At 47.4% G+C, this 72089-nt stretch overlaps 1 pseudogene; it reads right to left on the bottom strand.

The window, feature by feature from the left end:
- Positions 1-48128: 48128 nt before the first annotated feature.
- Positions 48129-48237, bottom strand: LOC138247480 (5S ribosomal RNA; annotated as a pseudogene).
- Between the last annotated feature and the right edge of the window lie 23852 nt (positions 48238-72089).

Raw genomic sequence — 72089 nt, 5'->3', positions numbered from 1 at the left:
GCATACCCTACACGTAGAAATGACAGTCTCACAGTTGCAAAACTACTCTTGAGAGAACTAATACCATGTTTCAGATTCCCGATCTCTTTAGAATCAGATAGAGGAAGTCACTTCAATAACAAAGTAATAAAATGACTGTGTGCAGCACTGAACATTGAACAAAAGTTGCATTGTAGCTACTGCCCTAAAGCATCAGGACTGGTGGAGCAAATGAATGGCACTTTGAAATCGAGGATGGCGAAAATATGCGCATCCACAAACCTGAAATGGCCTGACGCGTTGCCTTTGGTGTTAATGTCAATAAGAAACACACCCGATAGAAAAACTGGACTATCACTGCATGAAATCCTCATTGGCAGGGCCATGAGACTTCCAGCGGTTCCTGCAAAAGCTCTTGTAAATATTACAGATGATATGGTGTTGGACTACTGCAAAGGTCTGGCTGATGTGGTCCGCTCTTTTTCTCACCAGGTGGAGGCAACCACCTTGCCACCGATCCAAGGTCCAGGACACGCCCTGAAAGCAGGTGACTGGGTTGTGATAAAGAAACACGTGAGGAAGTCGTGTCTGGAACCCCATTGGAAAGGACCTTTCCAACTGATTCTGACAACTACAACCGCTGTGAAGTGTGCCAGAGTTCCCAACTGGATTCACGCCAGTCACACGAAAAGGGTGACATGCCCCACAGAAGAGGAAGTCGAAGGGCTGAAATTACCAGCAACTGACAGGGAAGTACCGAGTACCAAGATAAGACAAAGAGAACCTGGGGACGAACAAGCAGAAATAGAGGAAGGAAAAATATTTTCTGAGGAAGAAGCAGTTGATCCATTTGAGGATAACCGAGGAGGAGCCTCGGGAAGTGACGAAGAACCTGAAGGTGACAAAGAGCCTACGGCAGGTGAGGAAGCAGGAGAGCCTGATCAGAGGAGGGCTTTCCCAAAAGCAGGCAATACAGGAAAAGAAAAAGAAAACCTGATTGACCTCCTAGGGGAAGAAAAGGAGGCGCGACAGAGTGAAATCGTTCAACCTCTTCCAGAACTGGTTGCAGGTCCGTCAGGTGAAAACAGTGCGAAAAGGAGACAAAGCATATTGCCAGTGGGATCACAGACTTTAGCTTGTCAGGTGGCACATTCTTTGACAGAGTTATGTTTTATCCATCTGAGCTAGAAACAGCATTTTTGGTGAAATCTGCAAAATTTCAAATTGTGTCAAACATTATGTGACAAATATTACAAATACACAGTTGTGCGGTCTATGCTGTTGCCACAGAAGCACCTAAATCTGACCCAAATCCCCAACAAGGCCCATTGTTTTATCAACAATTTATTCTATAAAGGTAAACCAATTCTAAACATTCAAACTCCAATTAGTGGCTGTTAGAAATGGGGTCTTCTATTGGCAGTCAGGTTACCTCCTGTCCAAGCAAGGACCCTCACTCTAGACAAAGTGAAGGAGGCTCACACTCAGTAAACCCCAGCTCACCCCCTTGGTAGCATGGCACGAGCAGGCAGGCACAACATAGGTTTAGAAAAATATTAAATATTTTATCTAAATAACCAAGACCAAATACAAATAAAATCCACACTATACAGTTAAAAATACAAATTTAGAACTTTAAAGCAAGAAAACAGTGATCTTAGTTGAAAACACTGCAAGTTGGTAAAACATGGCTTTGCAATGAAGTCGTTCACGGAGTCGGTCAACCCCCAGGTACAGTACCTTTTAAACAAGCAGAAAACAGGCCGGTGCACGGACTCGGGAGAGTGGCTTCGCTGAATCCGATGCGGCCTCGGTTCCAATGCCACTGGGCAAGAAGACTGCTGCGTCGCACAGCGGCATTGGGTCATCTCTACAGGGTGGTGGAAGTGAGGCAGCGTAAGATGCAAAGTCTGTCCCTTGTTTCCAGCAGATGCAAAGTCCGGCGGAGTTACGATGCTTTGGAGCAACCTCACAAGGTTGCGATGATGTCACAGGGTCACAGGCACTGCGAGGCATCGGGACATCACCAACGTTGGACTTATGACACTCCGATGTCAGCGAAGTGGGGAAAGGATCAGTGATTGCAACGAGGCGAAGGCCTACTGGGTCATCAAGACTCTACAATGTCCATGGCTTCAGGGTAGGCAGCATCTTGGATCTGGGGTAGCGGTGTCAGCTCACAGGGTCATCAGATCCACACTTCAGCGAGGTCCACGGCCTCGGGCAAGCGGCGCCACAGTTCCAGGTAGCGGCGTCCTTAACAAAGTTGCATGGCGTCCTCCAGCATCGGTAGACTGTTTTTTCACCAGGAATTCACTTTCAGGGGTCCAGAAACTGGAATGGCACCCTCTGACAAGCTAGAGTCAACAGCAAGTAGACTCAGGTCTGGTTGGTGAAGCCTTTGGTGTCCCTGAGGTTTCAAAACAGGAGGCAAGCTCTACTCCAAGCCCTTAGAGTCACTTCTCAAGCAGGAATGTAACAAAGTCCAGTCTCTGTCCCCTTGCACAGGCAGAAGCAGCAATTTAAGGATAGCTCCACAAAGCACGGGGTTCCTCTTGAATCCTTGAAGTAATCTAATTTTCAAGGGTTTTCAGTCCTCTTCTAATATTTCTTTCTGCCTTTGAAGTAGACAAACTTAAAAGGAAAGTCTCTCTTGTTTGTAAGATCCTGCCTTGCCCAGGCTAGGCCCCAGACACACACCAGGGGGTCGATGACTGCATTGTGTGAGGGCAGGCATAGCCCTTTCAGGTGTAAGTGACCACTCCTCCCCCCCCTCCTAGCACATATGGCTCATCAGGATATGTAGGCTACACCCCAGCTCCCTTTGTGTCACTGTCTAGAGAGAGGAGCAAACAGACCAACTGTCAAACTGACCCAGATAGGGAATCCACAAAGAGGCAGAGTCACAGAATGGTTTAAGCAAAAAAACGCCTACTTTCTAAAAGTGGCATTTTCAAACACACAATCTAAAAACAACTTTACGAAAAGATGTATTTTCAAATTTTGAGTTCAGAGACCCTAAACTCCAGATTTCTATCTGCTCCCTATGGGAAGCTGCACTTTAATATTATTTAAAGGCAGCCCCCATGTTAACCTATGAGAGAGAGAGGGCTTGCAACAGTGAAAGCCGAATTTGGCAGTATTTCATCAGTACATGTCCCACCTTTAACATACACTGCACCCTGCCCATGGGGCTACCTAGGGCCTACCTTAGGGGTGCCTTACATGTATAAAAAGGGAAGATTTAGGCCAGGCAAGTGGGTACACTTGCCAAGTTGAATTGGCAGTTTAAAACTAGTGCTGCAGGCCCAGTAGTCACTTTTGATTTACAGGCCCTGCGTACCGCTAGTGCACGATACTAAGGACTTACCAGTAAGTCAAATATGGCAATCATGGAAATACACATTTTAAATAGGAGCACTTGCACTTTAGCACTGGATAGCTGTAGTAAAGTGCCCAGAGTAACAAAAACAGCAAAAACAAGAGTCCAGCACACATCAACAACCTGGGAAACAGAGGCAAAAAGTTAGTGGAGACAACACCAAGGATGCCAAGTCTAACAGTGCCCAATGATAGCTGCATTTTAGCTATTTGCTCCAACATAAACATGTATTGTGAAAAAATACGTAAATGGTACCATGTGTATTACTGTCCAATATTGCCATCTTGGAGTTCTACTGACATTCACAAACCAATCCAGTTTAAAAATGCCACTATGATGTCAACAGAACTCCTTGACGGCACACTCTCCAAATTATCAAGTTACTGTTCTCAACAGATACAAATTACAATGAAGGACATTTTCTCACAAATCAAGTGAAAAGTGATACGTAAGGCTATATTCTTCATATAGTCAAGGATAGTGAGGAATAAAAGCAACCAGGGAGCAGCAGCTGCAGGAACAACTGGCATATTCCAGAGATGTAACTCAGGCTTCATCCTTGGACTCAGCAGGTTGAATTCACCTTGGGTCATGCATAACTCTATTTTCCTTATCATCATGACAGAACTCAGCTTATCACAAGTAGAGTGAGGAGACAAAGAGAATGTATCTACAAATACCTTTCTTGGATTCATTATTGTGTACACTTGTATTCATAATTTGTTAACTATTGCTGTTAGAAATTGGGTTTTTGGTTGGCAGAGGTATGCACCCTGTCTAAGTAGGAACCACAATCCTAGTCAGAGTAACTCAGATACACACCCTAAATTAACCTGTGCTCACTCTTTGGTAGCTTGACGTAAATCAGCCAGGCTTAACTTAAGAGGCAATGTGTAAAGTGTTTGTGCAACACTTCAAACAGTAAAATAGTGAAAACACCACACAAAAGATCCCACACCAGGTTAGAGCAACAGTTCATGATTTAATTAAGAAAACAAGACAAAAAATCAAAACTCCAATTAGTAGAAACTGAGATATGAATTTTTAAAGAATACACATAGTTGAAGTGCTTAAAAGCATACAGCACCAACCGAGGCAATCTGGTCGCACTAAACTAGGTCATATTTGAAAAGTCAGGCAAGCCGCAATGGAGCGTGGGTTGGATACAGGCACCAGCCTTGCCCACTGAAACATTACCTTGGTTCAGAGATGCGTCGACATTGTGAGCAAGATGCGAGGAGCAAAGGAGGCGATGTGATGACATTGATCGCTAGGATGTAGACGATACGTTGGCTCTGAGCAACACAAAGTCAGAGATGAGTCGGGAATGGAGGCACAGTAGGAAATGCGGTATTCCCAATCATCAAGCAGCTGTGATGTGCCTGCATCAGTGGTGATGCGGTGTCCTCGTTCCGTGCAGCAGCAGCGATGCATTGGCATTGATAGAGGCATGCCAATTCCGAGCAGCGCAACAGCGTCAATGCATAGATTTTGGACTGGAGCAGCACTTTATGCCCACTTCCAAGGGCCCAGAACTAGATTGGCACCACTTGGTATGGCATGACTTGCAGCAAGGAAAGTCACATGCTGTAGGTGAAAAAGTGGAAGTCTTTTGGGTCCCTGAGACATCAAAAGGAAAGGAGTCAAACCAGCAAGCCCTTAGGGTCGCTCTGGCTCTGGGTTTAAGTGTTGTGGATCCGGTCCTTCTCATCTAGACAAGGAAGCCAACAGGTCAGCACAACAAGAAAGTCTTTCTTCAGGAGCAGCAGTCCAGCAATATGACGTTCTTGCATCAGCACAGCAGTCCTTTTTCCGTGCAGAGTCCAGAAGTATACTGAGTTGGTATGGTTAGAGGCCCAGTGCTTATACCCAGTGGTGCCTCCTTTGAAGTGGTGGAGACTTCAAAGAAGGTTGCAGGCTAATAGAAGGAAAATGCCAACTTTCTAAAAGCAGCATTTTCAAAATTGTAATAATAAATCCAACTTTACCATTAAAGGGGATTAGTCATTACATAGGGACGAAACATAACAGCTACTAAACATGACAGGTCTGCTCATTATCAACCAGGAATTCCAACTTATTAAATGTAATGAGGAATCCCCAAAGTTAAACTATGAGAGGGATAGGCCTCACAGTAGTAAATAACAAATTTGAGATTTTTGCACTACAAGGGCATGTACAGCTTAAAAGTATCTATCTTGTCCTTTAGTTACTTAGCACCCTGTCCTGTGGGTAAACCTAGGGACTACTGTAGGGGTAACTTACAAGTAATAAAAGGGGAGTTTGAGGTTTGACAAGAGGTTTTAAATGCCAAGAAGACATGTCAATGTAATACTGCATTCAGGCTGAAATAGCAGGCCTGAGACATGCTTTAAAGTTCTAATTCATTGGGTGGAACAAGCAGTGCTGCAGGACCACCAGTAGCATTTGAAGACTTTACTTGGGTCTTATAAGGAAACCAAATATGCCATTTAGGTATATGCCAATTAAACCATGTTTTAGGGCGAGAGCACACGGACAGGAGTGGTAAAGGGCTCAGTGTCCTAAGGCCAACAAATCGGAATAAGCAAAAATGTCAAGCAGGCACAATGTTTGGTGAAGACCAACGTAAGGCTGTCAGGTTTCACAACTACCAAATTAGGTGTGATAGTTTTACTACTTATATTCTGTAATTGCTAATTCCATAATAAAGATGTAAATTCTAGATCATGTGGAGATGCATACAATGTACTCAAATATAACACCCTAACCTGAGGTGTGTGACACTTGCCAATACAAAACTTGTTGTGGACCTAAAGTTGGTGGCTGGTTGGAGGAGCTTGAAGCCGAAATTGAAAGTGACTTCATACCAAACTATATGGGATTTCTACTTTTTCATTTTCTTTGAAAAAGAGGCAGACGTTTAGTTAGACTCCCATGCACTTGGAGGTGAATGAGAAATTGTGGTAAGAATTGCAGCTTTTTGATGTTGAGCCAGCTGTCAGCCTTGGTACTAAGATGGCTGCAAAAATGTTCAATAAATAGACAAAGCCTGAGGCCATGTGTGTCAGTGACCTATGAGTGTTACGGTTGTATGATGTCAAGGGTGGATACTAGTTTGGCTAGTAGCCCCCCAGGAGTGCCATATAGAGATTGAAGATTACTCCTTTTGGCTGAGTCGTTCTAGATGTATTTTTGCCTTTTGACAAAATTAGGTGAACTGAGGACAGCTTAGGTGATTCAAGTGTGAGAAGAAAGGTTATTGAGAATAATTGGTGATCAACATGTAAAATACTGCTGAGGTCCATGTGGCAGATGTTTTCCATGTGGTATATGACTACTATTCATCCTTGGGCCATCACATATGAATGGGATAGTTGCAGTGTCTGTGCGTAGCAGCCTGGAGTAAAACTATAGCAGTAAAATGGCCACATATATTTCTTTCCAGGACTTTGCCCAGGAAGGTAAGGTGGGAGGTGAGTTGGTAACCTGGTCAAGATCAATTATGCAAAATATAGGTTTTAGTGGAGGGCCAGAATATTTGGCACAATAGGAGATGATGATGTCTAGCCATGACTAAAAAACAAGCAGGAGAAGGCAATCGAAGAGTGGGAAAGGAGATGTTTCATTGTCATATGGAGTCAATTTTAGAGAGTTAATGTTGACAGATTTTCATTTGAGAGGTGCTTCGAGGTATGTCAAGTGGTAGAGGGAGTTAAACTAAAAAACTAAAAGGGATGTTGTCACTGTTGTAATTGTGAAGATTGTTTCAGACTGTTTACATTTTACATACAGAGAAGCTTTTGATACATTGTTCTATTCAGTGATGGTTCATATTTTTAACTATGGAGTGAGTGCTGGCAGCATGTGGCAAGAATTTACACAGTTCTTAACTACGTTGTGAGAGACCTCATGTTAATTTACATGTAGGAATGGCTGTTAAAGAGCTGCAACAAAGTCCACAGGAAGTAGGAAAAACTGTCTTCGAATCCATAAGCAGGTTTCTCTCAGGAAAAGCTAGCTCATTCTTGATAGCTTGACAGCAATATTTACCTCTGTAAATGCACATGATCAATAAGCAACAACGAAAAAACAACACCGTTTAGAAATAAATTACTTCCATACATTCAACTTGGTTTAGTTATAAAGAGGGACATTTGAGAAGCAAAATAGTACTTGAGTAGCAAGATTTATTGCAAAAACAGTCCACAAGAAATAACGGGAAAGTTAAATTCTATCTTTTTTTGATGTAGTAGAATGGAGCTTTGAAACACTTTTAGGCCAAGCAGCGATAGAGTATGACTGGGCAAAAGCTAGGAACAAAGTGGGAAAGACCGCCGACCGCCATGGCAGCGGTGAACAGAATCCTGCAGTTGGCGGTGAATGGAAACCCACCATATAATGAATGAAAATCCCAACCCCGCCAAAAATCACCAGACCACCACTCCTCGCCAGGACCCTGTGGGCGGGAATCACGGACCTCCCCATCCCGCCACTGCCAAGCACACCCACATCCCGCCCTCCAAATAATGATGCACAAATCACCTTGGCGGACAGTGGAGGGCGAATGACCATTGGCGGCTCCGACCGCCACGGGCGGCAAGTGGACTAAACAGCAAGAAGTGCACACATTAAATAAGTGTGTAACCCACACACCTGACACACATCCATAAGCCCATAAAACACCCCAGACATACCCCACAATCCTTTGCAACAAAACCAGGTCAAGAAGACGGAGAGCACCAAAGGCAGACATCGAATGCCAGCATACAGGAGACGCACACTGACCCACAGAAGAGCACCCTCACTGCGTTCCCAGCCCGACACCATTCACCACACTCACCATGTCACCCCCCCAAACATCCACGCTTCACCAAAAGGGAGTTAAGGACCATGGTGGACGAGATCCTGAAGGTGGAGCCACAAATATTTGGGGCCGAGGTGCAGCACACACCCATCGCAAGGATGATGAAGCTGTGGCAGACCATTGTGAACAGGGTCAGTGGGACACCATCCACGCACCAGGGACGACATCTGCAAGAGATGGAACAACCCGCGGGGAAGGTCATGGGCATGGCATCAAGGCACTACATCGCAGTGCAGAAGACTGGGGGAGGACCGTCACCAACACTACCAGAATACACAGACTGGGAGGAAAAGATACTGACCATCCTGCACTCTGAGAGACTCACTGGACTGACAGGAGGAATGGACTCGGGTAAGTCATCAACATATACCCCATATACACCATACCTGTAATGCATGCACCACCCCACCCCACCCACACCCACCAGGACCAACACCCCACCCAGGTATCAGCCACTAAATCCACCCCACCCAAGCATGACCACAAACCCACTAACAGGCCCACATCCCTCCCCCTATGCACAGTCACCTACCCCTGCAAGTACCCACAATGGAACGACAGCCCCCACCACAATGCAACCCCACAGATGACGCTACATGCAGTGTCAACCTCACAAAGGCACCCTGTAAGGCCTCTGAAAGTAACCCATGCACAAAATATCCCAGTCCTGTTCACCTCAAACGTTCATGCAGCTGTAACAGACATGTCTATGTCCCCCAACAGGCACCACCACCCATGCAACCCTAATGGACGGGACAAGGAGTGCCACTGCCCCCCAGGGAGACAGAGGCACCTCACAGGACACTGGTGAAAGATCCCTGGACACTGATGAGCAGGCAGGCCCCTCACACAGTCCTGGACTCTCACCTTGTAGCACCCCGACCCCGGAAACCACTGTCATCTCTACCACCCAGTCAAGACCAGAAGCCCAGGGCAAGTGTCCCCACACAAGTGTATCCAGGCAACAGACTGGTGGAACACAGGTACAGAGGCCACAGTCTCCCACTCCCAACATGCAGGAAGGCAAGTGGTACTGCCAGACCTGTGCAGGGGACACAGGCACACAAGGCTAGGGCAAGGGTGGCAGTGGGCCAGTGGGGAGGCCACAGGATGGATGCAGTAGCCCAGGACATGATATCAGAGGTACTTGGGGACTACCAGCATACCCATGACAGGTTAGCACAGATTGTGTCCACCCTGGAGCACAGTCAGAGGATGCAGCAGGAACACCACCAACAGGCCATGGAGCAGTGGAAACAGCACAACACCGCAATGGCCACCATAGCAGGAGCACTGCTGCAGCTGGTCCAAAACCAGTCTGACACCCACACAGGACAAGAGGCCCCCACTACAGCCCCAGACACCCACCATGAGAATCCACCATCAGCAGAAACATCCCAGGAACTACCCTCACAGGAAACCCAAGGGCCTACCATGTCATCCCCTGAAGATCAACAGCAGGCACCCAAACCGACCCTCAGGCCAAGATATGGCACTGGAACCCCAGCAAAAAACAAGCCCCCCTTCAAGAAGTAAGTCAGCAACAATCTGCACAGCAACCATCCTACTCAATCCGCCACCACACATTGCTAAGAGTCAATATGAACTAATGTATGAAAAGATGGACCCATCATTAGTACCAACAAGGCTGCCACCATGTGGTTCTTGAGGACACCGACCCCTTACGACTTGCCATCAATGTAAATAGCACTATTCACTCACTTCAACCAATAAAACACATATCACACCTGTAACACTGTCCCCTGTGTTAAATTGTGAACAAAGTGAAGTATGGATGCAACTGGCTAGTAATTACTTTATTGTCAAATCTGTACATGAAGGGAGTCCTGTGTGTCTAAATGTTGGCAATAAATAAATGCAGTTAATTTCAATCTGTACCATGCAGAAGTGTACCATGTTTCACCTATCATTATCAACCCCCCTATATCACTGAGCACACTGCCAGTATGTGTCACAAACCCCAATGTCAGGCCCAAGTCCCACACAGTTACTGGAAGTAGAGTTGTATCAGTTGGGTCCTGGAATTGACATCTACCCCTTCCTCATCATCACCATCACTCTCCTCACCTCTCTGAGGTAGCTGGTCGGGACATACATCACTCTCCACCTCTAAGAGGGGAATAGAATGTCTCACTGCCACATTGTGCAGCATGCAGCAGGCCATCACTATTCTACACACCTTTTCAGGCCCATAGGCCAGGGAACCCCCAGAGATATGTAGGCAATAAAATCTAGCCTTCAGGAGACTTATAGTTCGCTCTATCACCCTCCAAGTACGTCCATGGGCCTCATTGTAAATCCTCTATGCATCCTTCATGGGATTCCTCACTGGTGTCAGGAGCCAACGCAAGTTTGGATAGCCAGATTCACCTAGAAAAAGGTGCAATACAGAGTTGTCATTGTTATGCCCCTTAGTCAGACAGCCTGGTTGTCTGCTACGTGTTGGTTACTGACAGGCACACTTACCTATGATCCACCCTCTGTCCTCTTGGAGTTGTTCCATCCTGTGTGGCACACTACTGTTCCTCAGCACAAAGGAATCATGGACTGAACCTGGGAACATGGCATTCACATGTGAGATGTACTGGTGTGCAGTACATACTAATTGGATGTTCATGGAATGAAAGTTATTTCTGTTTCTGTACACCTGTTCACTCACTCTTCGGGGGATGATTGGTATGTGGGTGCCATCAATGGCACCTATAACATGGGGTATGTTGGCAAAGGCATAGAATTCCGACTTGATGGCAGGGAGGTCAGTACTCTGGGGAACCTCACATAGGACTGCAGGTGTCATACAAATGCATTCAGAAATCTTTTCAGTACCATGCTGAACATTGGCTGTGAAAATCCAGCACCCATGCCCACTGTCACTTGAAATGAGCCCGTGGCCAGGAAATGGAGTGCAGAGAGCACCTGCACTTCAGTAGGGATGGCATGCTGATTACGATTTCCCGGAGTTAGAGCAGGATCCAGTAAAGCACAAAGTTCCTGAATTGTTGCACGTGTGAGTCTGTAATTGATTATGATCTGACGCTCCACCATGGTCCTCATATCCACAAGTGGTCTGTACACCGATGGTGCCCTTCCTCACCACAAGGGTCGGTACCTACGAGGGGTTTCAAAAAGGTGTGATGAAGACACATACATAGTGTCATAATCATTTGTGTACTGCATAGTTCATTGGAGTGACTCAACATTAACTGCTTCCTGACAGATCTACATCTACAACACAATGAGGGAACAGAGTATGTCATGTGTGGTATACTACGGAATGGACACATGCTTAGGTGCTTCATGTGTCTAGTAGGGCCTGCGTTGTGCAAAGTTTTATTTATAGATGCATAATTACTGCCACACTGTCTGCCCACTGTAATCCAGCCCTTTCGTTGTGGAAGTGACCTCATACCGCTAGCGGTTGACGTCACAGCATAAGGTGGTGTTTACAGCCGTTCGCACCGTCATTGGTTAACATGGATGGGAATCCTGGCGTATCATGATCGCTGCCGGCAGTGACGGTGCACACCACAGCGGAACGTACGCGATTTAGTCGTTGATTATTCACTTGACTCCCTGATTTTGTGGGGACAGGTACTCCACTGTGTGTACTGCTGGGGCCTGCCTCTGGCAATGTATGTGGCTCGTGTTGCAGGGGAAAGGGCCCCGGCCTTCACTCAGGAGGAACTGGAGAGGCTAGTGGACGGGGTCCTGCCCCTGTACACAAAACTGTGCAGACCGTCCAGAGGTACAGGTGAGTCAGGGTTTGGAGGGCACTGTTTGGGTCTAATGGATGGTGTTGAATGGACATATGTGTGCACCTCTGAGGCTGCATGGGCCGTGGTGCATGGCATGCTGTGTGTGTATGGCCTGTAAGTCTGAGAGTACTGTCCGTCCCATGGTGGACAATTAGCCAGCTGTACCTATCTTGCAAGTGCCTGACCTCTGTGTTCCATATCTGTGTCACCCTTTTAGGTCAGCGCCCACCAGAAGAGGACACTTTGGCATGCCATCACCAAGGAGGTGCGGACCCTGGGGGTCTACAACATGCAGAGCACCCTCTGCAGAAAGAGGTGGGATCACCTGCGGTGCTGGGCGCGTAAGATCTGTGAAGCCCAGCTGGGGAAGTCCTCCCAACATGGAAGGCACTGACCCCCCTCATGTGACATATCCTGGCAGTGGCATACCCAGACCTGGATGGGCGCTTGAAGGCTGCACAGCAGTCACAAGGGGTTGAGTACTCATTTCACAAACTTCAGTCTGGAAGAATGTCTGTGTGTACATTAGGGTTCATGCTGCTTAGAGGCTGGGACTGCGACTGGTGTCCATCTACTTTATGCTCCACAAATGGTGTAGGGGTGTCTTTGTCAGGTCTCCCACATGTCGCCTCCTTAGGTAGTCCAGGGGATGGGTGTAGAGCAGTACTCTGGTCAGTAGTCAGGGGCATAGAGAACGGTGCTGCCTGTTGGGGGTGTCTTCTGGGTGGGTGTATGTCTCACCATTATGTACCTCCATTCAGCTATTAACAAGTGTCTCTCCTGTTTTGTCTCCCCATCCCTGTTCTCTTGTGTTGGTTTGGCACAGCAGCAACATCTGGCAAGGGAGCTGAGGCACCGGCAAGTGGGGAAGCAGCAGCCCATGGATCCTCAGAGGCAGAGACATCTGACGCCCGGGGGACCAGTGGGTGGGAGGGCGAGGGGAGTTCCACGGGGGAGGCAACTACCACAGGAGGTAGTGACTCCGAGACCTCCTCTGATGGGGCCTCCCTGGCGGTGGAGGACTCTAGTGGCCACACCACTACAGTGACATCTTCCACCACCCCCCTTTCTATCACCGCCATCTGTTCTGCTCCCCACCGAGTTGCCTGTGCCCGCTCACCCAGAAAGGTGGGTGTCCCCTTCACCCTAGGAACCTCCTCCCCTGCCCCAGTCAGCCCTGCTGCCCTAACAGAGGAGGCTATTGACCTCCTGAGAACCATCTCTGTAGGGCAGACAACCATTGACAATTCCATCCAGGGGCTAGCATTAGAGGTGCAGCAGACAAATTCCTATCTGGATAGCATTCACTGTGCCATGTCTGTCCTATAGATATCTTTTCAGGCTCTGGCCTCCTCTTGAATGGCAGCCAGTTTCCCTGGCCATTCCGTCCCCCCTCCAACCTCCTCTACCCCTTCCAGTACCCCACTCCCTTCACCCATCCAAGGCACACATTCAGTCACGCAGTCAAGTACATCAGCACACAAGAAGCACACTTCTAAAGACAAGCACCACACCTCCCACCACAAGCATTCACACAGCCAAAATACACATGCACACACAGCAACTTCCACTTTTCCAAGTGTGCCCACCTCTTCCACCTCCCTGTCTGTCCCCTCTACATCCACACCCTCATGCACTGCACCTTCAGTCACTGTTGCTGCTCCTCTTACTGCACTCACCATAATAGCAGACATCCATACATGCACCCCATGCACCACACCTGCACTCACCACAACTACTGTAGTTGACAAATGCAGCACACTCACCAGACTTGCAGACACCCACACAACATACATCCACACTAGCTGCCTGTCTTCTCCCACTGTGTCCACCCCCCCTCCAAAAACACACAAACGCACCGACACCCACCCATCACACATCCACCAGACCACAGCATACTGTCCAGTCACCTGCACCCCTACACCACATACATCCACTGCCTCTACTCCCACACCCTCATCCAGGACCAACCCAATTGCTCTGAAGAAAGTTTTCCTCTCCCATGCTGACCTCTTCCAACCCATTAGCCCACCCTGTCTTGTCCCCAAGTGTGCTCACCTCCTTGCCTTTTCCACTCCTTCCACTTCGCAGTCCACCCCTGTCCGCCCTTCACATTCCCGTGCCCCTTACCCAGAGGAAAGAAAGGCCCAGGCTGAGCCTAGTCCATCTGGCTCCACCCGCTCAAAACACCCCTCCTTCAATGGAAAAGCCTATCCCCCCTCCACCTTCCAAATGAAAGTCCAAGGCCCACCCCGTCACAAATCCCCACCCCATGCCCCCGTTGCGTGAGGTGCCTGGATGCCCCTTTGTTGCCCCATTAGGTGGAGTACAGTGCACTTATGGGAGTCAGGTTGGGTCCATTGTGGCCCATGGCAATTGTAGCCGTACGGACTGGCCATTGGCCCTGTTCAGACAATTTGGCTCTGTGACCTTTCATTAAAGATTTCTGTGTGGCCTGTGTTTTGGCGGCACACTGTTGAACCCTGGTCTTTCGTTTCATTGTTGATGGGAGTGGGGCATTTGTATGTACTATTGTCAGGTTGGATTTGCCTTGTGTCGGGTAAGTACCTCTTGCTGTGGGGTGTATGACTTGTGCTGCTGTGAAGGGTTGGGTGGGTGTTGCAGGGTGGGTAGAGTGGGTATGTAACTGTGCCCTTTCTTCCATTGTTCAGTAGGTTGCAGTACTTACAGTCATTGTCTTCGTCGCCGGTCTCGGTCATGGAGGTATATGGCAAGGAGCAGGGCTGGCATGATCTGCAGCTCTTTATCCATGTCTGCTTTGGCGCGTTGTGTGGGCCTCCAGTGAGTGTTGCCTTATATTTGGATCATTTCCGCCTGGCTTTGCGTGGCAGTGTTTTCCGTCCCGGAACTGGCGGTGGACTGGTGGTTCATTATTTGATGGGCCGGTTGGGCCTTTCCGTTGGCTTGTGGGCGGACTCTGCCGTCATCTTCGGCACTCTTCTGCTGGCGGTGGGTGGTTTTCGGGATGCCTGTCTTTCGTTTGGTTCATTATTTGGCAGTTCGGCCCGTTCCTCTGTTGGTGTTTTTTGCAGCCACCACTGGTGGCGCGGAACGGACTGCCGTGTTCATAATGAGGGCCTAAATTGTGGAGTTATGGAGTCTTCATTAGGCCAAGGCTTAAGTGCATAGTGGAGCAAGTCCAGGTACAGTTAAAAGTGGGACCACCTTCCAAATTTTGCAATTGAAGGTCATACAAGTTTTAAGGACGCTTAGGGCCTGATTTAAGGAAAGTGCAGCTCCACTTTCCTTGCTCCCCTTAGTGCCCCTCTAACTCCACCATGTGTGCGCCGTATCTAAGATATGGTGCACCATAGCAGTAGTTAGGGAACTAGCGTCAAAATTGTTGACGCTAGTACAGAGCCTTGCAGGATTGGCATTAAAAATGTTGACGCTAATCCTGCATAGCCCATTGAGGCCCATTGTAATCAATGGTGTGCTCTGAGCAGGTGTTAAAAGTGCCAGAAAAAATGATGCAAAGAAATCTCTTAGATTTGTTTGCGCCATTTTTTCGCCCCCCCTTGAAGGGGGAATACCCTCTTTGCATACATAGCAGGTATTGTGTAGCACAAAGGGTGACAACGTGGTGCAATGCATGCATTGCGCCACTCTAAATTTGGTGCAGCAATTTTGGCCTCATTGGGCTACATTAGTGTAAACAAATGACGTTAATGTGGCACAAGAAGGCGATAGGGGCTCCTAAATCTGCCCCATAACATCTTGTCCTGGTGCTCCTGAGATAGACATTTTTCTATGTATCAACTTTCATAAAAGTCTTTACAACTTTGTTTCCATAACTCAGAAACTCTTCAAACATTCAAGGAACGTACCTTAAAAGTCATTGGCTGAAGTTGCAAACATGTTCGCAAAACTGTAAAGCACAAAACGTGCTAGAGATTTAAAGCATAACCTTGATTATACCCCACCTGGCAGACAGGTGTTCAGGCCCCAAACATGCTGGTTAGGTTCGTATGTCACTTACATCCTAATATGGTGTTAGAAAATGGGCCAGGTACCACCCTTTCTGCACTTGTCTCTCGGGAAAGCTTCTCGGGGTGGTAGTCTGGTGCAAGAGTTCAGACCTCAACAGTCAAAAACATGCTTTGTAATGTATAGTCCAGCTCAGAGCTTATCTTTTATGTAAAAAGAAAGCACTTTAATCTCATACCAGAACAAAATAATACACAATTTGATGAGCATATCATACCGGGTTGTGGTGTAAATTGTGCTTATAAGTAAAGTACTACTTCCTATCTCCTCTTTGTATCCTATCTTCCTTCTGCTATCGTTGGGATTCTGTATCTACAGTCCCCAAGACACTACAAATTCAGGTGTTGATTAGGAATATGTGCATCAAATACTGCCAATGGTCAGCTGTGCAGCTCAAAGTCTTTTTGCCTCTTTAACAAAATTCCTATGCATGCATGGCAGACTTATCTGCACATGTTATTCTCTTGTCCCCGTTGTGTGCTAAGTCTACACTTACCTGATAGTTATTAGTGCAGTTTAGGCTGTGTGTCATATGTGGCCACTGCCCTTGTTGTGGTGGCTGTTTTCTGGCAGGGGTGCAGTGACAGCTCACTGCGGACAGTTATGCAGGCATGGAATAAATAGTCAGATCTGAGGGACATCACTTGTCTGCGACAGCCTTCCTGGTTGGTTGAGGATGATTAATCAGATTCAGCAGTTGAGGTTCCCAGGTTGAATATACTGATGTGGTGTTTGGCAGTTACAGTCTCCAGGCCAATCAGTGCTTCCTGATGAGAGAGCTTCCAGAGCTACACATATTTAATTCTCAATGTCAGTAGTGGCAGCACCTGTCTCTCTCAACTCTATGGCAGACTACCAGACAGCAAGGGTGAATACTTGATCTGGTACAGCCTTACTGCAGCTCACATGGGAACTGCGCAGAGAGTTCAAAGAGAACCCTTCACAGCATTGATCTCCCCTGGCTTTGCTCAATATGATATGTAGCTTTCTCTTTAAGTTTCTCAAGCGTCAACATTCCCAGCTTCTTCTCGTGGGCAGTGTTTTCTTCTGCAGGGTCAGGCACAGTCCTTCCCTTTCACAGCAGGCAGTCAGATCCTCAGCTCATCCAGCAGAAAAGTGCAACATTCAGGTGATGTTCCTACACCCCCAGAAGACAGCAGACACCAGACATGGTTGCATAGCAGCTCTTGGAGTACTTTTATAGAGCTCCTCCTTCCTCCTCGAAGAAGGGATTAAGACTGAAACATATTGTGAGTTTCATATTCACTGCTCATACACATAGTATGTCAGAACAAGTGGCTGGGTTTCACATAACTGTGGAACTTTGCACAAGAACTGCATGTAGGCTGCCTCCTCCTAATGATAGAGGAAAAAGCCCAGTCACAATAGAGATTGAGAAACATGGTCTGTATACTCCACTGCTTTATGTGATGCAACATGGATTTGGAAGGTTCTTCATTGTCTGGTATGAGGACAGATTTGGTGCCCCTCACCAAGTCACAGAGCAGAGTCTGGGTCGAACGTTAACAATGATGGACTTAAGCCTCTTTGCACAGGTGAGTGACAGTAGGGTCAGAATAAAAGTCAGAATACTAGTTTTAAGATAGCAGTGTGGGCCTTGGGACAGGTGAAGGAGAGATGGTAGCTTTGTGCTGTTGTACACACCTGTTTACAATGGAAAGCAATGTAAGCAAGGTTTCAAAAAGTGCATGCAATAGTAATGGGCAGTCTGCATGTATTGGTAGAGTTTTGAGAAAGTGAGTGGAGCACCACATTTTTTAAACTGCCCTAGTTAACAGTTGCTAAGATTGGGCACTTGGTTTTAATTATTTTGGTTTGACTTTCTTGGTACATAGAGTATTAGGGAGCCAGTGCAGACATTATGGGGGTCATTATGACCCCGGCGGAGGGTGTTAAATTGGCGGTAGCACCGCCAACAGGCTGGCGGTAACTACCGCAAAATTATGACATTGGTGGTTTGGCTCAAGCCAAACCAACAATGTACCACAACGTCTGCCACGGCGGCAAAGACAGCCAGGCTGGCTGGAGACATCAGTCTCCAGCCCGGCGGCTATCACTAGCCCACCTGTGGGATAATGATCCCACATACTGCCATGATTTTTGTAGCTTCTGTACCGCCATGAAAACCATGGCTGTAGGCACTATCAGTGTCAGGGAATTCCTTCCCTGGCACTGATAGGGGCCTCCTCAGCCCCCCTCCCCAGAGTCCTCCTCCAACAGCCACAGCCCCCCAACCACCCCTCAAAGCCGATAGGGAGCCCTCCCCTCCCCCACCCCCGAACACCATGAGTCCCCCATACATACCCCCCACCCACACATGCAAATACCACTCACATGCACACATGCACGCAAACATACAAGATACACTCCCTAACACACACCACACCCCGCATTCATAAGCGCACTCACTCACCCCCTCCATACACACACATTCACACCCCCATTCACGCACACGCCACACAACACCCCGCCACCCCCTCCCCTGACGGACGATCACCTCACCTGTCTCGGTGTACGTACGGGAGGGAACGGGTTCCATGTGGCCTGCTCTGCTGGCAGCACTCCGTCACCAAAACACTGCCATGCCGAATACTGTATCTTAATTCGATGGGCGGTGTTGTTGTGACATGGCGGTTCGCGAGGAGCAACCTCCACTGCACCGCCGACCGCCAGTATGGCTGCTGGCAGCTCTCTGCCCAATGTATGGCAGAGAGAAGCCAGCAGTCATAATATGGCGGTCAGAAGACCACCAACACTGGCGGTCTTCGGACTGGCTGCACTTTGGGGGTCTTCTTAGAAGATCGCCGAAGTCATAATGAGAGCCTATGTGTGGTATTAAGGCAGTTGAGGGGAGAATACATTTGGGAATGGATTGCATGAATGGGTACACATCTTACCATAAAGAACCAAGCACCAGATACCTGGAAAAACTGATAAGAAGAGGTAAAGTTTATTGTGAGTGGCCAGGTATAAAAGGAGGAGTTATAGACAGGACAGAGTGAAGCTTGCTAACAGGAAGGTTGAGATTATTTTCAAGTTTGTGTACAGGCATGGTTATTTCGAAGATGTGGTTGACAGAGAAGGAGAGTTTCAGTAGCTAACCCAATGTGGAACTGGTGTTGAAGTTTCAGACACTTGAGCTTATCTACAATTTTCTTGAGGATTTGAGATTGGATGAGTTATAGCTAGAGATCAGCGTATTGTACTACTTTATATTGTAGCATTTGCATTAAGGATAGTAATTAGGGAGGGTGTTAAATGAGTATGTTGGATTGCGCCTTATGGTACAGACACTGCCTTTCCCATGTGGATAGTTGGTTGTGATTGGTGGCTGGTGTTGAGGCAATTTGATACCTGCTCAGTAAAGACATGGATGAGTTTGGGATGAATGAAGTTTCAGTGATGAAAAGAGGATCAATGTTGTGGTATGTGATCAACCTTAAAATGCTGAGTGGAGAGGTAAATTAGGCAAAGGAAGTAAGTGTGTTGATGAGATTGGCTGCAATACATGAATATACATGACTAATTGGGGTTCAGGCTATCCATGGTTAATTTAGAGATGGGCTGGTCACAGGGGCTGTCAACACACTTAGGCCCATATTTAAGGAGAGTTAGAGTCACCTTAGCATCATTTAGTTTGACACTAAACTTAACTCCATACTTATATTTTGACACTAGACCTGTCTGGCGTCAAAATATTAGAGTTAGCGCAATTTCTAGGAAGAGCCAACCCACCTTCCGTCAATAAGATGCAAGGTGGGCGGTACCTTCCTAAAAATGACGCCAGCTCCCCAGTTCCAAACGATGTGAAACTAGGAGGCGGGCCTAAATATTGACGCTAAGTCCGATTAGCGTCATTATTTAACACCTGGTCAGACCAGGCGGTATAGTGCAGGTAGGCCCATTTCCATGGTTGAAACACCATGGAGTGGGCCCAAAGATGCCCACCCCAACCCCCAGCATCACCACCACCCACACATCAGGGATGCCACACGAGGAAGGATCCCACCCAAGGTAAGTTATAGGTAAGGGTATATGTATGTGTTTGGCGTGTCACTAGGGGCCCCTTACTAGTGACCCCCTGCCTGGAACTGGGTATGTTGGGCTTGCCCTGGGGACACTGGGCCCCTGTGGTGGGCATTAGGGTGGTGTAATGACTGCTTGTGTGTCCAAAAATGATGCTAGGCTGACTAGCAGTAGATATTTTGCCACTAATCAGCCTACTGTCATCTTTGACCCATTAGCGACATCCCTCACCAGCTAACGTCTTTTTTTTAAACGTTAGCCATTCCTTAGCACCATCATGTGTAATTTCTTAAATATGGTGCACGGATGGCATTAGGGAATAGCATTAGCTTGTGTTACAAAACATGACGCACGACAGCTCTGGCGCAATTGTGCGCCATTTTTCACAAATATGGGCCTTGGTGGCTTACTTTGGGGTAGATTCACAGTGGTTCTGAACTATGACCCTTTCCTGATCCTAACAGGGCCAAGCAACGCTTGATTTCAGGAGGTTTGAAACTTATTTCAATATATTGCTTATATACAGCTACGTCATTTACGTTAGGCAACTAAAAAAAATCACAAGTCATGATGGTATTTTTTACAGGTATTACAGGCTCCCATGTATTACATAGTAAGTACCATTATTATAATTCTTTTTGTTTTGAATTTATAATTATTTTTGCTTTGAACTGTACCTGAAATGTCAATGGAGCAAAGGGGTATAATGGTTCCCCATTGATTAGAGTTTGGTGATCAATTAACGTCCTCCAATTTCTGGATGAAACTGTAAATACAGAGTAAATTCCAGCAGCTGAATTTCCTCCACAATATTTTCTAAAAATAAGTAAGAAATTACTATGGAAACTGGAGCCATTTAAGTTACATTTTGTAAGTAGTGGTCAGTTTTAGATCACACCTATGCATTTTCAATCAGTTCCCTTCAGCAAATATATTGCAGTCCACCTCTATTATTTTCAAGCTCTTCCTTTTAAATAAATTGCATTAGTGGTTCTTTTCTACTCTGAGTCGGTGGTCACTACAAATTGACATTTTTTCAACCATAGTTAGAGACCAGTTTATTAGAATGTGTATGATCATGTTAAAAAAAAACACATTTATGATAGAGACAACCAGTTGCAGACTCCTTACCACAGAATTTTCCCTAGCCGTCAGTCTGGATCCAGAGATTTTTCTGGAGTAGTACCCCTGCGCGAAGTTAGATGGCTTTGATCGCCTCTGCGTCCATTGCCGACGATGTGCCAAATAACACCGCAAGTCCTATATAGGCACCCCCCGGTGCGCTGATGTCAGTTCTATTCTTCCCATGTCAGCTAGTGCTGACCTGAAGAAAGAGCTATCCGTCAGTCTCTTTTTGACTTTTTGTCAAAGCTTTTTGAGTATTTCTCCTCCTCATGCATTGAGGGATGTCTTCATGTACGACCGGGTTCAAGCCCTGCGGATCCTGCCACTGGGCAATGCCCATGAGGGTTTCGCACCTTATGTGCCTTTGATGTCTGGAGCACGACTACGACCAGAAGTTGTGCTTCGAGTGGCGGGCCATGAATTCAAAGACGTTGAGCGAGCAGTCAGTAAAGGTGATGGCAGCACGACGTTCAGCTCCACGTAAGTCATAATCTCAGTCAAGAGGAAGGTCTTGGGATCAGTCATGGAGCCCCCCTTCTTCTTCATCCCACTCTAAGTCCTGAGGATGTTCAAGCAAGTTGAAGCATAAGAGGAAGTCAAAGAAGGCAAAACATTCTTAGACTTCATCTTGTCCGTTAGCTGACGAGACTAAGGAGCATTACCGATCGAGGTCTCTATCTGTGGAGCCTGCATCTGGGCTGACTTCATGCTTTCCTGAGTGTACGGGAGCTGAAGGGTCACCTGCTCAACTTAAAGAATTTTATGAGGACATGCACCTCATTATTGGGCAGTCCGGCTCTGATGGTGCGTCTTCAGGCCCCATGGAATTGGAAGGGCCCCTTTGGGTTTTGTGCCGGCAGCTTTGGCCTTGGCTCCAAGGGGCACCCAGGAATCCATTTACAGATCTGAATCCACAGCGGTCATTCCACCTCGACTTTTCCCAGCGTTGGTTATGATGTCGACACTCCCAGCACCGCCTGTGCCACCCCCATCATCATTGCCGACTCCAACATGGAGCTGGTTGGGCGTCATACAATGCTGCCCTTGACCCTTGTGTCAGATCCTGAGCCTTATTACTATGGGCTAGGTTAAGGTAAGTAAGGGAAGGGGGTCGCTGGGCCATTTAGAATACCAGCTTGAAGCACCCATGGACTGGCGTATGGACCTGTGTGAAACCAGTGGACTGGATATCTCCCAAGAAACTGCCATGGTCTCTCCCCCTACCATGGCTACGGAGGAGGGTGATTCATATTAAACTGTGGTGCGGCGAGAAGTTAAGGTCCTGGAACTTGAGCTGGCTTCAGTGGCAGTCAGGACTAACCTTCTGCCAGAGGTGCTTCAGCCTGGTGCTTAATTCTCTGAACCCCTGCTTTCCACTAATGAAGCCCATATGGATGGATGTCCTTCTGGCTACCTGGTCCAAACCCGGCACAGGGGTTCCTGTGGACAGAACTATTGCCCACCACCATCATCCTACACTGGGTAACCCAGACCTCTTGACACAACACCTTACCCCTGAGAGCTTGGTTATCCAAGCCTCCACTTCCAAGGACACGTTCCCTTCCCAATCCACGGGTTCGAAATCCAAGAGCTGGACACACTTGGGAAGAAGATAGTTTCTTCTGCCAGCCTGGCCTTGCAGTCCATAAACACAGCATGCCTTTTGGGCCATTATTCCCACACAGTCTAGGATATGTTGCACATGTGCTGCCACAGTTCCCAGAGAAGGCCTGGGCTGTACTTTCCCAAGCAGTTGCTGATTGGAGAAATGCAGCAAAGTTCATGATCCGATGAGGACTAGACAAAGCTGACTCACTAGGCAGAGCATTTGCTTCGACAGTGACCTCAAGGCACCACGCATGGTTGAGGATGGTTAGCTTTTTGTGAGATGTCCAAGCTAACCTTATGGACATGCCCTTTGATGGCACCCATCTCTTCAGAGACAAAGCAGACTCGGTTGTCAAGCGTTTCAAGGTTTACCATGCTACGGCCAGGTCCTTGGGGCTAGCGGCAGCCCCTCATCCCCTCATCCCTCTCAGTCTGCTTTTCACCCCTATTGTAGCTACAAAAAGGGTGCCCATCCATGTCCGTTGTCCTCCAGCCACCATGCTGTGCATGCTGCCAAGCCTCTTCCTAGCCGGGGATGTGGGATCCACCATCATAAATCAGGAAGCCAGCGGTCTGCCCAGTCTGTCACCCCCCCTGCAGCTGCCTCCAAACCTTCCTAATCCCTCCACTTTGACACTTCCACTCCATCCATGCCACCATTCAATGGTTGAATGACGGAGGATCACTTGGCACTTGTCCGAGAGGAAGTTACAGCTCTCTTTGCCAAGGGAGCCATAGAGAGGTTCACTGTACCAGAAGTAGGTTGTGGTTGCCATTCCCGCTACTTCCTGGTACCCAAAATGCACAAGGAGCTCTGTCCTGTCCTAGACCTGTCCCTCAATCACTTTCTCAAGAAGGAGAAGTTCAAAATGCTCACTCTGGCTAAGGTTCTATCTGCCCTGGACTCAGGAGACTGGATGGTAGTATGCAACTTGCAGGATCTTTACATTCATATTCCCATCCTGCCTGCCCACAGACATTACTTTCAGTTCATGGTAGGCCATGAGCACTTTCAGCTCACTGTGCTCCCATTTGGTCTTACTAGCACTCCTTGGGTGTTCACCAAGGTGATAGCGGTGGTTGCAGGTCATCTGAGCAGATGAGGCATTTCAGTCTTCCCCTATCTCGAAGACTGGCTGTTGAAGGTAGGTTCTCCCCAGGCTGTCATCTCCCATCTCCAGACTACGGTGGAACTCTTGCAGTTGCTGGGGTTCACTATAAATGTGCTAAAGTCACACCTGGCTCCCTCTCAGATGCTCCCTTCCATCAGAGCTGTTCTGGACACAGTGCAGTTTCAGGATCATCCTCCGGAGCAGCGAGTCCAGGATATTCAGGCTATGATACAGATGTTACAGCCTCTATCCTATATTTGGGTGAGAATGACTCTGAGGCTGATAGACCTCATGGCCTCCTGCATCCTGTTCGTGACTGCAGTGAGACCTGAAGTTCCAGTGGGGACAGCATCAGAGGAATCAAGGGAATCTCCCTGACACAGTCCAGATCTCAGAGGGAACTGTGTAAGATCTACAGTGGTAGTTAACAAACCACAATTGGGTCTGAGGCAGATCCATCTCCCTTCCCCAACCAGATCTGACAGTAGTGACAGATGCGTCACTCCTGGGATGGTGCGGCCACCTGGGAGAGGCAGAGAACAGAGGCGTCTGGTCTCCAGCGTAGTCCCGACTCCACATCAATCTGTTGGAGCTTAAGGCAATCAGACTAGCTTTGAAAGCATTTCTTCCCTCTCTCAAAGGGAAGGTAGTGCAGGTGTTCATGAACAACACCACTGCCATATGGTTCTGCAACAAGCAGGGCAGAGTGTGCCTTTTGATGTGGTTAGAACATTAGTGCATTTCTCTGATGGTTCAACATCTGGTGGGCTCTCTGAACATCAGAGCGGACAAACCTAGCCGACAGTGCTTAGTCGATCACGAATGGCTATCCATCCGGTTGTATCACAAGGTCTCTTTCAGCAGTGGGGAAAGCCTTTGTTAGATCTCTTTGCCTCCACAGAGAAAGCGATATGTCAGCAGTATTGCTCGTTGGTGTTTACAAGGCGGCACTTGCTCTGCGATGCTTTTCATCTCAGCTAAAAATCAGGCCTCTTGTATGCCTTTCCACCAATATATTATAAACAGCTTTGCTTGTTGACATAACATTCCTGCAGGGCTGCAGGCATTGTCATCTAAGCCGCAATACCTTTCCATCTAGTCTGACAAAGTGGTGCTTCACACTAGGGATTCTTTTTTTCCAATAGTGGCCTGGCCCTTTCATGTAGGTTTAGGAAAATGTCTCTTTTGATATAGTTACCCACCCAAATGTTCCCTGGTATATGATGTAGTTTCAAAGGTGTAGTGTTCAGGGACCCTGCTAAACAGGTTCCCTGGGCCAGATCTCTTTCCCAAATCTGTTTTGATGTATTGGCACAATTGGCAGCACTTTTAGCTGCCACTATACGTCCCTAGTACTTAGGTACCCAGGGCATGGGGTATTAAGGGCAGACACCTGAGGGCAGAAGCACAGAATGTGCCACTCTCAGGGACCATGCATCCAAGTGCACGCAGCAATGCCATTGCAGGCTGAGTGTACTTGTTCAATCCTAAAATGTAAATTTGACATGGCACACAACGTCTGTGACCTGTCCACTACACACTGCATGCAATATATGTAAGCCACCCCTCTGGCAGGCCTTCCATCCCTAAGGAAGGGTGCACTATACTGCATGTGTGGGCATAGGTGCATGAGCAATATGGCCCTACTGTGTCTTAGCCAAATCTGGGACATAGTAAGTGTACAGAACAGCCATTTAAAATGCATGTGCATGGTCAGTACGGGTTTCACAGCTACATGATGGCCACTCTGAACCCTGTGTTGTTTGGTATCAAGCAACTCAAAACAATGCGTCCAATCTGATACCAGTATTACATTTATTGCAAAATTTACCCAGGGGTCACCTTAGAGGAAGTAAAAGTTAACTAACCCAGGCATGGTTGCCGGCCGGTCCTAATCAGCCTGACACCACCAGACAAGAATCTGGATCCATGGGGTAAGGGCTTTCGCTCTCTTTCTGGGCAGAGGTGTTACACTTCTTCCCCAAAAATGTGCACTGCCATGCCAGTAAGCTTTAAAGGGCTTGCCACCCTTGAAACTCAACCCCTAACCCTGCTGCTGGCAGCAGATGGCTGCCCCAATTGCAACCCCCCAATTTTGGTAAGAAAATGCAGAAAGACCTGGAGGAGTGGTCACCCCCCACCTGCACCACCCCTAAAGTGTTGGAAGCAAGATGACCACTCCATTTCATTTCCCTCCACTTTGCATGATAGGAAAATAGTTAATAAGAGATAGGGAAGCGACCTCTGCCCACAGGAAGTGGTCACATAGTAGGTATAGCCACCCTAACGTAGATGGCCCACTATCCACTACTAGATACTCCCCTAAATGCCCCCTAAATGCAGTAGACATGGGACAGACATAAGAAGGCCAGCAACAAAGAAGACCCAAGGCTCGAGAACGGAAGTCCTGCTGCACCAAGAAAAAGGTGCCAAAGCCTACCTGCTACAGCGAGGACTCAACAATCACTGCGTAGGGGTTGACTGGACATGGGATGGATTGAAAAAACTCCAGAAGAACTCCAACCTTCTAATAATTGTCAAGGACCTACCTCCAGAGTGAAGGCATCACTCCCAGCAATCAAGAATCAGAAACCAGTAAAGTCCAGTTCACTGACTAACCGCTGACCAAAGAACTGGGAAATGCAGCTGCACCAAATTTCACCCAACCAACCCAGAGGACAAACCCTGCAAATGTGCCAAGTTGTGTGGCACTGCAACCTCCAGTGGCTGAACCATGCAATAGCCAAAGGTGGTGGACCTTCAACATCGGACACCCAGAAGAAAAGCCCACTCTGGATCCTCTGGGGCCGAGAAGCAAGCACCAGACGAGGGACTTCAGGCCACCCTAGAACCACCACCCAGAGTGGCCCTGCTGACCTGCAAACTACCCTACAAGTGACCTGCCTCCTGGTTCCACAGGCACCTTTGCCCACAGCTCTTGGCTGACCTATTTGTTCTGCACTCGGCCTCCCTGGCCCCTGCACTGGAGAACCAGCTGTGCTTAAAGGCTCCTCCACCCCTTGCGACCCCTACACTCAAAGGGGACTCCCTGGACTTGAAGTCCACCTGCGCAGTGCATTTCCAAGTGGTCCCACTCGCCTGTCCTGCACCAGCTCCAAGACTTTCAGCAGCTGCTCCTGCTTGAACCAGGAACCACCTGAACTTCTCCGTCTGGCCCATAGGACTCTCTAATGACCTCAAACTAAATAAAGAAGGAGACATTGGCAAAATTTTATATGCATTTTTAAAGTTTTCTCCCATTGATTGCTATGGTGCGTAATTATGCAAAAAAGACTATGGCTCTCATTATGACATTGGCAGTAACTGTTGCTTACCACCATGCAGACGGCAGCCAACTTCCCGCTGGGGTGGCGGATATCTTTTCACCATATTATGACACTGTTGGAAATGGCCTTTCTGCAGGGTCAGCCCCAAACTTTTTGCCTTCCTCCTTCTCTTTCTCTGACCTCATTTTTGCTGGCTTTAGGACTCTGCGCACTTCACCACTGCTAATCAGTGCTAAAGTGCATATGCTCTCTCCTTAAAACATGGTGACATTAGCTCATACCCAATTAGCTTATTTAATTTATTTGTAAGTCCCTAATCAAGTGCACTACATGTGCCCAGGGCCTGTAAATTAAATTCTACTAGTGGGCTGCAGCACTAGTTGTGCCACCCACATAAGTAGCCCCCTACCATGTCTGAGGCCTGCCTCTGCAGTGCCTGTGAGTGCAGTTTCACTGCCTATTTGACTTGGCATTTAAAAGTACTTGCCAAGCTATAAACTCCCCTTTTTCTACATATAAGTCACCCCTAAGGAAGGCCCTAGGTCGCCCATAGGGCAGGGTGCTATGTGGGTAAAAGGCAGGACATGAACATGTCTGTTCGAAATGCCCTGGTAGTGTAAAACTCCTAAATTCATTTTTACACTGATGTGTAACACGCTCCTTTCATAGGATAGCATTAGGGCTACCCTCATATACTGTTTGAGTGGTAGACCCTGATCTGAAAGGAGTAGCCAGGTCATATTTAGTATGGCCAGAATGGTGATACAAAATCCTGCTTAATGGTGAAGTTGGATTTTATATTACTGTTTTAGAAATTATACTTTTAGAAAGTGAGCATTTCTCTACACTTAAATCCTTCTGTGTCTTCAAATCTACCTCTGGCTAGGTTTCGTTGACAGCTCCCTTGTGCATTCACTCAGACACACCCCAAACACAGGATGCTCAGCCTCACTTGCATACATCTGCATTTTGATTGGGTCTTCCTGGGCTGGGAGGGTGGAGGGCTTGACACTTACATGTCAAAGGACAGTAGCCTTCCCTCACACAAAGGACTACCACACCCCTACTGGGACCCTGGCAGACAGGATTGAACTGAAAGGGGACCTTGTGCACTTCTAAGCCACTCTTTGAAGTCTCCCCCACTGCAATGGCACATTTGGGTATTTAAGCAGTGTTGGAAAATGGGTTATTGGTAAGGGCAGGTAGGTACCTACACTTAGCAATAGACCACTAACCTCCACTAAGGTCCAGTTAGGTCTCAGTAAATTAACCCCAGCTTAACCCTTGGTAGCTTGGCAACGAGCGTCAAAGCTTAACTTAGGAGACAGAGTGTAAAGCATTCAAATATCACAAAACAGTAATTAATTAAAACACAGGAAACAGTTTAAAAATCCAAAACCAATTTCTAAAAATAGATTATATTTAAGGTCCTTTTAAGGTTCTCTTCGGGTCCACAGCTCACCCCAAGGGTCCAGAAGTTCTGATATGGTCCTTGGGGGGTGCGGACTACAACTCCCAGAATGCACCTGGCGCAAACTCCTTTTTGGCCACTGGACAGTGGTCAGCTGGTCGCTTTCTTCAGGAGTTGGTGCAGGGGACTCTGGATAGCAATTTTTCACCTGTAGCAAACAGGGAGTACCTCCTTGAACCAGTTGAAGCCAGGCAAAGTCCTTCTTGTGGTGAAGCCCAAGTGTGCAGCTGGTGCAGTCCTTCTGAGTGCAGGTTCCAGGTGCAGGACAGGGGTCCAGCAGGGCAGTCCTTCTTTTTCTGTTGTTCTTCCTTGTTGGAAGTGGTAGGGAACTGAGGTGTGGGTGCAGGTCTGCCAGTTTTATCCTTGCTCCTGGGTGAAAAGCAGGGGGGTCCTGGTTCTCCAATCAGGTGCAGGGTCCTTCCCCCTGTGATGACCACTTCCTGGGAAGTGTGGCAAAAATCAATCCCAGGAGGCAACATTCTCCCAAAATCCATCATGGCTGAATCTGATTTTTGGAGGTTACATCTGGCTGAGCCCACCCACTGGTGTGGCTACAAATCATAAACACACCCCTCTCCTGCCCTCTCCTAATCTAATCAAGGGGGCACCTAGTTGTCTGGGGTTGCAGGATGTGGGGGTGTTGCTGGTTGCTCCAAATGTCCTTCTCTGCCTTTGAAGACCAGTTTGGCAGCCCTCCCCCTTCCTGTCTCACCATCTGCTGAGGGGAGATTCCCTCCCACATGCACATTCCTTTGTGTGAAGCCAGGCCACTTCACACCTCATCAAGGCAACCTGGCCAGGTTGCTAAAGGCTGGCCAATCAGAGCACAGCAGCAAAAACAATGCAGGGCTGAAATTGGCAACTTTTTAGGTAAAGTTTAGAACTCTTTACCTGAATAAGTTATATTAAATCCCATAACTGGAAGTTGTGGGATTTATTACAACAATTAATTTGATACCAAACTCTTGGTATGCATCATTTAAGGAGACTTTAAAAATTAAAATAAAGTCTCCCCATTCTAGCCTATGAAGGCCATTTACTACAATGAGGGGAAAATGAATTTGGCTGTTTGTACCTCACCAGGGCTTATAAAACTATTTAAAAAAAGTCCCTGCTTATAGTTACATGGCACCCAGCCCTAGGGGCACATAGGGCACACCTTAGGGGTGACTTATATGTAAAAAATAAGGTAGTTTAAGACTTTGGAACTACTTTTAATTCCAAAGTCGAATTTGCATATAACTTTAATTTAAAAGCAACCAGCAAGGCAGGCCTGCCTTTAAAATGACACTGGGCACCTCAGCAGTGCACCTATGGGTGCACCACCTATGCTGTGGTCCCTAAACCTACATGCCCTTCCATATACTAGGGACTTATAGGTAGGTTATCTTAGCCAATTATAATTGGCCTAATTTGCATATCCATTTTACACAGAGCACAGGCCCTGGGACTGGTTAGTAGTACCCAGGGCACCATCAGAGTCAGGAAAACACCAGCAAAAAGTGGAAAATGGGGGCAAAAAGTTAGGGGGCCTCTGCAATCAGCCCTGTTTTCCCACAAGCAGGGTCTCTGACCCTACCAATTTAGACACTTCTGAGGTAGACACTCTACTGCATACAGACACTTTCTGGAGAAGAGAACCTGAACCAGAACCTGCATCCTGCCAAGAACTGCCTGGCTGCCCAAAGGACTCACCTGACTGCTTTCTGTGAAGGACTGCTGTCTTGCTGTTGCCCTGCTGCCTTGCCTCCCGCTGGCTGTGGTGAGAAGTGCTCTCTAAGGGCTTCGATAGAGCTTGCCTTCTGTTCCCTGAAGTCTCAATACCAAAAATACATCATCTCTACAAGACGGACTCCTTGTGCGGCAAAAATCGACGCACAGCCGGCCAGAAATGACACACAGCCTGCACAGCGGCGAAAAATTCACTGCATGCCGAACCGGAATGACGCAGCAATGAGAATATCGACGCAGCGCCAGTGTAACAACGGGAATTCGACGCACGGCCCACTGGATTGACTCATGGCCAAGCCGGAACAAAGCAAACTGACTTCCAGAGAGTAATCGATGCAGTGCCTGCCGTTTGGCAGAAATTTCCATGCAACGCCCACCAGATCGACGCAGCCCCTGTGACTTCCTCCTGCCAGTGCCGGAAATCCATGCATAGTCCCCACGACCCAAAGAGGATTCACAACAGAGCGCCGGAAATCGACGCACCGCCTTCCCTGCATGAAAACTGAACAACGCATAGCTGTGTGCGGCCCGGAAAATCAACGCACACCTAAAGACACTTTATATCATTTTTACAGTTTTATTTCAACCTATACTTATTGCATATTAATCGTTTTGACCTGCATCTTATCAGATAAATATTATAAATTTATCTAAAGACTGTGTGGTGTATTTTTGTCGTGTTTGTACTGTGTTTTTGCATGATTTATTGCACAAATACTTTACACATTGCCTTCTAAATTAAGCCTGACTCCTCAGTGCCAAGCTACCAGAGGGTGGGCACAGGATAATTTGGATTGTGATTGACTTACCCTGGCTAGAGTAAGGGTCCTTGCTTGGGTAACCTGACTGCCGACCAAAGACCCCATTTCTAACACACACCCCAATCCAACAGAATACAGCCACATACATAAATCCGCCAGACCAAAGGTCAGTGATAAAGTGGCAGTCCCAAATCCCGCATCTTTACGCTAACAGAAAAATGCCCATCATATTACGACCCACGAATCACCACAGCGGACATTCAACGGTAGGAAACCGTTGGCGGTACATACTGCTGCGCTCACAATGGACACCCACATACAAAACAACCCTACACTGGACAATTCAAACAACTCCCACCTGATACCCATTCACACACCACACCCACACCACTATAAAACAGACAGCCACATTACTCACAACCCTTTACCAACAAGTATTGCCACCACAAGACTGAGAAGAAGAGCACAGAGACAACTAGACACACACACCACTCACACCCATACACTCCTCATGCATTCCACATCACACACCCCACCATGTTACCCAACACACCGTCACCAACACACATCACACAACACCTATGGCACCACAAAGGCACCCCTGTTTCACTGAGAAGTAGTTAAGGGTCATGGTAGAGGAAATCGTCAGAGTAGAGCCACAGCTCTTTGGAGAACAGGTGCAGCAGATTTTAACAGCAAGGAAGATGAAGCTATGGCGGGGAATCGTGGACAGGGTCAATGCCGTGGGACAGCACCCAAGAACAAAGGAGGAAATCAGGAAGAGGTGGAACGACCTACAGGGGAAGGTACGCTTTGTGGCAGCAAGACACCAGCTTGCCATACAGAGGACTGGCGGTGGACCCATACCTTCTCCCCCACAACTCACAGCAGGGGAGGAGCAAGTCTTGGCATTACTGCATCCTGAGGGACTAGCCAGAGTTGGAGGAGGACTGGACACTGGTAAGTCTACTTTTAACAATTATCACCCCCACCCCCATACCTGTTTTCAATCACACACCCTGACCTTCACTCCCATCACTCCAACACATCCCAGACACTCCACCATCACATCTCACTAATCCCAATGCCGAACCCTGCATGCTGTACCAATGCATGGCCACCCCTCCCAGCCCTACATGAACACTCATCACCAAAGCATACATAGGGAAACTAACATAACCACAATACACCAACATACACAAGCGAAAGCTGGCTGGGCAACACCAACAACAGAGGGGAATCTACAGAAGTACAAATGTCAGACACCCAAAGCATAATATATCATTTACATCCCCACAGGTACCCCAGCCAATGTCACTGAAGAGGAGGTGCCACCACTATCCAGTTCCCAAACAGAAGAGGCCCACAGTAACAACAGTAACTCTGGACTTCAGGATCTGGATGATCTACCTGGCCCATCAGGGACCACTGGACAGCCGGCCACCCAAGCCCACTCACAGACCACCACAGAGCCTCTCCCATCAGGATCCAACACCACAGGACCCACCCAGTGTACCCACACCTCTGTCCCCAGGACACGTCAATCAGCAGTGTGCCCACCTGTACAGGGACCCCAGCCCACACCTCGCACAAAAGACAATCAGGGACCTGGGGGGTCAGTGGCAGTGTGCACACCATTCAGGGGACAGAGGCACAGGCCAACAGGGCCACTGGGAAGATTCTGTGCGCCAGGGGAAGGACATGAGCAGGGAACCGACTCTCTAGGAGGCACTCTTCGAGATCCTGGGAGCCTATCAACATTCCCAGGACATGATGGGCCAGATCCTAGACAACGTGCAGGAGAACAGGCGTCTGCAGGAGGGACAGTATCAGGGGATCAGGGAGGACTTGCAGGTCATTAACAACATGCTGATCTCCATTGTAGGGATGCTGGCAGACATGGCCACCATCATAAGGGAGGCAACAGCACACCATCGTGCCCATACCACTAGCCAGTCATCTGAACAGCCCACCACTTCCGCTACCGCTAGTGGCCAGGAGGCCCCGCCACAGGACCAAGAGGCCACCAGCACCCCTCCCCCTGCAGAAGGTGAACCACCCCACAAACGTTCCCTGGGACCCGGACAAAAGCCAGAGAGACTTGAAAGGACCACCTCCAGGAAATGAGACTCTCCTGATTGTCCCGCTTGTGTCCCACTCAGTCACCTTGTCCACCTTGAACTGCCATTGCTCCCCTTCCTATGTCCCCATGGACAATGCATCTGTGCTACAAACTGACTTGAACAATACCCTAGACTTTTCTCCATCATCACCCGATTCCATTGCACTTTCCCCTCTATATTTTAGCACAACAATAAACACCCTTGGATAAAACTTGACTACTAGTATTTCATGTATTGCAAATTTGTATTGATTGAAACTGCTACAACCATTACAAATGAAGTGTACAAAGAATGAGCATTGAATTAATGACCTGTAGCTGGCTGTTGCCATCACACCAGGAGAATGATGTCATATCACCAACATCTGCAAATTGATTACCCATAGGTAACAGTAAGAAGGGCAAAGAAGTGGGTAATGCCAGCATGCTGTTGCAACACAGAATACACCAATACTCATAGAAATGTGACGTTTCACCGTCTCATCTGTGTGTCATTGAAAGTACTGGCAGATAACAGATGTTCTGATGTCCACATCCTCATCCTCTGCCTCCTCATCCTCACTGTCCTCAGGGTCCACTGCTGCGACAGGGGCATCCCCAGTCTCCTCCTCCAGCAGAAAAGGTACATGCCGTCTGAGTGCCAGGTTGTGCAACATGCAGCATGCCACTACTATCTGTCAGACCTTCTTGGGTGAGTAGCACAGGGATCCACCTGTCTGATGGAGGCACCTGAACCTGGACTTCAGGAGGCCAAAGCTCCTTTCAATGATCCTTCTGGTTCACCCATGTGCCTCAGTATAATGTTTATCTGCCCTTGTCCTGACATTCCTCACAGGGGTCAGCAGCCATGATAGGTTTGGGTAACAAGAGTCACCTGCAAATATTGATGGACAACATTTAGCCACACACTATCCTATATGGCCAACACCATAGGCATACACCAACATATACTGGGTGGTAACCAGGGCTCACCTATTAGCCACACCCTGTGCCTCTGTAGTGGGGACATCACATTTGGGATACTGCTATTCCTCAGGACAAAGGCATCATGCACCGATCCAGGATACTTAGCATTGACGTGGCAGATGTACTGGTCCGCCAAGCACACCATCTGCACATTCATGGAGAGGAAACACTTACGATTCCTGAACACCTGTTCATTTTGGCGCGGGGGTACAAATGCAATATGTGTTCCGTCAATCACCCCAATTATATTGGCCATATGTCCCATTGCAAGAAACCCAGCCTTCACAGTGGCCTAATCCTCCACCTGGGGGAAAGCAATTTAGCTGCACATGTGTTTGATCAGGGTAGACAAGACTCTTGTTAGCACGATTGAGAACATTGGCTGTGACATTCCTGCTGCCAAGCGCACTGTCACTTGGAAAGAACCAGTTGCCAGGAAATGGTTAGCTCTTTCACAAGAGGGGGGATCCCAGTGGGATGACGAATAGCTGATATCAGGTCAGGTTCCAATTGGGCACACAGCTCTGTGATTGTGGCCCTGTCCAGTCTATAGTTGAGGATAATGTGAGTGTCCTCCAGTGTAGCCAAGTCCACCAGGGTTCTGTACACGGGGTATGTCTCCATCTCCTATTCATCCACAGCAGTAGGTATCTAAGGGACACAAGAGTGAGTAGGCTGTCACAAACTGAATCATGGAGCCACAACAGCAGTCCACAATGTGCAAACATGTTATGGGACAGTGTAAATTGTGAAGTATGTGCCTACTGATCCTGTGAAGCAGCAATTGATAATAGGCCTGTTCACCACCCCCTGAAATGGTGACCACCTCTCCTGTGTGTAGGGACAGGTGGAAGTGAGGCAATGCCGCCGATGTTGTGCGCCGTGGCTGTAGGCGTTCGTTAACTGGCATGCAATTCATCTTTGGTTAATATTGGGCCCTACGGGTACAGTGGCCAATGGGGTTCTACGTCGGCAGTGACGGTATACACCGCCGCAGACGTGAGCGCCATTTTCCATCTGATTCCTCACTTGCTTCCTGAACTTCCATAGGAGAGGACCTACACTGCATGTGCTGCTGTGACCTGTGTCTGGAACCTACCATGACCCGTATGACTGGGAAAAGAGCCCCAGCCTTCACTTCTCAGGAGCTTGAACGACTGGTGGATGGGGTCCTACCCCAGTACGGACTGCTTTATGGGCCTCCAGACCAACAGAAGTGTACACTGTGGGCACAATGCATGTGGCATGAATGCATGGAGTTCTGTGTGAAGGCCTCATGTAAGGAGGGCGGGTGGATGTCCTCTTGGTGATGTACATGTTATGGGCTGGGCTATATGTCTGCCAATGGTGATGCAAATGGGGATGGTGGGCCATTTGTGTGACAGGCTGGACTGTTTGATTAATGGTGTTCTCCTGTTTGTATTGCCTCTGCAGGTCAGCCCCCATCAAAAGAAGGGAACACGGCGTGCCATTGTAAATGAGGTACGGACCCTGGGAGTCTATGGCAGGCAGAGAACCCACTGTCAGAAACGGTGGGAGGACCTGAGACGCTGGGCACAGAAGACCATGTAGGCCCAGCTGGGGATAGCCCCCCAACGAGGAAGGGGTGCCCGTCAGACCTTGACCTCCCTGATGGCCCGCATACTGCCGGTGGCCTACCCTGAGCTGGATGGGCGCTTAAGGGCATCACAGCAGCCACAAGGGGGTAAGTACAGTGGATATCATTACAACTTACAGCTGGTGGTGTGGTATCCGGGTGGTGGTTGTGTGTCAGTGGGTGCCCCGAGGCCAGGTCAGACATAGTAGCACAGGTCCTCTCATGGCTAAGGACCTGAATGTGACCTACTGCTTACCGAGCTTGTTAGTATTTACTTCTGGGCAGAGCTGCGTGGGTCCCAGGTGTGCTGCAGTCGGTGGTGTGTGCCCCTCCTTATTCATTGGTGAATAGCCATTTCACTAGTAGTGCCATACATAGTACATAGGCCTGTACCCTGTGTGTGAGGGTGCTGTGTACATCAACGGTGGTGTTGATGCAGTCATTGACCCTGTGTATCCTTTGTCCCCCACCCCCCTTTTCTTGTTTTCTTGTTTTGTCATTCGGTCCTTATGTGCATTAGCATCATCTGGTGGAGGAGCAGAGGCACCGGCGACCGATGCTGAGGGCACCAGTTGGACGGAGGGCGAGGGGAGCACCACAGCGGAGACTGGAGGGGACAACACAGACTCTGATACCTCCTCCGATGGGAGCTCCCTGGTGGTGGTGAACACCACTGTGACCACCCCAGCTGCAGGTACAGCCACCACTCCCCGTACCAGCACCGCCCTCCCAGTAGCCCCTCAGCAAGTGGACCATGCCTGCTCACTGGGGAGGGTGGGCATCTCCTTTGCCCCAGACACCTCAGGCCCTGCCCCATTGAGCCCTGCTGCCCTGAGTGAGGAGGCTATTGACCTCCTGAGATAAATCTCTGTAGGGCAATCAACCATTGTGAATGCCATCCAGGGGCTGGCATCCCAGATGCAGCAATGCAATGCATTCTTGGAGGGCATTCACAGTAGATTGGCGGACCAACAGAGATCGATTCAGGCTCTGGCCTCCTCTCTGATGGCAGCCATTGTCCCTGTTTCTACCGTCCAACCTCCAGCGTCCACTTCCCAGTCCCATTCTCCTCAACCCCAACCCATCCCACGCACACAGCCAGATGAGCATGCACACACGACAACACCCAAGAGTGGCACACGGAAACACAATCACCACACTTCATCCCACAGGCACTCAAACAAACACCATTCAGTTGCAGAGATGACAACATCCACTGTGTCCACTGTCTCTCCCTCCTCCTTCACCTCCCACCCAGTTACGTCTACACTCACACCTGCATGCACTATATCAATATCCAATACCAGCATTATCACCACACCAAGCAGAACACACACCTCACTGGCAGACACCTCCACAGCATCCATGTACACGTTCCCTGTCCTCTCCCATTGTGTCTTTCCACCCTCCTATAGGACACAAAGACAAGCACTCAAACACCCAACATCCATCCACCTCACAACAGCAAACAGCCCATGCACCTGCACCCAAGTCCAGCAGACATACATCTCCAACAACCACTCCCTCATCCTCCACTCCCATTACTCCTCCCTCTTCCCGCCCCTACGTATCTAAAAAGCTTTTCCTTTCCACGATTGACCGCTTCCCTACCCCTCCCCTCCCCATCCTGCACATATGCACAGTGTAGCAAGGACCCAGACCAGCACCTCAGCCAAACAGTCCACTGGGCCAGTGGTAGCACCACCTCATAGTGGAATGGATTCCAGACCAACAATACTGAAGGGGTAGCAGCCTGCACCAGCTTCGAAGAACGGGAAGGAGCCTGCACCAGCTGGGAAGAACGGGAAGGAGCCTGCACCAGCTGGGAAGAAGGGAAAGAGCCCATCCTCCACTGCCAGGAAGGGTAAGGGATCCCCATCCCATGCCCAGGAGGAGAGGAGGCAATCTACGCCAGCAGAAGCTGTCAGACAAACAGCACCACCACCACCAGCTGTTACAGGGCCCCCACCACCAGCTGTGGTTGTGCAACCATCAGAGAGTGCATGGGCTTACCAGGTGCCTCCCCCAACCACCACCACAGTGCAGCCATCAGAGAGTGCAGGGGCTGACTAGGAGCTTCCCCCAACCACCATCACAGTGCAGCCATCAGAGAGTGCAGGGGCTGACCAGGAGCCTCCCACAACTACCACCACAGTGCAGCCATCAGAGAGTGCAGGGGCTGACCAGGAGCCTCCCACAACCACCACCACAGTGCAGCCATCAGAGAGTGCAGGGGCTGACCAGGAGCCTCCCCCAACCACCGCCACAGTGCAGCCATCACAGCCGGTGGATGCCATGTAGTCCAGCCTCCAGGGGTTACTGTGTGGCCTGCCCCCACCAGAAGCAGTGGGCATGGCACCCACTTGAGAGACTGTGGCCTTGCACTCCCCAGGACAAAGCACAGGGCATGTTTCCCCCTCCAGAACCAGTGGGCAAGACACCCACTTGAGAGAAGTTGGCCTTGCAATCCCCAGGACAAAGCAATGGGCATGTTGGCCCCTCCAGAACCAGCAGGGAAGACACCCGCTCAAGAGACTGTGGCCATGCACTCCCCAGGACAAAGCAATGGGCAGGTTGCCTGCTCCAGAACCAGTGGGCAAGACACCCACTTGAGAGACTGTGGCCTTGCACTCCCCAGGACAAAGCAATGAGCATGTTGCCCCTCCAGAATCAGTGGGGAAGACACCCACTCCAGAGACTGTGGCCTTGCACTCCCCAGAACAAAGCAATGAGCATGTTGCCACCTCCAGAAGCAGTGGGCAAGACATCCACTTGCGAGATTGTGGCCTTGCACTCCCCAGGACAAAGCAATGGGCATGTTGCACCTACCAGGACCAGTGGGCTTGTTCCCATATCCGGCTGAGGTGCCCCTCCATCCTCCCCCTGAAGTGCCTGGGTATTTGACAACTGATGCCCCTGCAGTGTTCTATCCGGATTGGTGCAGTATTCGAGTAGGGCCGTGGACTGTGCCCTGTGGCCATGTGAGCCCTTTGAACTATAGACTGGGCAGTGTCCCTTTTTACATACAAGTGTACATATCTGTTTCATGGCCAAATCGGATTGTTGATTCTATTGTTGGACTGATTACAATCACTTTGATCAATTCCTGTTGTCTTTGCATTATTCTGCCAATTTTCAGGGTCAAATTGTTTTTGTAATGCATCTGGTTGTGTGTGTGGTGTGTGTTGGGTGTGTGTTGTGCGTGTATGTGTCACTCTTGTTTTCCTCCCACCCTCCCTTGTGTGCTAGGTGGCTGTACTCACCGTCATCGTCTTCGCCGGCATTGGTGTTCCAGGTGGAGCATTACGTAGAAGATCATTGGGGAGACTTGCAGTTTGGGTTCCATGGCGCCGTGGTTCTTCCCTGTGTCTCCAATGGTGAGTCCTTTGACTTTTGTGCTCTGTTTCTGCCAGGCTTTTGGTGATGTTGGTGCCGCCTCGGAAAAGGTGGAGGATTGCACGGTCAAAATATGGTGGGCTGTACTTTGTCTTCCGCCTGGCTGCAGGTGGCTACCGCCGCGGTGACTGTTGTTTCCACCCAGGTGGTCGGTGTGGTACATTGGCTGTCTATCGGAGATATCACCGGCATGGTTATAATTTGTCAGTACTTACTGCCAGCCTGTTGGTGGTATTATCGCCACTTTATCACCCACCGCCAGGGTCGTAATGAGGGCCTATTTTTGCTAAACTTTGAAAAATCCTCACTTAGAGAGTACTTACCCAATTTTGATGATCTTGGTATTCATAATTTTATGAAAATATGAAGTATGTTTGTAAATTGGTCTCAATTTATACTTTTGAGTATGTGTCCACATATATTGATCCATGTGAGTACAAGAAATACTTAGGACTTCTCCAAGATTGGCTTAGCTGCTCGGCCAAGCTACCACAAACATGAGAACGTTAGGTGGTTTAATTTTTACCTCTGTAAACCAGGGTGGGGTTGATTGGACTCTGTGCACAGTGCACACCATTTTTGTACACTATATAGAAAGACAGCCTTCTACAGTATGCCAATCAATCACCTTGCCTACTTTTTACACCCCCGCATACTTTTAAGGAAGAGGAGAGAATCCACCGTCTGGACCCAAACAGAGCATTGGCATTCTACCTTGATCGTACCAAAGAGTTCTGGGTAGATGGTCAACTCTTTGTTGGTTATGTGGTTGAGAAGAAATGTCGGGCAGTGCAGAAGAGACCCATCTCCAGATGGGTCGTACTCTGCAATAAAATGTGTTATGCATTGGCTAAGAAGCAACCCCTAAAGGTTTGCGTGCTCATTCTACCACAGCGACAGCTGTGACCACTTCATTAGCACGTGGAGTTCCAGTTCTTGACATCTGTCAGGGGGCAACCTGGGTATCCTTGCACATGTTGACCAAACACTACAGCCTGGATAGCTGGGTCCGAAGGTATGGGTACTTTGCCTGTTTGGTCTTGCAAGACTTCCTAGTATGATTTTGGTTCGCAGACCCAGCTCCAGGTATGGTATTCCTTGGTTATCTATTATAAGGTAAGGAATCTGCAACTAGATGTCTCTATCAGATAGACAAGTTACTCACCTTCGATAACGCCTTATCTGGCAGAGACAATATCTAGTTGCAAATTGCTTAATGAACCATCCATCCTCTCCGCTCTGCAAACCGATTTCTAAGGACAGGGACTCCCTTTCAGGGCCCTAGTTTTGACACACCAGGGGTCAGTGTTCTTCATGGCGCTGTACTTCTGGCATAAAAAGTCATAAAAAGAAACTGACATCAGGGTGACGGGATGGCACCTATATAGGACCTGAAAATCATATCTGGAGCGGATGGCGCCGACGTCAGACGTGGAGCTCATCGATGCCACTTAACGGCATGCAGCAATACTGCTTGAGAAAAGATCTACAGATCCAGACTGATGCCTGAAGGAAATTCTAAGGTAAGGAATCTGCAACTAGGTATTGTCTCTCCTAGATAAGGCATTACTGAAGGTAAGTAACCTGTCCTTCTGCAACCAATTTTAGAGATGTGGAATTTGCCTAAAAGTTTCCTTTCCCCAACTTTTTACCTTCTGCCTATTTCTGTTTTATCTCTTCTCTCCCAGGCCATTAAGATTCTTCATAATAGGAGCCACTATTCAATTACTTCAGAGGAGAAAGACAAAAATACAGTGAACTTGGTGACATCTGTATTCTTTTTCGTTTCTATCTCTATTTGCATTTTTGGAAATTCTCTCTTCCTCTGGACTTTGGGGTTCAAGATGAAGAATAGAGTCAACACTATGGTTTTTCAGCTAGGTTTTGTCCGCTTGGACATACTCGATGATCATGCCAGTCATTGGGGGGTTTGCTTTGCTTGATTTCCATTGGCCTTTTGGCATAGCGATGTGCAAAGTGGTGAACATGCTTATGTCTCTCTTACTGTATGCGCAAATGTTCATCTTGACCATCATTAGCCTGGACCGGTACACCCTGATTGTCCACCCGGTCTTGGCCAGGCGTTACAGAACCCCCCCCAATGGGCTACAATCATCAGCTATACCATCTGGAGTGCAGCTTTTATGTTAAATGCACCATAACTGGCTTTTCGAGAACTCAGGCCTGATGAAAAGAATAAAACAGTATGTACCAACAATTACTTATTTTCTGATGACTGGAAAACTCCAGAAGTACAAACCAGAAGAGAGAAGATTCACCTGTGCCTGTTCTTAATCAGGTTTCTAGTTGCATTTATTTTACCTTTTGTGGTCATCATTTCCTGCTATGTCAGCATAGCTTTCAAGGTGAATGTGAGAAGCCTGTCAAGGTCAAGTAAATTCATTAAAGTCACAATGGTCTCTATTGTGTCATTCTTCATGAGCTGGATACCATACCACCTGTTCCATTGTTTAATTATCTTCAGATCTGTCCCAGAGTTACTGATGCCTGCAAGTATGTTGGTGGCTTTCATTGCATCATGCGTCAATATCTGCTTCACTCCCATCTTTTATATTTTCATCGGAGAAAACTTTAAAGCAGTTTTTAAAAAGTCTCTTTTCTACCTGATTGAGTCCGCCTCCATGAAGAAGTCGACTGAACTGTGCTTCTCAAAACAGACGAGATGAGTCCCAAATCATGCAAGTGTAATTGTGCACAAAAGCATCAGTGCGAGCCTACAACAGCTTGCCCTGCTGGAACAATTTGCAATTGGTTTGTGTGCCCCCCTCCTCAAAATATGTAATCCAGCCCTGCATTAGATATTGCTTCAATTTCTCCTAAAAATAAGACCACTAACAGATAAACAACTGCCCACTTGCTCCCTCCTTGATTTACATATTACCTTACCGCCTTACCCACATTGCAACTTGCCTTTTCCTCACCAAATCTTTGCAATGAATACCATCACTTTAATCAGTAATTCTTCTCTTTTCCCCCACTATTCCTGTGGACCTTCAAATCATTAAGAGACTCATTTAGAGTTTGCAAGGAATTTAAAATTATCCAATTTTAGGAAGATAGACTTAGGGGGTATATTTACAAGGCCCTTGGGCCGCAGTTGCATCACTTTTTGTGATGTACCAGTGGCAAATAGTGCAGTTCCAAATCTACAAAACCATGCGAAGCCACTTACCGTGGCTTTTCATGGCCTTGTAGATATGCGTCAGGGAAGCATACTCTGGGCGTTGCGGTGGATTTCCCACGCAAAAACTATGGTTTTTGATGCATTCCTAGATGTAAAAGAATCTGTAAACATAGGAATCTGTCAACACTGTATGCCTCCCCAGGGCATGTGCAACGAGAAGAAATATCGTCATTTCTCCTCATTGTTTCTGCAGCACACATAGAAAAAGGAAAATGCCTCTCAGGATTGTTTTGTGCAGGAAGGTGTCCCTTCATGCCCAGAAAAATTCCTACCAACAACACACACAGCCTTGCACCATAGTGCAAGGGAGCCTGCGTTGGCGCTAGACAGCAATTTGTCCACCAGCACAGGGGAAAAGGACAGAAATACACCCTATTTTGTAAATGCAGTGCATTTCTGCCCTAATTAATTAGCGTAGGGCAGCGCAGAAGAAAGGGTTACGGCCTATGCCACTTCCTAGCAAATATGTCCCTAAAGGCGAACCAGAATCCTGCGGTGGAATTTTCCCCGAATGATGGACTCTACCACACATATAGAGTTCCTGCTAGAAATGACATGCTTTTCAGGGCCCTCCAAACTCTGAACAAGGCCCTAACTCTCACTCCAAAGATCTGACCTTCCACACCTTCCTATCCAATCATTCTATACTATATATAGCATACACCCAATGCCTTGAAATCCCCCAATTACTTGAACTATAATTTCGTCTTAATTTTCATTGCAACAATTCTTCAAACACTCTAAAAACTGATTTCTAACTTCCTATTTTCTCCCAAACAAGGAAGTATCTTAACTGCTATCACTTCTTTTGTGTATCTCCACCCACAATCCTGTCGCCTCCTTCAACCTGGGGCCTCTATCGCTTAAGAAACAAGACCCACCAAGTTTCCAATCTTCACTACCTAAAGTAATCAGCTATCATCCAATATCATTTTTCTCACGCCCTCAATTTTGACAATCAATCATTTTTTATCCTTCCAGACACCAGGCTGCTGTTGCCTGTCCCTCAAGCAACATTTCTCCAATAGACTCCACATTAGGGGTTTTTAGACCACCCTGTTGCACCACGCTTTCATACACACCACAAACATCAACCATGTCCATCTTTGCACACAATCCTTTATACATCATTGTAAACATGTTTTCAGGCCGTACCAATTAGTCTGTGCCCTATCCACATTCTGGTATTACAGAATGGATGGAAAGCTCTCCTCACTGACCAGTGGGCTAGTAACTGCTGATGAGTGAATGCCTACAGCCTCAAAGACAGCTCCTGCCATCACCTAATCTTATTCTTACCGGTAATTTAGAAACTGTAAATATCCGAGCGTGATTTTATGTTCAATGTATGCCCGCACTCTGCATTTCTCCCTCCATTACGCTGTTAGTATTTGCTATCAAATTGTATGTACAGTGGCTGAACTACAATGGTTACTTCATAAATAAAGTTGACTCTTAAATAATCTACCACAAATCGCCAGCCTTTTTGTGATGTGTGTGTTTTTTAGTATGACGTGCAGAAGATTGGGCATGCGAATATGCCAGCTGGAATCCTTTCATGTTTGAGGACACATGTGTAGGAGACTTCCTGGGGTGGGATGCACCATAGTACAATTTCCATTACATGATACTTTTCAACACTCAAGCATATGGCTCAGGTTATTTTTCAAAGTTTACACCAAAAATATTTTTTTAATCAGGAGAACCAGACTGCAGTGGCAGTCAGTGGGGGAGCAAACCTCTTCAAAATTCTTGAAGCCAGATTAGAATCCATTGTACCAGTGGCAGAACAATGTCTGCACTGGTATTCTCGAGTGATGTGGGATGATGCTTATAGAGGCAATGATAGTTTTTGCAGTGACATTTCTTGATTAAATTGCGTTTCGCGTCCGCCAGCCTAATATTTCACTTACAATTGCACCACTTTGAGGCCCATATTTATACTTTTTTAGCGATGCATTTGCGCCGCTTTTTGGTGTAAAAGCGGCGCAAACTTTCAAAATACAATTGTATTCTGTAAATTTGCGCCGCTTTTGCGTTAACAAATTACGCAAATGCGGAGCTAAAAAAGTATAAATATGGGCCTGAGTGTTTAATAGTCAACTAAAATGTTTTTGCACTGATCAGTAGTCGCAATTGTTGGGGCAAAATGGAAAATCTCAAAATGTCAGTGCAAAATTGTACAGGGAAATCCTATGTAATCAAACACAATGGGCAAAATGTACTTAAAATGTAACTCACAACAGCGCAGCAACCAAAGTTGCTGCGCTGCTTTGCATTTAAGGAAGAGTGAAAAATAGCATCATAACTACCACGAGCTGGCACTGTTCTTCTCTCCCCAACGGAGAGGCCCTTTAGGCTGGTGCTCTGTCAGGCATAGGTTTTGTATAGAAAAGAAGATTTTCGGTAACAAAAGTACGTGTTAACACCTTTTTCACTTTGCGTGTGTAATAAACAATGCAGCACGCATGCAAATTTGGAAAAGTATAGAGAAATTTAAACATTCCTCCTCTGGTATGCCTGTCTCGAGGAGGCATAATGTTTTAGAGCAAATCTCTGCCTACAATAGTTAGTAGATAAGGAATTGGATCAAAACTCCTGGGTGGTTGAATGAAGATGGCATGTACCACCAAGGAATGCCCCTTTGATGCAAAATAACGCAAAGTGGGGCATGGCACAGTTTTGAGCAATTTCCCAATTTAAAACCTGATTTGCGTTGTAAAGTAAACACCACCTCAACATTTATTGCAGGGTTGGAATTACAAAAGGAACACAAAACAGACACAAAGGCCCTCATTCTAACCTTGGCAGACGGCGGAGGCCGTCCGCCAAGGTACCGCCGTCAGAACACCGCACCGCGGTCGAAAGACCGCTGCGGTGATTCTGAGATTTGCCCTGGGCTGGCGGGCGGCCGCCAAAAGGCCGCCCGCCAGCCCAGGGCAAATCAACCTTCCCACTAGGATGCCGGCTCAGAATTGAGCCGGCGGAGTGGGAAGGTGCGACGGGTGCAAAGCAGACACTGAAATACCTTGCGGGGCCCTCTTACGGGGGCCCCTGCAGTGCCATTGGCATGGGCACTGCAGGGGCCCCCAGGGGCCCCGCGGCACCCCCTACCGCCATCCTGTTCATGGCGGGTTTCCCGCCATGAACAGGATGGCGGTAGGGGGTGTCTGAATCCCCATGGCGGCGGAGCGCGCTCCGCCGCCATGGAGGATTCAATGGGGCAGCGGTAAACCGGCGGGAGACCGCCGGTTTACCCTTTCTGACCGCGGCTGAACCGCCGCGGTCAGAATGCCCTCGGGAGCACCGCCAGCCTGTTGGCGGTGCTCCCGTGGTCGGTGACCCTGGCGGTCACCGGCCGCCAGGGTCAGAATGACCCCCAAAGTGTCAGTAAACCTGGGACAATGCCTTTTTAGGTCAAGCGTTAGCATTCGGTCTGCTGTATATTAAAGTATACAATAGAGTGAGTTCCAGCGTTTTGATTTGTTAGTTTCAGTGTCCTTCAAAAATCCTTGCTTGCTTGTGGTCAGTTCTGCCCCTTTGTCTTGCCTTATTTCACCTTGGGAGTAGCAAAAAGTACTGTGTAATTGCGCTATGTCCTGTTTATCTCTTCTGTAAGGTACTTTTTGGGGGCATTTGCCTGTTTCACCTCAACAGTGTGGGTGCTTGTTCAGTCCTTCCTCCCCACCAGCTTCCTCTGTAAACATAAACCAACAGCAGAGGGGGGCTTTTCCAGGGCCAGCTCAACCTCGGTCTCTTTATTTTCAGTCTGTGTGGCAAGAAAAGTCCACTCAGTAATTTACAACGCTAGGAGCTCTAACTCGAGCAAACACGAGAGCATTGCATTCCAAATGCTTGCCATTTGTTTATTGTTTCCTGCTCATTCGGCGCCCGTCACTGATCTCAGCTGCTCGTGTTCAGTTTCGGCTTCACCCTTTGTGCACAGCGCATCTTCCAGTTCAATGAATATCCCTTTGCCATGACACCCCCACGCCACCCCCAGCTTTGTAAACTCCTAACCGGACTTTTCTTGCCACACAAATGAAAAAAAAATGCAGCGCGATCGCGCTATGTAAACCCCAGCGTGATCGCGCTGCGTTTCTTTTTCTTTTCATTTGTGTGGTGAGAAAAATCCAGTTAGGAGTTTACAACGGCAATAGCTCTAACTCGAGCAAATGCGTGACCCGTTGCATTCAAAATGCTTGTTAACTCTTCTATTTAAAATGCTCTGGGTTACGTCCAATTCTCTGATCTTCACATGCTGCAGCAGCCCCTCACCAACCTAGCACAACTATCAGATGGTCCCTCTCACACACTCAATTACAATGGACAACCCTGACTTGACACAGCATGTGCTGCGCCTCCCCGGGCCCCTTCTTAGGGCACGACAAGGAGGAGTCACCAGGGGAGACACTGCTTCTGAACAGCAGCGTTCATTCTCCACTCCCAAGGACGATTAGTTGCTGCTATGCAGGAGTTCTCTCATTGTTATCCCATTGAGTGGCGACACCTTCATTGACTCTGGCCGGGAGAAATATCTCTTTTACACTACCTTAACAAATCCAGAAATAAATGGGAAGGCAAGCCAATGACACCTCTTCTTGCACTTTTTTAGTTAATGGAGAGGCTCTGTCACTCTGTAAATGCCATCTGCAACATATTTGCCATGCCTTACAGGCCGAGGGTGGCCAGTGTTTTCTTTACTTTTGTCAAACCAGGGTCCCACAGAAAGTATTTAGGAGTTGTTGAAAAATCAGATCTTTCCTCATGGAATCCTTTCTCAAACAACATGCACAATAATGCCCCTTCTTACAATACAAGTGAAACTGCAGAGGTCTGTAGTTTAATGCTTAGGACGCAACAGTGAGTAATGTGCTCTCTGCTGGAATGTTTTCCTATGTTGAACAGGTTTTATTCTGCACACGCCCTGCTCACCCATTCTTTCTGTGGTCGATAAATGGATCGTTGAGTTAATGACACCTTTTACAGTGCCATGAAATGCCAGAAAATGCTTTGGAATGCTTTTACAACTCAAATTGTACACACCTTTCCTGTTTTTATTCCCTGTTTCTGGAATGCTCTGCTTTTGGACTCTGTTACACTAGTTGCTGCAACTCATTTCATTCTTCCACACCGAATACATCATCGTCCTTTTATCACATTTCCGACATGCTGTGCTTATTTTTTCCATTTGGTTGCCAATAGTGGGTCCAAGCACTATTTCTTGGGGGCTAAGGCTTATTCATGGCACAAGTCTTAAAGAAAATAAGTGGGGGGACTGACCAAGTTATCCACTATACAAGTGACTTCACAGCACATGACACCACAGCCTGTGAAATCGCACCTGGAATCAAAGGTAGTTGCATCACAACCCATGACCTGACAGGAAATGACATCACAAGAAGTGAGATCTGGTCTTAAGACCTCACGCATATGCTTACCGCAAGAAAGCAAAGCCTTAGCTAGGGATCCCTTTGCCCGTCGTGGAGCAAATGTTTTCTTCAGCTTGGGCCGAGTGTAAAGTGCAGAATAATTGTAAGTTTTCCTTTGTAAAGTGTGTATTTTAGTGTTATTGCTGTTCTTTTTCATTTCTTTTTTTAAGACAGGAAAAAAAAGAGTGCATGAAATAAAAAGTGGAAAATGAAATTAGCGAGGAAGCTGTGTAATTGCGCTAAGACGTGCAGCACCTATTGTCTGCAAGAGGCAAAATGCCTACAGCACCTGGTATTCCCAGGCGGTCTCCCATCCAAGTACTAACCAGGCCTGACCCTGCTTAGTTTCCAAGATCGGGCACATTCAGGGTGGTGTGACCGTAGGCAGGAAAAGCTGCAGCTTCAGCTCTCATCTGCTCACCAAGCCCACCGCCAGGAGCCTGCTGCTCTTAACCGCACCTGCACAGGCTCCTCTTGGGAAGTCGGACATGCGCTCACTGCCGGAGGCCCAATGCCCCAACCACATGGAACACCATTTTTAGGGTCGAGCCTGTGTCGCATGCGCTTGCGCATGCGTTTCGCTTGCAAGACATATTAGTAGTTAGAAAAGGGCTCGGAGCCCCACCCATGTCATGTCACTGTCTTTCATTGGTACATGGGCTTGCCTTTCTAAATCTGCTTGCTTTCATTAGTGGAAGGCATGCATACGTCATGCCTTTTCCAGTGATTAGCCCTCCTCGAGCGCAGCGACCATGTACTGAAAACATGTGAGGCACGCAGTTTTCCGTCCAGTTTGTGGACTACTTTTTATCTTTTTTCGCAGGGCGAGCTCGCTTGGCAGAAGTCGAGCGCTTTGCATGACATCGACCCTGTTACATAGTTAATTGCACTTTTGCCTGTTACGTAGATAATTGCACTTTTGCCGATAGGTTTAATGTGGCAAGAAAAGTCCGGTTGGGAGTTTACAACTGCTAATAGCTCTAACTCTGAGAACTGTGAGACCTGTTGCATTGCAAATGCCATTTTTTTTTTTTGTCAATCATGTTTTAATTAGGTTGAATCTCGTGCAGTCATTACAATAGTCAACAGACCGGTGTTAACAGCTAAACCTAGCTGTTATCGTGACTTACAGTATTACAGTGCATAATAAAAACCGTCACCAGTTCCATTATGATACAAATGCACAACCAGTTCTGATAATAAGAAAACTGAGAAAAGAAGAGATAGAATTTTTTTTAATTATTAACCATGTAACGAGTTGTAAACATAGAGCAGAGCTAGGAGATACATGTCCATCGCATTTAGTATATCTGAACGTCATGTAAGAGAAATGTGTGTCCGTTGCAAGAGACTGGGGTTGCGGATGGTTGAAGACCTTATCCCTCTCTTAAATTTATAAATAAATAAGGTGCAGAGATCTAATTCTAGGTGGGCATACAGTCAGTGGGAGGCCTCTGGATAGATAAGTTACTAATGGACCCCATTTATATTCAAAGTTTTTTAAATCATCTGCAAATATATCCGCCATTATTTCCATGGTCAATGCTCTCCATAGACGGCTCTGCCATTAGTGATCGCCGACGCTTCTAGTTTTTTCCAGGCCAGTGCTATCGCCATTTTAGCGCCCCTAGATAGAGCCACATGATGGCCCTGTCCGCCCCAGTTTGAAACTGGAGAGCGTCATCTCTTAGCCCAAGAAGTGTGCAGCGGGCCGTAATCTCCATGAGATAGCCTAGTATAACTTTGATGTGAGCCAGGATTTCATTACAAAAAGGGCGGATCGTGGGACAGTCCCACCATATATGTCTGAAATCTCCCTGTGCTCCACACCCTCTCCAGCACCGATCAGATGCATTTGGGAATATTTTCTTTAGCTTGGAAAGGTAAAGATACCAGTCATACAAAGTTTTATAATGTGCCTCCCTTAAGGCCATAGAGTAGTTGTGTCTTCGGATGTCTCGGTATTATCTTTCCCATTGAGTATCAAGAATTTCTTCTCCTAATACATGTTCCCAGAAGCGATGGTGGTGGGGCCTTGTCATTTGGCCTGTGGTTGTTAATAAAGCATAGAGCTGGGAGATAGTCCCTTTCGGGGATCCTGTCCTACAAATAAATGTTTCAAAAGGTGTGTATTCCCTTATAGCTGCCTGTTGATTTTCAAGTTTCAGTGCCCATTGACGTAATTGAATATAGCGATAGTATTCAGCTCGTGGAAGATTGAATTCCCTTCTACAGTTTTCAAATGAGATTATGTCCACATTGTAGAATAGATCTGCTAAAATCAAAATCCTCCCTCACGCCATTTATCAAAGGGTCCTGTCTGCAAGGCAGGGGAAAGACTGGTTTAAAATGTAATGGTGTATGTGGGGAAGGGAAGGTCGCCCAGTTTCTTGTTTTTGATATGTCGTCCCAGACCTTAAGTGCCGTTTTTATTGGTGTGCTAAGGTAAGGATTACGGGGTCTGTCTGTTTTATGCTTCCACAGCACATCCCATATCACCCTCCCTACCACCGCCCGGTCCATGTGTAGCCAGTGCTTATCAGATTCCCTAAGGGACCACTCCGTGATCACTCTTAATTGGGCAGCTTTATAATATAATTGAAAGTCTGGCAAACTCAGACCTCCTCTCTCCTTGGGCATACTCAGCATTTTATATGAGAGTCTGTCTCTCTTTCCCTGCCAAATAAATCGCGCCAAAAGGGTGCAGAGAGCTGAAAAGAAGGCACGCCCTACATCCAGCTGGAAACTCTGGGATATATAAAGTATCTTGGGAAGAAGTGTCAATTTAATGGCATCAATCCTTCCCCGCCATGTAAGGTAGGATGGGGCCCATTGTTTTAAAGTATCTTTGATGTGTTTCAGTAGAGGGAAGTAGTTGGACTTATAGAGGTTTGATATGATAGGTGTGATTTTGATACCCAGGTAAGCTATTTCTTTTTTTGCCCACTGATATGGCGTGGTGGCCACCAGCTGCTCCATCTCCAAGAGGGGCATGGTCAGGTTAATCATTTAGGATTTTGAAAGATTTGCCTTAAATCCTGCTACTGCCTCAAACTGTCAGAACTCCTCTTGTAGGGCAGAGGATGAAGAGGCCGGTTCCGTCAGTGTCAGTTGGACGTCATCCTCAAAGAGTGAGATTTTATGTTCTGTTGTCCCAAAGGTGATCCTATGTATAGTGGGTGAGGCCCGAATGCGTGTTGCCAGTGGCTCTATACTCAAAGCGAACAGCAAGGGGCAAAGAGGGCATCCCTGTCTTGTCCCCCCTCATCAATGGAAATGGTGTTGAGCTGGTGCCATTTATCACTACCCTGGAGTAAGGGGCTGCGTATTTGGCTCTTATCATCTGAATAAATGTGTCACAGAACCCATATGCCTGTAGAACCTGGGTCATAAAGGCACAATCTACTCGATTGAATGCCTTCTCAGCATCGAGGCTCAAGAGAATGGTCTTTTTCTTTTAAGCTTTTTCCACTAAGTCTATTATCCTGCAAATGTTGTCGTGTGTCTGACGGGCCTCTACAAATCCTGATTGGTCTGGGTGTATCAAGTCGGGAAGTAGTTCTTCAAGGAGTGATGTTAAGATCCTGGTGTATAGTTTTGAGTCTAAATTCAGAAGAGCTATAGTGCGATATGAGCTACAGAGTTGGGAGTCCGTCCCTGGTTTGGGGATGACTGAGATAATGGATTCACCCATTGTGGGAGTGGTGAACCCTGAGGTACCCATATAGTTAAATAATTTGGTTAGACAGGGGGTCAGTTCCATACTATGGGGGTTATTACATCTTTGGAGGAGGTGTTAATCCGTCCCAAAAGTGACGGTTAAGTGACGGATATACCACCAGCCGTATTACGAGTCCATTATATCCTATGGAACTCGTAATACGGCTGGTGGTATATCTGTCACTTTACCGTCACTTTTGGGACGGTTTAACACCTCCTCCAAAGTTGTAATAGCCCCCTATATGTTTTATAGAATTGGGCTGTCAACCCATCCGGCCCTGGGGATTTATTTAGTTTAAAGCAGTCTATTGCTGTCTGTACCTCTGATTCCTTGATGGGTAACCCTAATTGCTCATTATGTGCATTTGTGACTTTTGGTAGAGCTATATGTTCTAGGTAAGCTGATTGGGTAATTGCAGAAGTGGTTTCTGCTGTGTAGAGATTACGATAGTATCTGCTGAATATGTTTGCCTTTTCTAAGTCTGAATCTGTCAGGCCTCCATTGGGGTGTCTTATGTCCCCTACATATTCCTTTTCTCTTTTCACTCTTAATTGTCTGGCAAGGTGTGAGCCCACTTTGTTACTTTGTTCATATGTCGATCTCTGCAGACGCAGTAGTGTGAGTTCTGCTCTATTGGTATATATAGCGTTTAGTTTCCCCCTCAAGGCTGTCATCGTGAGTTGCAAGGGTAGTGCGGGGTGTGTTTTATGAGCTGCTTCCGCAGCTCGAATTTCTGCCTCTATTCCTAATCGCTCCTGTCTTCTCCGTTTGTTTAGGGCCGTATTTAGGGAGATACATTTCCCCCTCAAAACAGCTTTAAAAGAACCCCATGTTATACTTAAGTTAGTGTCTGCTGGGTAGTTGAATTAATGTATTCCCTGATGGTGGTATGTAGCTCGTCTCTAGAAGGCTTGTCTCTAATCAGGGCAGGTGGGAAGTACCATCTCAGGGTTTTTGATTTGTGCTCCCTCCAGTCTATTGTTAGTTCCATTGGGGCATGGTCTCACAGGGTGATAGAATGAATCGTTGCCTTGAGAAGGTCTTGGATTATCCTTTGGCTAGTGAATACATTATCAATTCTTGAGTACAACCTATGAGTGTGGGAAAAGAAGGTGTAGTCTCTGTCATTGGGGTGAAGTTTCCTCCAGGTGTCAACTAGTCCAGTCTGCACCATTACCTGGTGCAATGCTGACGAAAAGTTCCCAGATGCTGAGCGGTGTGGGTGTCTACTGTCTTGGTGTGCATGCCATGTAAGGTTAAAGTGTCCCATCAAGAGTATGTCCCCCTCCTCAAAGAAGCCTTATGTTTCTAGGCACCTGCGTAGGAATTGGTCTTACTGTGTGTTGGGTGTGTATATTGAAGCGAAAGATACTCGACGGCCTCTCAATACTCCTTTCACCATCACATAGCGTCCGTCCTTATCAGCATGTAAGGCTGTAGGATGGAATTGTAGGCCTTGATGGAGCATGAGTGCTACTCTGTTGTGTTTCAACGCTGCTGATGATTGAAAGGTGTTGTGGGTACTGTTTATGTTTAAGCCTATGGTCTTCTCCTTTTTTAAGATGAGTTTCTTGTAGCGCTATTAAGTCATAGTGGTTGTCTGTTAAATATTTCCATACTTTGTGGTGCTTCACTGGTGCGTTTAACCCTTTGACATTCCAGGTGAGTACTGTCACTACCATTCCGTCAGGGAGGGTGTGGTCGTCTATTTGCCGCTATTGTTGTGCTGAAGCAAGATCTATTGTGCCCTGTCTGTGGAGTACTGTCTCGCAGTCTATGAAACGTCAATGCGGGATAGCTCCTCCTCATCTTTCCCCTGCTTGGGTCTGTATCTCGACTCTTGTTTATTGTACATGGTCTCCCAACTCCTAAACAAAACTGAACAACGAACAATTGAAGGACAACAGGTCCTATTTGTGTAAGACTCCAGTAGTCTATTAACAACGTTTTGAATGCAGGCCTTATTAGCTCATCGGTTGGTCATTTTTGGGCTTCAGCAGAGTAAGTGTGAGGTAGTGGGGGGCTGGTTGATGTTTGAGGTTTGATGAGGGAAGGTTTGTAGGTGTATCGCTGCATTAACCTGGTGCAACCTGGTGCATCTTCCTCTCTTAGACCGCGTCTATGTGCTCGAGGGTTTTTCCCGGGCCGCCATCGTCCATGATTAGTGGTTTGTTTCTGACTTTGTTTTTGACTTGTCTCCGCAGGATCCTCCCTACCATGTTCTCAAGATTGGGGAATACCAAGTATCGTCAGAGCCCTTGTGAGGTCTGTTACATGATAAGATCTATTATTTAATAAGAAGGCCAAGCCAAAGGGGAAAGTCCAGTGGTATCATATATGGTCTTCCCTCAGTCTGTCCGTGACAGGCCAGAATTGTTGTCTTCGAGCAAGGGTGGCTGGTGCTATATCTTGGAATACGGTGCAGGTTTCTCCCTGAAATGTCACTTTGTCTATCTTTCTTGAGGCTTGTAGAATGGCTTATTTTACTTTGAAGGAGTGTAGCTTAACAAGAATGTCTCTCGGTCGTCTCTTGTCCGCAGAGGTGGCGCTGCCTACTCTGCGGATTCTATCCATCTTTATCTTGAGCTGTATTTTGCTAATGGTCTCCTGGAATAGGCCTAACACAAATGCTTCAAGGTCCGGCCCCTCCGCACTTTCTGCGAGATTCCTAATCCTGATGTTGTACCTGTTTTCCATGTGTTCTTGTTTAAGTGTCGATGAGTGAAGGTCCGTCTGGAGTGTCTGCATGAGGGCGTTAAGTTGTTTAAGGCGATTTTCCATTTCTTCAGTTTTTGCCTCAGCATCTAAAATGCGGGTGCCTACAGAGTCTACATCTTGTCACAAAGAGGAGAATTTGTCTTCAGTTCTTGTCTCAGCTCTTTTTTAAAGTCTCTCAAGGAGGTCATGAGGTCTTCCTGTGTGAGGGCCATCTCCTTTTTCTGTTGTATGATGCCCCCCTCCGAAGGTGAGAAGTAGTTGGAGGCTCTGTTAGAGTTCTGTTTCTTGGGAGGCATGAATAGGGGATGAGTAATCCTGACTATTGCAATGGTTATTGCTCGTTCTGCAGTTTCCCTTTACATCAGCTCCTCGCCTTCTTCCAATAAGGGTCTCTCACTCATAAGGGTTGCCACTCTGCACTGTAAGCTGCACTCTGTTATAGCAGAATCGTTGCACCCAGATATCGAGGATTTATCTGCTGTGGGCCCCTCATCCCCTTCTTCCGAGGGGAAACACTCAACTGTCCTCGGGTTTGCTCCCGATGCGCTGCCAGCTCCAGGCCATGACACTGCCTGAACGCAAGCTTCGGTGGACTGCATGTAATAAAAATGTTCAGTTCCTCTCTGCCTGCCAGGAAGCCCCTGGCCCACTCCTCATGTTGGCGCGTCTCAGTCCTCCAGCCCGGTTGCCATTTTAAGGTCAAGCAGACGCGTGCCTGGCCTTGCTTTTTGAGAGGGGTCTCTCCAGTGAGGCCCCATTCACTGCGTGCGTGCTCCAGTTGCCACCCACTCTCCCGGTGCAATGGCGCTCACAATGGAAAGGGGGTGGGAGGGGGCAGGCCGCCCTCAGTGCTTCACCCACCTTCGCAGTCGTTTCTGGCCTCCGAGCTTTCCGTGCTGTTTCCAAGGCCCGGGCTTGAGGTCTGAGGGGCGAGGGGCCTTTTCACGGCTCTCTCAGCGTCGGTAGCATCATCGTCGCCCCCAAAAAGTTCTGGTTTGCTCTGCCACTCCTCACATCTCACCAACTCGAGATTCACACATTGATTGTCACCAAAATGCCCAGTTTTTATGCAACGGATAGCAGAGCCAAAAGGAATTACGTCCCGGCGGCCATCTTGGCAAGCCCCGCCCTCGACAATGTATTTTTTCATATTATACTGAACACAAGGATATTTCTTTCTAATCCTGAGCACCTTTCTCCAATTGCTGCTGTCAAGGTGAAGTCATCCTCAAAAGTCCTAATGATGCCAGTTTTCTGAAATATTTTGCCACATCCATTTTGAGCATCTGTGCTGTGCTGTAATTCTCCAAGGTACAGTACAATTGAAATGTGGTTGATTTTTTTATTTATATTTGTTAGGTGCTCCTGGCAGCCACACATAATACCACTCAGATTAGAGGCGGATCTAGAACATACCAAAATAGGACATGCATTGACATGAGAATTGCCGCAGTGACTCATAGCAAGACATATACCAATGCAGGAAAACCATGATGTAGTGCATCATGTGTCCATTCCAAATGCGTGCAGGTGGTGAGGCGGGCAGACCCTGGGAAGAAGCACTAGGGAATGAAATCAAGGTGAAACCAACACTTCAAGCATGCTTCACTGTTTTATGATTACCCCTCCCTGTATGTCAGTTCTGCCTGTGCTGGGATAGGTCTCACCCTTCGGCATCAGCACTTGTCCTTATCCTCAAGTAAGACTGGCATCCGATTAAGCTTCTAATACGTTTCCATAAAATTGTCCCACATTGTGTATCATGTACCTAATTCCAGCCACCTCCACACATACACAAAACCTGCAATGTGTTGATTTAGGTAGAGCCCACTTTTGTAAGTGTATCTATTAATTGGTCATCAGAGGAGTAGCCACAGACTTCCAGGCCACTGCAGTGCGCCATTTCACCAGCACTTTCGCCAAGTCCAGGAATATACACACATGCTTGCGTTGTTTTTTGGGAGCACCATCAACCCCAAAAGGCACATTGTTATGTCCTTTGGAACCAACCTCCCCATCCTTTCAGACAAACATCAAAGCAGCTCTTCCCAGAACTATGATATCACTGAACATGACCATACTGTTAGACCTGGCATCCTTGGGGGTAGTCTCCCCTGTCTTTGTTGCCTCTGCTTCCGATGTTTTGACTGTGTTGTGGACTCTGTCTTTGCTGGTTTTGGTACTCTGGGCACTTCACCACTGCTGACCAGTGCTAAAGTGCAAGTGCTCCCTGGATAAATTGCATGTTTAGTTGACTTTTCCATGATTGGCATATTGTTTTACTAATAAGTCCCTAGTAAGGTGCACCAGAGGTGCCCAGTGCCTGTAAATCAAATGCTACTAGTTGGCCTGCAGCACTAGCTGTGCCACCCACATGAATAGCCCTGTAAACATGGCTCAGACCTGCCACTGCAGTGTCTGTGTGTGTAGTTTTAACCTGTCAACTTGACCTGGCAAGTGTACCCACTTGCCAGGCCCAAACCTTCCCTTTTTACACATGTAAGCCACCCATAAGGTAGGCCCTAGGTAGCCCCATGGGCAGGGTGCAATACATTATAAAGGTAGGACATGTACTGATGAGTTTTATATGTCCTGACAGTGAAATACTGCCAAATTCGGGTTTCACTGTTGCAAGGCCTATCTCTCCCATAGTTTAACATGGGGGCTGCCATTAAATATCTTTTAAGTGCGGTTTCCCTTTGGGAACAGATAGAGATGTGGAGCTTTGGGTCTCTGAACTCACAATTTAAAAATACATCCTTTAGTAAAGTTGTTTTTTAAATTGTCTGTTTGAAAATGCCACTTTTAGAAAGTGGACATTTTCCTGCTTAAACAATTCTGTGACTCTGCTTGCTTTAGTATTCCCTGCCTGGATCAGACTGACAGTTGTGTTGTTTGTGAGTCTCCACTGGACAGTGACACAAAGGGAAGTGCGGTGTAGCCTGCATATCCCGATGGGCCAGCTGGGCTAGAGTGAAGGGAGGAGTGGTCACTTAAGCCTAAAAGGGCTGTGCCTGCTCTCACACACTGCTGGTGTGTGTCTGGGGCCAGCCTGGGCAAGGCAGGATCTTATGAAGAACAGAGACTGTCCTTTGAAGTTTGCTTACTTCAAAGACAGAAAGAGGTATAAGTAGTGGACCCAAACCCCCAAATTTTCAGATTACTTCTAGATTCAAGAGGAACCGCTGCCAAGGAGAAGAGCTGAAGAGCTGGAGGATGCCCTTTTGCTTGTGACTGTGCTTCTCCGGGTTGGCCTACAGTTGCTGTTTCTGCCTGAAAGAGGACAAAGGCTGTACTTTGTGGTATATTCCCTGTCAATGTCTCCAAGGGCTTGGACTGAGTTTGCCTACTGTTTTGAAGTCTTAGGACCATCAAAGACTTCCTCTGCCAGCACCTGGACTCTCTGCTGAGACTTCTACACTGCCACGTGGTGCCCTATCCAGTCCCTGGGCCCTTGAACAGTGAAGATGGTAGAACAAGGACTGAAATCCACGCACAGGAAGCCGTGCAGGGAAAATTTAGACACGCCACCTGCAGCGTGGCTGTAAAAATGATGTGCTATCTTCCTCGCAGCTGAAATTGACGCACCACCTTCAGCGCAACTGGGAAATTGACGCATCACCTGCATCACTGCTGGAGAAATTATGTAACACCCGCTTGCGGCTGCTAAAATCGACGCAAACCCCATGCAGCGAGATTTTCCATTACTGTGCTGCCCGATTTTGAATGCATCATCAGTGGGCATCAAAATCAACGTGAACCTGCGCTGACCTGAGGTGCCCCATCTGGAAACCAACGCATTGTTCTCTTGCGGGAGAGAAAAACGATGCATTGCCTACCCGAACAGAGAAGAAAAGATGCCCCGCCTCACTTGCGAGTAAAGAATCAACGCATCGCTGTCTTTTCCAACGCACGCTCACCCATGCGGCTTTATTTTTATGCAAACCAGGTACTTTGTGTAACAACAATGTTTCCATTGTTTTCTATGAAGTAAGATTCTATTATTTGGAAAATTCATAACTTTACTTGTGTTTGTTGGATTTCTGTCGGTTTGACTTTTTTTCTAAACTGGTGTGGTGTTCACTTTGCAGTGTTTTCACTGTGTTACTGTGTGTTTTGGTACTTTGGTACTTTACACATTGCCTTTGAGATAAGCCTGACTGCTTGTGCCAAGCTACCAAGGGGGTGATGAGGGGTTATCTTAAGTGAGTATCTCCCTTGCCCTGACTAGAGTGAGGATCTCTGTTTGGACAGAGTGCAAACTGACTCCTAACACCTACCATTTGCATAACGTTTCATAGCTGCTACGTTACCCAAGTCGATGAATGATGTACTCCTCCAGTCCAGGTTTTTTCCTTTGATTTATGGGGCTTGAAGTCATGTTTTATTATGGAATAAACAAGTCTGCGAGTCCCAGTATTCAAAGAAAAAACCTGGACTAGAGAAACGCATCACATATGGGCCTGGAAAACCTGACAGTTTACCTCTGTTTCTGCACACCAATGGTATACAGTCGACACCCAATACATTTGTCCTATTCGCTTCAGGGTCAGATCTGTATGGTGTACACAATTGAATTCTGTGTATTTTGGCCTAGAGTTTTGGAGATCAATTTCACACTGCTGAGGCATTTGCCCAGCTCTCTGTGGATAGTTCCTAACTTATGTGCATCTTCCACTACTCTTTTAGAGACTTCATGTGATTTCCAGGCTGCTGTATCAAATAGGAGTATAGTGAGTAACCACCTTTCTAGACTTACCATGTGTCACCATGGCCTGTACAGTCATCAAAGTGACTGGTACCTTGTGTCCACTGTTCCAGGACTCCGTCACTTGTTGTACTAAGGCATTATACAATACAAACTGCAATTGGCCTAACTTATACGCCTTTCTTAGGTAGTCAAATGGTCCTAGTGTCATCTCCATAATCTAGCCATCTCATACCTGAACGCCTGGCTCCAGCCCAAGGCGTATGTTATAGATTGCTTCTAGTCATGTGCACCCTGCTAAGGACCACAGAGGCAGCTGTGGTGTATATGGGAGAGCCGTCTTTCTCTTTGCACATGTCTGATAACACCATAATACCACTCTCTGTAATACCTTCTCTCCCACTGGTACTTCATACCTACTCAACTGAGCCATTTTATTGTGTACTTCAAAATCTTTGGCTGCTCCCACCACTGCAAGGGCCAGTCGAGTTGTGCTGCTACATAATACAGCTCATAATTGGGGATGCCCATTCCACTTTCCATAATAAGCACATACAGTGCCTCCATTGCTACCCAACAATGGCCCATAGAGATAAGGAAGAACTGTAGCTCTATTAGGAAGGACGTCTTGAGCACCACTGGCAAAGCCGCAAATAAATATAATAGCCCTGGCAATACCAACATATTTGCAATAGCTATGCTTTTCAGAGTCCACAACAACAGGGGGGTCCAGAATGACAGTGTCTGTCAGATCAATGTGATCACCCTATTTAGATTGCCATCAATCAAGCCATTCAGTAGTAAGTATTCACTCCAAATACTTGATGGTATTTAACCCAGGAGTTGAACCCTGTGCTCTTCTGGTGATCTAATTAAGGGAAACAAACAGGACGTTTGTTGAAAGCTTTTTTACCATCAAGAAGGCCAACCAGTACTCTACATGCAGGCTCCTAGACAAGTCCATAACTCAAAATATTCATTGAAATTCAAGAATCTGTTCCATCCTGTAATATACTCATTGCGGGCCTTGTGTATTATGGAATGGACTATTGGGATGAAGCTGTTCACCACCACTTTCTCTAGAATTTTGTAGTCTATATTTAATAACAAAAGTGGGTGATACCTGTAAGGGGTTCCGCCCTTGCTTCAATAAAACAACAATCAGTGCCTTCTTCATGGAGGTGGGTAACTGCCCTGTCTTTTTTAGCTGTTTTGTACACCTGTGGTAATTGGGGTACAAGTCTGAGAAGTAGGTTGCATACATTAAAACCTCCTATCTTGCATGGGTTCAATTGGGATTCTGAGGCTAGCTTGCTTAACTTGTCCAGTATGGTTCTGTGCTCCAACTTAGTCTGCGTGAGCAATAAAACCTCCCACGCTCTATTGACATCAACTCTCTCTGCAAAGCCTGATTCACTCAGTACATTGTTTTAGTAAAAAAGCTCCTCAGCTTTTAGTTAAAAGCATCCCATTTCACCATTGTTGATGAAGTATTGTTTATCGTTTTGTTTCTTCAACCACTGAAGAGCTGAATGTGGGACTCTGGAGAGTCTCCAAATGTAATCTCCATGTGGCCAGACGTGAGGGTGATAACTACCAAAGAACATATAATTGTAAGGGGACAGTGATCAGAAAGTGCGTATCCCAAACAGTCCACATCAATCACCCTCCCAGTGGCTCCAGCATTTCAGTAGGGTAAATCTATACATATGTGCAGTCTATGTAGCTCAAAATAGAACAAATATTCCTTATCTTTGAGATACAACCATCTCCATGCATCTACTGTATAAGACATTGCTTCACTGTCAAGGATTAATCCCTTTGCAAGGGCTGAGTTGGGTTGTTCATCATTTCAGGGACACCCCCAAGGGTACTTGTTTGATAGTTAAGAAGGATTGAGTATAAGTAGTCAGAAATCTGTGTTTAGAGCATATACTGTTACCAGTGAGAAAGCAGCTCCCTCTAGAACATGCTGTGGGCAAATATTTCACCCAAAGCATTACAAATTGCTAATCATGCAACTGGACAGCTAAAGAACAAGGAACATATCTGTAGATCTCGAAGAAAGACTGGTACTGTGGTGCACTGCAGTTGTATGCCCGCACCTGATCCACAGCACAGATTAAAGGTGGGAGCGATTGCCTAAACCAGCAGTGGTCCCCCACACCCTGATCAGTGGTGAGCACCACTGCGGACACGAGCGAGGACAAAGCCCCTTTCTAACTGGAAGACCATGCAGTAAGTATCTTTCTAGCATTTACAAATTGGTACCAGGCACCCCATGTTCCTCACCCCTGCTGGGAAACCTTGATGCGGCTCACAGCCCGATTCGCAGCACAGAATATAAATTGCAGCGATAGCTTTAACCAGTGGCAGTTCCCCACCTGAATCAGCGATGAGCACCACTATGGACGCTGGTAAGAACAAAGGTCCTTGCTGTCTGCTGACTGCGAGCCTATGCACTGTGTGGCCTACTAAAGTAAACACCTGATTCCTTTCTGCACTCCCCCTCTCTCCCAGCTGGCTCTCCCTATAGGCAGGAAACCTTGCAGTACCTTGCAGTCTATGCCTGAGTGCACCTGTAATAATAATGTCTGTGATCACCTCACTAGCGACTAACCCGAACCCTGATCTGTGTTGCAGTGCTGAAGGAGGAGAAAGCCCTGTGATATGTAGTGAAAGAAGATAAGTGGAATTCACCCGGACCTCCCAGGCTGATCACCAGTCGACGCGCCTGACCCCACATTATTGCTGAAACTGTTTAGGTGTTGGTTGAGGTAGAGTGAGGGAAGACACACAGACTACCAACTGCTAATCATCCCTAACAAGCACCCTCAATCCAAGCACCAGATCAGACTCACCGTGGTGCACCAAGCTGTATAAGCTAAATAAAACAAAAGTACTCACCAACATAAGCCAACTATCCTAAATTCTGCAACCACATCAAAATGACAATACAGCGCTAATCAAGACTCAAAAACACTCAACCTAAACCTCAAACAGCCTTGAGACTTGAACGACAATAAACTCTTCGCCTCACATTTCCCTTCAGTTTTGTGTGATGGATTTAGTGCTTTCAGAAGTGATATCTGGTGTCTCTCAACTCAGGAAGGCTCTTGGACACCTGCCTTGACAGTTACCATTTAATCAGATAGTGGCTCGAGAGATCATTAACTCGGGGCCCAATACCGGACTTTCTTTCTGGAAACATGACAGGCCTCAGAGGGACCAATGTGAAGGAGAGAGAAAACAGAGCTAGAGTGAAACATTCAAAACAAACTCCTCCTGTCTCAGATTCCCCAGAGAAAGAAAAACCAGACTCTTCCTTCACATTAGAGGCCATTCTAGAAAAACTGAACACAGTGCATAAAATAGCCAAAAACACCAAAACAAACACTGGCATGCTTCAAGTCAAGGTTGTAGGGATTCATAAAGACCTGAGGAAGTTAACTGTAAGAATCTCTAATGCTGAGAGGAGAATTCTTCTGTCGAAGACTACAGAAATGTCCAACCCAAATAGCTACAAGGCTTGGAGAGGTCAGTTTCCTTGCGAAAGCGTGAAATTACAGATCTCAAAGACAAAGATTGGAGGAGCAACCTGCATATATTTGTGCTACCAAAGGGAATCGAAAATGCATCCAACGTGATAGTGGACTTCTTAATTGCTTGGATCCCCAAAGTACTTAAAATCTCTTTCAACAAAGACTTTGAGATTGAAAGAGCCCACAGGGTTCTAACCTTTAAGCCTAAGAACCTGTCAGCCCCACGACCTTTGATCTCCAAATAGCTACAGCACCAACACACAAAGCAAATATTAGCTCACGTGAGGAAAATTAAGGTGATAAACTGGCAAGACTATAAAATGTCCATATCTCAAGACTGCAAAATAAACTGTCATCGTAAGGTATCCACAGCGTCCTCCACAATGGCGGTCTGACCTGGTATAGAAACTAAGGGCCTCATTTACTAGAAACTGGTGCATTCGAATCAATGCGCCAGTTGTCTTGCACTGCCCTGTGCCCCCCTACTGACACCATGGTAACTCTGTATTTACTATATAGAGCTCCATGGTGCACAGTGTCCACAGATGCGTCAGAAATTCTGACACATCTGTGGAGCTAAACTGATGCATTGCTGGACTAGCGTAAAAAAAAAAATGATGCTACTCCAGCAATGTCAGGAGGTCCTCATTGAAAAAAGACCTGCGTCCAATTAACACCTGCTCTGAGCAGGCGTTAAGAAAATGATGCTGTGAAGGTACAGAACAACCCAGTGAAATCTTGTAGATTTCACTCCACCAGTTCTGTGTGGCTTCTAACAGGGGAATGCCTACTTTGCATACATTATACCTGGCACAGATATAATGTGGTGCAAGTCTTTACAAAGTGGTGCATTGGTCCAGTTGTGCAAGTTTGTAAATGTAGCGCACTGGAGGGGGATGCTTTGCGCCACTGCAGCGTCAAAAAATGATGCAATGGTGGCCCAAGGGGCTTGTAAATAAGCCCCTCAATGTTTTTGCTTACAATGCTCATACTTACACTCACATATGACTGTGCCAACCACTCACAAGGCACAAATGTGGTCTCCTCTAGGTGAGATCTGTGATGGTATATTCATTCATGGTTTGGTTTAGAATGTGCATACCGATATCTTCAAAATGGACCTCAACATATCTTTTTATGCTGACAGGTATCCTCTTTTTACCCTCTTATTATGCTTACCTCTTGTTCTTATACACAACACTACAATATGCAAATTGCATTGGTTGAGATACTCTCTATTAATATGTTGAATACATGTAATCTTTGTAATGCCATCCTGGATTTAAGTTTATGATCACATATATGCTTTATAGACTATGGTATTGGATTCCAAACTGCACTATGATGTTCCCTTGAGCCAGCGTGCGTTTTTACTTTCCACCACATTGGACAATCCACTTCTGGTCACAAGATGTTATGATTCTCTCCAACTGAATCAACCACTTCCTCCTATATGTATCCTCAGGGGTGATACACACTGCCCAGATAACACATATAACCACAGCTGAACTCCCATTTATCCACCACTACATATCTGTATGATTGCTTTGGCAACTGGCCCCTCATACCAAATACTGCCACCACCAGCTGTCTTCCACTATGCATTCCCCACTGCACACCATCTCTGACAGGCACTTCCTGGTGGAAGGGGGTCAAGATCACCAGCCAGTGATCCTAGAACCCATGTGAGTTCTCCAAGTTGGTTGTTATTACCCTTTTTTGCTTTCCTCTCCTTCACCCTCCTCCCCTACTGACCCAGTGAGCTACCGTTAAAAATAAGGTAGATATCAGAGAAGTCAAAGGCCTCACCCGGGCCCCTTCAACCCAAAACACTGACCATTCATCCCAACAACTACCAAGATAATCGCTAAACATTGTTTTCCTGAACACCAAGGGGTTGAATCATCCAGTTAAAAGAACTAAAATACTGTACACCTGCCTGGTGACATAATACTACTTCAAGAAACGCAAATCGGGTTTAAAGAAGCCCTGTCAAGGAGGAAAGGATAGGTTGCAGAAGTGACCCGCTCAGAAGCATGCAGGAAAAAAATGGGGTACTTACCCTACTCTCTAAAAAATGTGCCTTTCATGTTATTTCCTCAGAATATGATATCAGTGGTAGATGGCTAATTTTAAAACTTAAAAATGATGAACATGACCTCTGTGTAATAAACATCTACGCAGCCAACGTAGATGTCCCTCTATTCTGGGTCACGCCCAACAAGTAATTAGCAGTCGTCCCATGAAACTCAGAAACGGTCTTGGGAGGTGATTTTAACTTCCCAATGGACCCTATTTTAGACTGTCATTCAGCTTTAAAATTCAGACCCCTTAAGGCACACAAACAGATGCTTAATCTGATCACTACACACCGTCTTCTGGACGTATGGAGGATACACTATCCGAAAGGCAATGGATTTACCTTTTTCTCACCACCTTACTCAAGTTTCTCTCTCATTGACTGTCTTTTAGTAGATGCCTCCCTCATCCAAGCCACCTCAAAAGCCATGATACCCCCTGGTAGACCTGACAGTCTTAGGGTGGTCATTCCCCCAACTTTTTGCCTACCTCCCTCCAATTTTTTGACACTGCTTTTGCTGGCTTTAGGACTCTGCACACTTTACCACTGCTAACCAGTGCTAAAGTGCATATGCTCTCGCCCTTAAACATGGTAACATTGGTTCATACCCAATTGGCATATTTGGTTTACTTCTAAGTCCCCAGTAAAGTGCATTACATGTTCCAAGGGCCTGTAAATTAAATGCTACTAGTAGGCCTGCAGCAATGATTGTGCCACCAACCTAGGAAGCCCCTTAACCATGTTTCAGGCATGCCATTGGAAGGCCTGTGTATGCAGTTTCAATGCCACTTTGACATGCCATTCAAAAGTACTTGCCAAACCATAAACACCCCTTTTTCTACATATAAGTCACCCCTAAGGTAGGCCCTAGGTAACCCAGAGGGCAGGGTACCATGTAGGTAAAAGGCAGGACATGTACATATGTGGTTTATATGTCCTGGTAGGGGAAAACACCTACATTTGTTTTCGACTACTGTGAGGCCCACTCCTTTCCTAGGCTAGCATTAGGTCTGCACTCAAATACATTTTGAGTGGTAGATTCTGATCTGGAGGAGTAAACAGGTCATATTTAATATGGCCGGAATGATAATAGAAAATCCTGCTTATTGGTGAGGTTGGATTTTATATTACTATTTTACAAATGCCACTTTTAGAAAGTGAGCATTTCTCTGCACTTAAAACCGTCTGTGCCTTACATCCTGTTTCCAATCAACATCTGGACTGGGCTGGTTGACAGTTTCCTTGTGCATTACACCCAGACAACCACAAACACAGGACACCCAGTCACACCTGCACTCATCTGCATAGTGAATGGGTCTTCCTAGGCTGAAAGGGTGGAGGGCCTAGCACTTACAATATAAAAGGCTAGTGGCCTGCCCTCACCCAATGGACTGCCAAACCCTCTACTGGGACCCTGGCAGACAGGATTTCACTGAAAGGGGAACTTTGCACTTCAAAACCACCCTTTGAAGTCTCCCCCACTTCAAAGGCATTTTTGGGTATACAAACTGGGTCTCTGACGCTGCCAACTTAGGCACTTCTATATTCACACCTGCAACCTGTCAAGAGGAACTGCCAGGCTGCCAAAGGACTCATCTGGACTGCTTTGCTGAGAAGGACTGCTGCCCTGCTGTTGCCTTGCTGGCCTCTGACTGCTGGGAAGGACTCTGCCTTCCCCAAAAGTGATCTCCATGGGCTTGGATTGAGCTTGCCTCCAGTTCTGAATTCTCAGGGCCAACAAAGACTTCCCCAGCTAGCTTTTTGCTAGTTTCTGGCTTCAGCAACGCCGGAACGACTTCAGCGATGCCAGCGAAGCCACAGCCTGCTCTGGCTCCATGGACCTCGCTGCACGCAACAACCATGGCCCGCAACGCAAATTCGGTGTTGCCCGACTCCGCTGACATCACTCAGGGTCCTTGCAACACTGCAAAGTCAACACATCATGTCCTGACTGACCAGAACTAGCGACACCGCCAGACCACAAAGGATCAACGCATCGCGGATGATGCCACATCATCTCCCATGGCATTCAGATAGAACAGACGCCTCACCCCCACCTGCCTCGCAGCGCAGAACCGACGCCTCATCTCCTCGGATGCCACAAGGGACCTCATTCCTACTCCGTGTGACATCCTTGTTCTTCATTTTTCAAAGGTACTGTACCTGGGTGACCAGCACTGGTGGTGTTATTTTGTTGAAACAACTCCGTCAACAACGCAGTGATAACCCCATTTGTTTCTAGGCACTTTAGTTAGATTTAATCTTTAAAAATTCATAACTCTGCTTGTGTACATTGGATTTTCATCGTTTTTACCCTATTTTATTTAGATAAATATTATCTATTTTTCTAAACTTGTGTGGTGTATTTTTGTGGTATTTTCACTGTGTTACTGTCTGATTTATTGCACAAATACTTTACACATTGCCTTCTAAGTTAAGCCTGACTGCTCAGTGCCAAGCTACCAGAGGGTGGCACAGGATAATTTGGATTGTTTGTGACTTACCTCAACTAGGATTGTGGTTGTGGCCCCTACTTGGACAAGGGTGTATACCTCTGTCAACTAGAGACCCCATTTCTAACATACCATATTCTCGTTTTAGATTATGCAGTTTTCTCAACGTCAATTCTAAACCTGCCCAATAAAGAAAATCACTCTATCCTGCATTTAAATGAAGAAACCCTAGAAAAGAAAGATGACATACTAGACCTACAAAATTAAATCAAGCTATATTTTAAATAACACAAACCCTATGTGACTTCCCCAATTGTTCTATGGGCCATGTTAAAAAGCACCATGGGAGGACAACTCCTTAAAGAAACAACGTTGTTAAAGCGGCGCTACAAAAACTAGGAGACGCAATCAAAAAGAAATAAATATTATTCAGTCACTCCAAAGATAGTAAGCTACTAAATGACATAAAGCAATTAAAATAAGACTATAACACTATAGTCAACATAATTGTAAATAAATGCTAAAAAATGCAAAATATTATTATTCTTCAACAGAGCCTGGAAGGCCTTAGTGCCGACACTCAAATTTAAAAATGTCACTAACCACATCACACACATTAAAGCAAAGGACGGGTCTCCCAAATTCAAAAGCAAAGAAATCCTAGAAGTATTTAAGGACTTTTGTGCAAGCTTATATAGCACTCAGACCACGAGTAATAAAGAAGATTGTAAAGCATTCCTCTGCTCTTTCCCAATTAAATCAGCCTCTGAGGCAGATAGAGCCTGCCTAAACAAATCAATAGAAACCACAGAAAGTGTCAATGCATACAATCTATCTGTTCAGGAAAAATCTCCGTGCCCCGACTGTTTCCCCATCATCATTTACAAAAAATTAAACTATTGAAGTCTATAATTAAACCACCAAAGAACACCCCTGATCACTTTGTCCCTCATAGGAGAGTCTATGGCACTACTGATGAGACCTTGATCATGGTAATTCCTAAAGAGGATAAGGACCACTTAGACCACTGAAATTTTCGACCAATCTCACACTTAAATATGGAATCAAAATATTTGCAAAAATACTAGCCAAAGGATAAGAACCATGCATTCCTAACCTTATTCACAATTCCCAAAATGGAATTGTTAAAGGGAGACTAGCAAGAGACAATGGTGGTCATTCTGACCTCGGCGGTAAAAGGCGCCTACCGCCGGTCAGAAATCCTCCATAATCCCGCCGCGGTCGCGGAAACCCGCCACGGTCATTCTGACCCGCAGAAGGCAAACCTCCGAAAATCCGACCGCCACAACAGACCGCAAGACCAGCGGTCGGCGGAAAGGTGGAGGTGCCCAAACCTCCACCGCCACGCCAACAGAAATACGCCCATCCCATTACGACCCACGAATCCACGCGGCGGTCATTCAAACGCGGTATTCCATTGGCGGGACACACCGCCGCGGTCAGAATACACACAAACGAACAAAACTCAGCCACATTGGACGATTTGAATCCCACACACCTGATACACATACACACACCACTCCCACACACACAATACAATATAAAACACACACCCACATCACCCACAAACCCCTACGCTAAAAAATTCGGAAAGAAGGCAAGAGCGAGACACCAGCATCCAAAAAATAACAGCCACAGCCACTCAACACCATCACCCACACACTATCCACACACAAAACAACACACACCACCACACTCAACTCACTTAAATACACATACTCCACCCCACACATCATACACACCACCCCATGGCACCCCAAAGACAACCCCGCTTCACAGACGAAGAACTCAGGGTCATGGTGGAGGAAATCGTTCGGGTAGAGCCCCAGCTGTTCGGCACACATATACAATACACCAGCATTGCCCGGAGGACGGAGCTATGGCAGAGGATTGTCGACAGGGTGAACGCAGTGGGACAGCACCCCAGAAATCGGGAAGACATCAGGAAGCGATGGAACGACCTACGGGGGAAGGTGCGTTCCATGGTATCCAGGCACAACATCGCCGTGCAGAAGACTGGCGGAGGACCCCCACCTCAACCCCCACAATTCACATCATGGGAGGAGGAAGTCTTGAACATCCTGCATCCTGACGGCCTCGCAGGAGTCGGCGGAGGAATGGATACTGGTAAGTTGAAGCTTCAATACTGCTTCCCCCCCACCTGCATGCCAAATCAGACCCCAAACCTCACCCCCATCCTCGAACCCCACCCTCACCCCCACCCCCATCCTCACCCCCACCCTCACCCCCACCACCATCCTCACCCCCACCACCATCCTCACCCCCACCACCATCCTCACCCCCACCCCCAGCACACCTATTCCCCGCCAATGTCTCACCATCACAACCCACACATCCCAAAACCTAGGCCTGCATGCGTCCACTAAGCATAGACACCCATCACCAAAGCATGCCCAATGCATATACACATCCCCCCCACAAGCCACCCTCACCAAAGCCCCCACACACGAATGCCAGCACTTGGGGACACGAGAACCCACAGATACACCCATATGCGACACATTTAAACTATAACCATACCTCTATACCCCTGCAGGACCCGACCGTCAACACACCGCGGCGGAGGGGCCAGAATTCTCCACACCCCCCACCCAAGAGGCCGTCAGCGATGACAGCAGCTCTGTCGACCTGGACACCGATGACCAGCCCGGACCATCGGGGACCTCTGGACAGTCTGTTCCCCTCACACAGGCCCAGGCCACTACAGACCCAAACCCCTCTGGGAACACCAGCACAGCTCCCACCCAGCGGGCCCATGCCTCTGTCTCCAGGGCGCGTCAATCTGCGGTGTGTCTACCACTACAGGGCACCCAGGATAACCCACCACCCCAACAACAACAGGGACCTGGGGGCAGTGGTAGTGGGCACACCGGCCAGGGGGCAGAGGCCCAGGGAAACAGGGGAACTCGGCGGGCAGCTGTGCGACAGGGGGGGGAGGAGAGGCCCAGGGAACCCACTCTCCACGAGGTCCTCACCACCATCATGGGAGCATACAACCGCTCCCAGGAGACAATGGCGACGGTACTGGCACGGTTCCAGGAGATCCAGGTGCTGCAGGAGGAACACTATCGGGGGTACAGGGAGGACATCAGAGCCATCAACACCACCCTGGTTACCATGGTAGGGCTGCTGCAGGACCTCGTAAACAGCAGGGCGGACACTGAACAACACCCAAGGGCCCCTGCCACTAGCCTGGACCAAGAACAGCCATCCACCTCCGCCGGCGCTAGTGGACAGGAGGCCCCCGCACAGCAGCAGCCCACCAGACCCCCACCTCCTGCAGGAGAAGAACCACCCCGCAAGAGGGCCCTGAGATCTCGCAAGAAGACAGAGTAGGATGTCAAGACCCCCGCCAGCAAAGGATACCACCTGATGTCATCCCACTGTCCCACATTGTCACCCTGTCCATCCTTGAACTGCCCATGCTCCATCTCTCCACAGGCCTCTGGACAATGCACCTGTGTGACTGTTACTCTGGACTCTGCCATGGACATTCCTTTACCATAGCCCCCACCCACTTGAAACCACCCATCCCATTTTGAGCACTTCAATAAACACCTATTTTGCACCAAAATATCAGGAGTCTGGCTGTGATTTCAATAGATTGTAATTGACATGACAGTGCAAATATGTACTTGTACATGGTGAAGTCAACAAACAGCTGCCACAAAGCTGTAGTCCATGGGGAAACGAAGCACAGGACTCGTAGTGGGGACCCCAGATCTGAAATAGGGAGGGAAAAGCCAAAACTCAGTCATCATACACTGGGGCAAATAGACAGGCAGCAGAGATGCTGGAGAGTAGTTAACATTTACTAAATTATCTTTGAAATGTTACCTGTGTCCTATTGGAAGTACTGTTCAATGATTCTGTCCCTGTTGTCTGTTTCAGCCCCGTCGTCTTCCTCCTCGTCACTCTCCTCAGGTTCCACCGCTGCCACAACACCACCGTCTCGACCATCCTCCTGCAGGAAAGGCACCTGGCGGCGCAAAGCCAGGTTGTGAAGCATGCAGCAGGCCACGATGATGTGACACACCTTCTTAGGTGAGTACATTACGGATCCACCTGTCATATGCAGGCAGCGAAACCTGGCCTTTAGGAGGCCAAAGGTGCGTTCGATCACCCTCCTAGTACGCCCATGGGCCTCATTGTACCGTTCCTCTGCCCTGGTCCGGGGATTCCTTACTGGGGTCAGTAGCCACGACAGGTTGGGGTACCCAGAGTCCCCCACTAGCCATACACGGTGTCTCTGTAGCTGTTCCATCACGTAAGGGACGCTGCTATTCCTGAGGATGTAGGCGTCATGCACTGACCCTGGGAATTTGGCATTTACATGCGAGATGTACTGGTCAGCCAAACACACCACCTGGATGTTCATTGAATGGTAATTTTTTCTGTTCCTGTACACCTGCTCCCTGTCTCTTGGGGGAACCAAAGCCACATGGGTCCCATCAATGGCACCAATTACGTTGGGAATATGTCCAAGGGCGTAGAAATCACCCTTCACTGTAGCCAATTCGCCCACCTCAGGGATAATGATGTAGTTCCTCACGGATTTCATCAGGGCAGACAACACTCTGGATAACACCTTCGAAAACATGGGCTGAGACATCCCGGAAGCAATTCCCACGGTTGTCTGAAATGACCCACTTGCCAAGAAATGTAGTACTGACATGACCTGCACCAGAGGGGGAATCCCTGTGGGTTGGCGGATGGGGGACATCAGGTCGGGCTCCAGCTGGGCACACAGTTCATGGATAGTGGCACGGTTAAGACGGTAGGTCAGGATAATGTGGCGTTCTTCCATTGTCGACAGGTCCACCAGCGGTCGGTACACGGGAGGATTCATCCGTCTCCTCGCCCAACCCAGCGGACGGTGCCTAGGAAGGACAACATGGAGCACACAGTCAAGCAACCCACAGGTACGTACTCACAGCTAGCACAGTATACGATTCTCTATGCAGTGAATGGCGT

This window comes from Pleurodeles waltl, chromosome 7, assembly GCF_031143425.1.
Source record: "Pleurodeles waltl isolate 20211129_DDA chromosome 7, aPleWal1.hap1.20221129, whole genome shotgun sequence".
Classification (NCBI taxonomy): domain Eukaryota; kingdom Metazoa; phylum Chordata; class Amphibia; order Caudata; family Salamandridae; genus Pleurodeles; species Pleurodeles waltl.
Note: the sequence above shows the minus strand (reverse complement) of the source record. Positions and strands in the feature narration are given on the sequence as shown.